Here is a 71,738-nt window from a genome sequence, read left to right as displayed (position 1 = left end):
CAGGGGAATACTTCAAAGTGACTTGGGGACTGGGATGCACCTCTTGTTAACCTGCAAAGCAAAGACAGGGCTGACAGAGCCCAAAAGAAAGAAAATGCTTGAGTGCAGTGGTGAAAGGAGGGCAGTACGGACCGGTATGGCGTACCGGTAAGAAGTGGCTGCCGGTACTGGCCCATACACAGCTGACATTAAAGCGCTGCCCCTTTTGCTCCCCCCCTTCCATTGGCAGCCCTGCTGGTAGGAACTCTACCAACAAGGCCGCCGACGGAGTGTGGGGAGGTGGGTAAAAGGGGCAGCTGCCCCGGGGCCCAGCGATTTACAAGGGTCCAGGGCTCCCAGCCGCTGCTACCACTACTGTGGCAGTGGCCAGAGTCCTGGGCTCTTTTAAATCGCCTCCGGAGCCCGGATTGGTGTAGGCCAGGCAGCGCAGATGGTCTGGCTGGGGAAGGCTGACCCACAGCCCCACGCTTTCCACCCAGGGACCCGCCGCTTCCAGGGGCCCAGAGCTGGCTTGAAGACTGGTGGTGCTAGAGAACCATCACCTAATTATCACAGGCAAGAGTCCCTCACACTGGAGTTAGAGGGTAACAAGGTGCCTCTCAGTCCCGGGTACTCTGAGAACCATGAAAGGGACACCAAACAGGTCAGGTGACAAGGTGGCAATTTGCTGTGTGCTGACAAGAGAGTTTGAATAACACAATCTTTTTATTTTAATATAGGGAATATAGACAATCCCAAATATTGTAACTATTACAGTTATTTGTAGATGTCATGGTGGAAGTGGTCATTTCAAGAGACTTGAATAAGGAAAAGGTGGTGTCTGCTCCATGCATAGAGTATGATAGAAGAAGTGCAGATGGATTAATAAGAGAAGCAGGTAAATGAGGTGTCAAAGCTGGCATCATTGGCAGAGTGAACAGGATGGGGCAACATTAAAAGAGACAGATGAGGACAGAGTCGTGGAAAAAGCTTGGATTTGATGTAGTGGAGGAAGGGAAGTCAGTGAATGAATGAAATGGAGTGATATAGTCAGAATGACAGATGAGCAGCATAATATTAGCAGTAGCTTTTTGTTTAGACACAGGGGCAACCTGTCAGGGAGGCCAGATAGCAAGTGATTGCAGTCATTAATCAATTAATGATGCCTTCTACTTTTGAAGAGCTCCTCTGATGCTTCTGCCTCTACTCCATGCAGGTGCATTGAAAATGACATTGGCCTCCCAGCTCCTTATCTCCACCTAGGGTCTTCCTTCCTCACTTTTCCTCTCCTCCTCTTAAAGGGGCAGCAGTTCAGGAGCCATTCTGTTCCCTGCCTTCCCTCTTCTGATCCTGTGAAAACTGTAACAGCTACAGCTGCTCTGCTTTCAGCCTTTCCCTTCTCCTGAAAAGGAGCATCCTCCTCTTGGGCCACTTTGATCACTGTCTACCTCTAATTTTCCTGTTAAAAGAGAATGGACTTTGAGCTGCTCTGCCCTTTTCCCACATTACCATCCAGAGGAAGGATGTAGCCTCACTCAGCTCAGTCTTCTGGGTAAAATTTCTAATGGCCCAGAGCAATGAGTCAAGTGGGGTTTTTCAGGCTATGACTTGCTCTATTACTTATTTTATAAATGTGTGGCTGGTAGAATTTTACAAGTCCTAGTAGGTTAATTGAAAAAGAATTAGTATGTAAGGATGTGAGAACAGATTGGTCCATGTCATAAACAGATAGCTAAGGGTTAATGTCTCTTTCACCTGAAGCACCTGACCAGAGGACCAATCAGGAAACCGGATTTTTTCAACTTTGGGTGGAGGGAATTGTGTGTCTGAGTCTTTGTTTTCTGCCTGCCTGCTTTCTCTGAGCTTTGGAGAAGTAGTTCTACTTTCTAATCTTCTGTTTCTAAGTGTAAGGACAAAGAGGTCAGATAGTAAGTTATATGGTTTCTTTTCTTTGGTATTTGCATGAATATAAGTGCTGGAGTGCTTTGATTTGTATTCTTTTTGAATAAGGCTGTTTATTCAATATTCTTTTAAGCAATTGACCCTGTGTTGTATCATCTAATACAGAGAGAACATTTGTATGTATTTTTCTTTCTTTTTATATAAAGCTTTCTTTTAAGACCTGTTGGAGTTTTTCTTTACTTCAGGGAAATTGAGTCTGTACTCACCAGGGAATTGGTGGGAGGAAGAAGTCAAGGGGAGATCTGTGTGTTGGATTGCTAGCCTGACTTTGCATTCCCTCTGGGGGAATAGGAAAGTACTTTTTGCTTCCAGGACTGGAAACAGAGAGGGGGAGTCACTCTGTGTAGTTTCACAGAGCTTATGTCTGTGTATCTCTCCAGGAGCACCTGGAGGGGGGAAGGGAAAAAGGATTATTTCCCTTTGTTGTGAGACTCAAGGGATTTGGGTCTTGGGGTCCCCAGGGAAGGTTTTTCAGAGGGACCAGAGTGCCCCAAAACACTCTAATTTTTTGGGTGGTGGCAGCAGGTACCAGGTCCAAGCTGGTAACTAAGCTTGGAGGTTTTCATGCTAACCCCCATATTTTGGACGCTAAGGTCCAAATCTGGGACTAAGGTTATTACATGAGTGGCAGCTGGTGGGATATAGACAGAATCCAGAAGCCAGTAGGAATATTATATTTTTCTTTTCTCTGCTAAGGGCTTTTTAGCAGAGAGAGAAACAGTTGGTTTTAAAAGGGAACCAGAGAGAATTTTTTTTTCTGCTCTCTCTGGCAGTTTGTGGCTTGCATGTTAAGCGAGAAGCCGTTACCAAACTGTTGAGGGTCTTTTGTCATGCAATAGCCCTCCCATTAGGAGGCAAGTACCAGCACTTATATGCATGCAAATAAAGTGGTTTTTCTGGTTTCCTTTCATTGAACATTAGCTAGAGAGAGAAAAGGAAAAAAGCACTGTTGCTAGGCAGACTTCAGGAGGCAACAGAACCTGCAGTTCAGAAGATAAACACCGGAGGGCACCCCAACACAAGAAAACAGGAACCATGACTTCTAAGGCAAAAATTGAGGCCGAAGAACAAATCAAAGAAGCTGAACACAGGCGACAACTGGAAATAAAACAAAAAGAGATGGAGATGAAAGAAAGAGAAGAACAAATCAAACAAGCAGCACACAAAAGAAAACTAGAAGAAAAAGAGTTCGCCCACCGAAGGAAACAAGAAGAAGAAGAGTTGGCCCACCGCCGAGAAATGGAAAAACAACAAAAAGAGAATGAAGAGAAGGAAAAACAGAGAAAACATGAACTGGAGTTGGCAAAAGCTGGGCTGCCTGTGCCAGCCAACCCTAACAACCCGGCGCCAAATATTGCTCCACAGCACAGGAAATTTCCCACCTACAAGGCCGGTGATGACACCGAGGCCTTCTTGGAAAATTTTGAAAGAGCCTGTCTTGGGTACAACATCCCCGAAGACCAGTACATGGTAGAATTGAGGTCACAGCTCAGTGGACCTTTAGCAGAGGTGGCAGCTGAAATGCCTAAGCTGCAAATGAATGACTATAAACTTTTTCAAACCAAGGCCAGATACCGAATGGGGATAACCCCAGATCATGCCCGTCGGCGCTTCAGAACCCAAAAGTGGAAACCAGAGGTGTCATTTCCCAAACACGCCTACTACATTGCAAAAAACTATGAGGCCTGGATAACAGGAAACAACATTCAAACCTTGGAAGAACTGAACCTCCTCATACAAATGGAGCAGTTCTTGGATGGTGTTCCTGAAGACATCACACGGTACATACAAGATGGAAATCCCAAAGATATCGCTGAGGCGGGGGAGATTGGAGCCAAATGGATGGAACTGGCAGAAAGCAAGAAAGCTACTGTCAAGGGGAACGATTACCCCAGGGGGCACACAGACCATAAACCCTACAACCGAGGACAGCCAAAGACCCCACATACCACCCAAGTAAAGCCACAGATACCCTACCCTTCAACCTCACCAGTCTCCAGTAACTCACCTCGGCCCAGTGACCCATCAGATGGAAGATGCTTTAAGTGTAATGAACTGGGACATATCAAGGCCAACTGTCCCAAGAACACCATGCGAGTGCAATTCATTACACCACCATCACACCAAAGATCCCCAGGCCCAGATGCCTCTCAAATACCCTTGGAGCGAAGGGAAAATTTGAGAGTGGGCGGAAAGAAGGTTACTGCGTGGAGAGACGCGGGGGCACAAGTGTCAGCTATCCACCAATCCTTCGTTGACCCCAAATTCATCAACCCAAAGGCCAAAGTTACAATTTACCCCTTCATGTCACAAGCTGTAGACTTGCCTACAGCTCAACTGCCTGTCCAGTACAAAGGCTGGTCAGGAATGTGGACTTTTGCAGTCTATGACAATTATCCTATCCCCATGCTACTGGGGGAAGACTTGGCCAACCAGGTGAGGTGGGCCAAGAGAGTGGGAATGGTTACACGTAGCCAAACCAGGCGAGCTTCCAGACCCATTCCTGTTCCTGAACCGTCCACAGAGGCCCCGTCTGTGTTACCACAGACCCAGACAGAGGTAGTGGACCCGGATTCCATGCCTACCACTGAAACAGCCACAGCATCTCCAGTCCCAGGCCCGGAACTGGAACAGCAACCAGCACCAGCAAGTGCAACCACATCTTCAAACTCAACGCCAGAGGGCGCCAGCGAGCCAAAACTGGCAGAAGCAAAAGACAGCCATACCCAAAAGGCTCAGCCAGAGCCTGAAATACCCTCAGGTGCACCAGCGGAGAGCGGTTCACCAGCAACGGAAACAACCCCATCACCTACATCGCTTCCGGAGGGACCAAGCCCAAGTCCACAGTCTGAGGAAGAACTGGTGACCCCAGCCTCAAGGGAACAGTTCCAGACTGAGCAGGAAGCGGATGACAGCCTTCAGAAAGCTTGGGCGGTGGCACAGAGCACCCCACCGCCTCTCAGCTCTTCTAATCGATCCCGGTTTGTTATAGACCAAGGACTTTTATACAAGGAAATTCTTTCTGGTGGACACCGGGAAGAATGGCAGCCGCAAAAACAGTTGGTGGTTCCAACTAAGTACCGGGGGAAGCTCTTAAGCTTAGCCCATGATCATCCCAGTGGCCATGCTGGGGTGAACAGAACCAAGGACCGGTTGGGGAAGTCCTTCCACTGGGAGGGGATGGGCAAGGACGTTGCCAAGTATGTCCGGTCTTGTGAGGTATGCCAAAGAGTGGGAAAGCCTCAAGACCAGGTCAAGGCCCCTCTCCAGACACTCCCCATAATTGAGGTCCCATTTCAGCGAGTAGCTGTGGATATTCTGGGCCCTTTCCCAAAAAAGACGCCCAGAGGAAAGCAGTACGTACTGACTTTAGTGGACTTTGCTACCCGATGGCCAGAAGCAGTCGCTCTAGGCAACACCAGGGCTAACACTGTGTGCCTGGCCCTAACAGACATCTTTGCCAGGGTAGGTTGGCCCTCTGACATCCTTACAGATTCAGGGTCTAATTTCCTGGCAGGGACCATGGAAAAACTGTGGGAAACTCATGGGGTGAATCACTTGGTTGCCACCCCATACCACCATCAAACCAATGGCCTGGTGGAAAGGTTCAATGGAACTTTGGGGGCCATGATACGAAAATTCATCAACGAATTCTCCAATAATTGGGACCTAGTGTTGCAGCAGTTGCTGTTTGCCTACAGGGCTGTACCACATCCCAGTTTAGGGTTTTCACCATTTGAACTTGTGTATGGTCACGAGGTTAAGGGGCCATTACAGTTGGTGAAACAGCAATGGGAGGGGTTTACGCCTTCTCCAGGAACTAACATTCTGGACTTTGTAAGCAACCTACAAAGCACCCTCCGACACTCTTTAGCCCTTGCTAGAGAAAACCTAAAGGATGCTCAAGAAGAGCAAAAGGCCTGGTATGACAGACATGCCAGAGAACGTTCCTTCAAGGTAGGAGACCAGGTTATGGTCTTGAAGGCGCAACAGGCCCATAAGATGGAAGCATCATGGGAAGGGCCATTCACGGTCCAAGAGCGCCTGGGAGCTGTAAACTACCTCATAGCATTTCCCAATTCCTCACTAAAGCCTAAAGTGTACCGTGTTAATTCTCTCAAGCCTTTCTATTCCAGAGACTTACAGGTTTGTCAGTTTACAGTCCAGGGAGAGGATGCTGAGTGGCCTGACGGTGTCTACTATGACGGGAAAAAAGACGGTGGCGTGGAAGAGGTGAACCTCTCAACCACCCTGGAACGTCTGCAGCGGCAACAAATCAAGGAGCTGTGCACTAGCTTCGCCCCATTGTTCTCAGCCACCCCAGGACGGACTGAACGGGCATACCACTCCATTAATACAGGTAATGCTCACCCAATCAGAACCCCACCCTACCGAGTGTCTCCTCATGCCCAAGCTGCTATAGAACGGGAGATCCAGAACATGCTACAGATGGGTATAATCCGCTCATCTACCAGTGCATGGGCATCTCCAGTGGTTCTGGTACCCAAACCAGATGGGGAAATATGCTTTTGCGTGGACTACCGTAAGCTAAATGCTGTAACTCGTCCGGACAACTATCCAATGCCACGTACCGATGAGCTATTGGAAAAGTTGGGACGTGCCCAGTTCATCTCTACAATAGACTTAACCAAGGGGTACTGGCAAGTACCGCTAGATGAACCTGCCAAGGAGAGGTCAGCATTCGTCACCCATGCAGGGGTGTATGAATTCAATGTCCTTCCTTTCGGCCTTCGAAATGCACCCGCCACCTTCCAGAGGCTGGTAGATGGTCTACTAGCTGGACTGGGAGAATTTGCAGTTGCCTACCTCGATGATGTGGCCATTTTTTCTGACTCCTGGCCCGAACACCTACTACACCTGGAAAAGGTCTTTGAGCGCATCAGGCAGGCAGGACTAACTGTTAAGGCCAAAAAGTGTCAAATAGGCCAAAACAGAGTGACTTACCTGGGGCACCAGGTGGGTCGAGGAACCATAAACCCCCTACAGGCCAAGGTGGATGCTATCCAAAAGTGGCCTGTCCCACGGTCCAAAAAGCAGGTCCAATCCTTCTTAGGCTTGGCCGGATACTACAGGCGATTTGTCCCACACTACAGCCAAATCGCTGCCCCATTGACCGACCTGACCAAAAAGACCCAGCCAAATGCCGTTAAGTGGACTGACGAGTGTCAAAAGGCCTTTACCCAGCTTAAGGCGATGCTCATGTCTGACCCTGTGCTCAGGGCCCCGGACTTTGACAAGCCATTCCTAGTAACCACGGATGCATCTGAGCGTGGTATAGGAGCAGTGCTCATGCAGGAAGCAACAGATCACAACTTCCATCCTGTCGTGTTTCTCAGCAAGAAACTGTCTGAGAGGGAAAGTCACTGGTCAGTCAGTGAAAAGGAATGCTATGCCATTGTGTACGCCCTGGAAAAGCTACGCCCATATGTTTGGGGACGGCGGTTCCAACTACAAACTGACCATGCTGCACTAAAGTGGCTTCATACTGCCAAGGGGAACAACAAGAAACTTCTTCGTTGGAGTTTAGCTCTCCAAGATTTTGATTTTGAAATTCAACACATCACAGGAGCTTCTAATAAAGTTGCTGATGCACTCTCCCGTGAGAGTTTCCCAGAATTCAGTAGTTAAAAAGTGTTCTTAAAATGTAGAAGTCTGTTAGTTATATACTTAGGAGTATATGTAAAGGTGCATGTGTTGTATTAATCTGTTTATTTTCAAGTTCTAGAAGGAAATCGCCGCCAGTGAGCTTCCCCACTGTCTGCAATTTGGGGGGCGTGTCATAAACAGATAGCTAAGGGTTAATATCTCTTTCACCTGAAGCACCTGACCAGAGGACCAATCAGGAAACCGGATTTTTTCAACTTTGGGTGGAGGGAATTGTGTGTCTGAGTCTTTGTTTTCTGCCTGCCTGCTTTCTCTGAGCTTTGGAGAAGTAGTTCTACTTTCTAATCTTCTGTTTCTAAGTGTAAGGACAAAGAGATCAGATAGTAAGTTATATGGTTTCTTTTCTTTGGTATTTGCATGAATATAAGTGCTGGAGTGCTTTGATTTGTATTCTTTTTGAATAAGGCTGTTTATTCAATATTCTTTTAAGCAATTGACCCTGTGTTGTATCATCTAATACAGAGAGAACATTTGTATGTATTTTTCTTTCTTTTTATATAAAGCTTTCTTTTAAGACCTGTTGGAGTTTTTCTTTACTTCAGGGAAATTGAGTCTGTACTCACCAGGGAATTGGTGGGAGGAAGAAGTCAAGGGGAGATCTGTGTGTTGGATTGCTAGCCTGACTTTGCATTCCCTCTGGGGGAATAGGAAAGTACTTTTTGCTTCCAGGACTGGAAACAGAGAGGGGGAGTCACTCTGTGTAGTTTCACAGAGCTTATGTCTGTGTATCTCTCCAGGAGCACCTGGAGGGGGGAAGGGAAAAAGGATTATTTCCCTTTGTTGTGAGACTCAAGGGATTTGGGTCTTGGGGTCCCCAGGGAAGGTTTTTCAGAGGGACCAGAGTGCCCCAAAACACTCTAATTTTTTGGGTGGTGGCAGCAGGTACCAGGTCCAAGCTGGTAACTAAGCTTGGAGGTTTTCATGCTAACCCCCATATTTTGGACGCTAAGGTCCAAATCTGGGACTAAGGTTATTACAGTCCATAGCAAGGTATGGGCCTGACAGCTGATGCCCAATGGCAGACTAGAAAGGCATTTTTAATTTGGTTCACTACTTTTAGAAAGTAGCAAGTAATGAAAATAAACATAAGACATTCAACAGAAAACACTATCAAAACAAGAGGGAGTGGATGACCTATAGGGCTGGTATTGATGAAAATTTTTCACGATGACAGTCGCTGCTTAAAATCTGGTCCAATTGTATAGTGACTAAAAGTTACCATTTGATAGTTTTTTGGTTTGTGTGAAATAAATTTGTAGTCTTCATCCATTTAATGGATAAATATCTATATAAAAAAACATCACCAAGTGGCACTGTAGTGGGCTGAAAGAGCAGTGATGTCAACAGTTGAAAGAGCGTGGAAGCTGAACTGGAGTTTTTTCATCGTTGGATGTGGTCCCTCCAGTTTAGGGAAGTTTGCACTGCTACTGCGTATGTTGTGTTTGTTCTGGATTTACAAGGCTGGCTGTCAATTTACCACCTTTTACAAACATTAAAGTCACTTAAAAAACACAGACACACTATCATTATTGCTCATCTCTTAAACATATGGACTTTAATATATTTTTTATTAATTAGAGATGTATAAAACGCCATCAGATCTCTGGATTCTCATTTTCCTGTCAATGTCTCCTGCAAATAATCAGGAAGAAAGTTAATAAATCTTAATATAAGAAAAAATCTGTTTAATTTAAAATTTGTAATCAAATCACTGATCCAGATCCATAGGCACTTATAAGGTTTTCAGTTCTTATAGATCAGAAGCATGTGAGAAGTCAGTCTAGAGCCTCAGTAATCCTCCTTAAATCTAATATACTCGTGTTTAATTGTGTCCATGTCATGGCTCCCATGCTTTCTCTGTCACAGAACTGGGCTTTTCAAATTCAAAGCTAGTTGTATTACACCTGTGATTGCAATTAAATATTGTCATTGATATATATCTGCTGATCTCTGGAACCATATGAATCTCTTCTTCAGCCTGTTTGGACCATGTGGCAATTCAAAGGAATTTTTTTATCCTTTTAATCTAGTCCTTCCTGCTTTACTCTATCACTACAAGATACACTTCTGGCATAGAGCAGCACAAGAGATCATCCTTTCTCTAGCTACAGTAAATCAAAGATAGAAGGTTAATACAGCTGAAGGAGATTACTAGAGCCCTGCGTAGATACAAAATTTGTATCCACATCTGATCCGTGATCAGCAAAAAATGGTCTGCGGATATCCACATCCATGGATGCCGATATCTGTGGATTTGCAGGGCTCTAGAGATTACCATGAAAAAGAGAATAAAAAAATGAATGTCTAGAACCACTACGCAGAAAAACATAAGCAAGAACTGTTTGTTCTTTCCTATAAGGTCTGGTAACTGGCAGTGTTCTGTCAGTCTTCCCCTCAGTGTTCTTTCCTAGGACAATTTACAAAGAGGGTTCATTTCAGAAATATATTGAATTGTGTTAAGTACTGCCAATGCCAGAAAATAAGAGTAATGGAAATAGAAAACTAGTGAGTCATGGCTAAGAATAATTGGAGTAGAGCTTAAAGAGTAGTGCTATCTCCAGGGATAACCAGTCTAGGCTATCACATTGTTTTCCATTTCAGTTTATTTATTTCAATATATTTGCCTTCAGTTTTATATTATGTAATAAATACATTTTGTTTAGCCTGCGTGCAAACTCAATGGTACTAATTCACCCATGCGTGAGCCCACAGAAGCCAACAGAATAATAAGAGTAAATTTGGTCTTGTGTTTATGATGTGCTTTTTCTGTAAGGAACTAAAAGTGCCAAAGATTTTCTATGTTATGGTTAGGCATATGTTGAAAGGAAAATTTATAATGGCCTATAATTAATTTGTCAGCTAAAATACAATGATCTTATTGTAAGTCATCAATACCTTTTATAATAAAGGTCAAAGCATGATTGTTGATAGTTAGCTTTAACTCTGGAAAATCTTCAGGAGTTCCAGAGATGCTTTCCTGGTCTTCTTTCTCTGTTTACCTTCTCTTTGCAAGCTAGAAAGAAGAGGAAAAGAATAAACACTGCTATTAGATTCATAATCATGGGAAATGATCAAAGGGAACAAAGAATAAAAAAAAGAGTACAACAGTGAACTCATACAAAAAGTAGATCTCCATCCATAGCCAAAACCACAAGAAGTAGTTGGAAAAAGATACAGACTAGGAAACAAAATACAAAGCAGAATCATGACCCAAGTGCACAGCTAGTATTGTAAGAGAGGCCCTTATGAAAAGAATTCTTTCATGGATCCTCACAGAACAAACTGTTTAATTTGAGTTAAATGTCATTTCCCCCTCCTGCCCTATTAATGAAGGTCATAAAGCAATGCATACAGCATCCATCTATTCATAGCCATAACTCAAGGCAAAAAAAAAAAGACAGAGGGTTGAGGAGAAGTTTCAGTAATAAAAGTATGAGACAAAAATAATTATATAATATATTAACTTTCTGCATTTCCATTAAAAACTCTTATTTTAAACAGGTTGTAACCTTTGAATCTATGCATTAAAGACAATAGTATGTATCAGAAACATTTAAAAATCCATTTCAATATGTAACACGAATAAAGGTTATGTTTTATCTTTGTGGATTTTAAATAAGTATTAAAAATAAAGAAAGCAGGAAAATCCACAGTATGTCAAATGTGTGGCTTAAATTGGCAAAAGCCTTGAAATTCAGGGCTGAAGCTGAAACTCTGTTCTTAACTTACTGGGGGCATCAGATCAGAAAGTAATATTACTGTTTATAAAACATCATGAAGTTCCTGGCCATGGCAAAGCAAGTAAATCCCATTATTGTTACTGAACAAGACATTTAGCTTGGCAGTTTCATACAAAATAATCACTGAATACAATAAAAAATAAGATGTAATTAATGTATAAAAATAAAATAAGATGTAAAATAATAAGTACTGTACTAGGTTCAGTATTTCAGGCTATACCAGAATAATCAACTCAGTAATTTTAGATGTGGTTTTAGATTTTCTAGCTGCCATATACCACAGAATTCTGAACTATTATAGGGATAATATTTTGTATTAATTATGGAGTAAATCGTGCACCCACAGAAGTGGTTGCTGAAGACCCTGAATGCATCAAAACTAATGTCACACTGTGGTAGAGGATTAGACACATGCTGCAGACCATTGAGCAGTGTTCCAAGTTTTACTGAGTCTAGCAGCACAGAGGGGTGTTGGGCAGAGCTGTCCAACTAGGCAGGTGGACTGGACAGCCTCCTACCACGTACAGAAGGGAGGATGTGGCAGTTAGTGTGGCCACTGCAGCATGTCAGCTAAAGAGTGGCTCTGCAGCCTAGGATGAGGACTCCTGACACCTTGTTCAACCCCAGACTTCAGGAAAAAAGACGGTTACTCACCTTTGTAACTGTTGTTCTTCGAGATGTGTTGCTCACATCCATTCCAGTTAGGTGTGCGCGCCGTGCGTGCACGTTCGTCGGAAACTTTTTACCCTAGCAACTCCAGTGGGCCGGCAGGTCGCCCCCTGGAGTGGCGCCGCCATGGCGCTCGATATATACCCCTGCCGGCCCACCCGCTCCTCAGTTCCTTCTTGCCGGCTACTCCGACAGTGGGGAAGGAGGGCGGGTGTGGAATGGATGTGAGCAACACATCTCGAAGAACAACAGTTACAAAGGTGAGTAACCGTCTTTTCTTCTTCGAGTGATTGCTCACATCCATTCCAGTTAGGTGAATCCCAAGCCATACCTAGGCGGTGGGGTCGGAGTGAGAAGTCGCGGCATGGAGCACTGCAGATCCGAAGGCCGCGTCCTCTCTTGACTGCTGGACCAGGGCGTAGTGGGAAGCAAAGGTGTGGACCGATGACCAGGTCGCTGCCCGACAGATTTCCTGGATGGGCACACGGGCGAGGAAAGCCAGCGACGACGCCTGCGCCCTGGTAGAATGCGCAGTCACACGGCCTGTAGGGTCGTGGGCCAAGTCATAGCAGGTCCTGATACAGGACGTTACCCATGAGGATAACCTCTGGGAGGAGATAGGAAGCCCCTTCATGCGGTCCGCTACCGCCACGAAAAGCTGGGGGGATTTGCGGAAGGGTTTGGTCCTCTCCACATAGAACGCGAGAGCCCTACGGACATCAAGCGAGTGGAGCTGCTGCTCCCTGCCTGAAGAGTGAGGTTTCGGGAAAAAAACCGGAAGGAATATCTCTTGGTTGATGTGGAAGGTCGAGACTACCTTGGGGAGAAAGGCAGGGTGTGGCCTCAGCTGCACCTTATCTTTGTGGAAGACTGTATACGGGGGGTCTACCACAAGAGCCCGGAGTTCCGACACCCGCCTAGCTGAGGTGATAGCTACTAAAAAGGCAGTCTTCCAAGAGAGATAAAGTAGGGAGCAAGTAGCTAACGGCTCAAAGGGGGGCCCCATGAGCCAAGACAACACCAGGTTAAGATCCCAGGTTGGAGCAGGGAGTCGGACGTTAGGGTATAAACGTTCCAGCCCCTTAAGGAATCTAGACACCGTCGGGTGAGAAAAAACGGAGCGACCATCCCCACCCGGGTGAAAGGTGGAGATAGCTGCCAGGTGGACCCGCAACAACGATATCGCCAGACCCTGTTGCTTGAGGGACCAAACATAGTCTAAGATATTGGCCACCGAAACTTCCATAGGGCGGAGACCTTTCTCCACGCACCAACAGGAGAAACGCTTCCACTTGGCCGAGTATGTCGCTCTCGTGGAAGGCTTCCTGCTGCCCAAAAACACCTCCCGTACCGGTGTGGAGCAGCGCAGTTCAGAGCCGGTCAGCCACGCAGGAACCACGCCGCTAGGTGCAGCGACTGCAGGTCCGGGTGACAGAGAGTCCCGTGCTCCTGGGTAATCAGGTCCGGGTGAAGGGGCAGGGGAACTGGGTCGGCTATGGCCAGGTCCAGCAGCATGGGGTACCAATGTTGCCTGGGCCACGCCGGGGCTACCATGATCACGCGAGCCCTGTCCCTGCGCACCTTCAGAAGGACCCTGTGGACCAGAGGAAACGGGGGAAACGCGTAGTACAAGTGGGTCGTCCACGGAATAAGGAAGGCATCCACTATAGACCCGGGCTCCCTGCCCTGAAAGGAGCAGAACGCCTGGCACTTCTTGTTCCCCCCGGACGCGAAGAGGTCCACATGGGGATAACCCCACCTCTGGAAGATGGAGAGGGCGACGTCCGGGCGAAGGGACCACTCGTGCGATAGGAAGGATCTGCTCAAGCGATCCGCCAGCGTGTTCCGTACTCCGGGGAGGAAGGAAGCCGTGAGGTGAATGGAGTGGGCTACACAAAAGTCCCAGAGTCGCATCGCCTCGTGACATAGGGGAGAGGATCTGGTGCCGCCCTGCTTGTTGATATAGTACATGGTCGTCGTGTTGTCGGTAAACACCGCGACACAACGACCTTGAAGCTGGTGACAGAACGTTTGACAAGCAAGGCGGACCGCTCTCAACTCCCGCATGTTGATGTGTAACCTCACCTCCTGCGGGGACCACAGGCCCTGCGTTCTCAGGGTTCCCAGGTGGGCCCCCCAGCCGAGATCTGAGGCATCCGTTGTCAGGGACACCGAGGGCTGAGGTGGGTGGAAAGGGAGCCCCGCACACACTACGGACTGGTCTAGCCACCAGTCGAGAGAATCTAACACCCCCTGGGGGATTGTGATCAGCATGTCTAGCGGCTGCCTTGCCGGCCGGTAATGTTCGATGAGCCACAACTGGAGGGGCCTCATGCGGAGCCGAGCATAACCGGTCACAAACGTGCATGCTGCCATGTGGCCTAACAGGGTTAGACATGTCCGTACTGATGTCAAGGGGGCTGCCCGCAGTCGTTGAACGATCGCCGACAATGCCTGGAACCTCGGCAACGGCAGAAGAGCCCTGGCCACGGTGGTGTCCAGGATGGCCCCGATGAACTCCACCCTCTGCGTGGGGATCAGGGTGGACTTGTCCATGTTGATCATGAGGCCCAAGGTAGCAAACAGGCCGGTGATCACGCGGACGTGGCTGCAAACTTGCAGTTCCGACGTGCCCCGAATTAACCAATCGTCTAGGTAAGGGAACACGTGGATACGACTGTGCCGAAGATGTGCCACAACGACTGCCATGCATTTTGTAAATACCCTCGGGGCCGTAGAAAGGCCAAATGGGAGGACTGCAAATTGGTAGTGAAGGGGGCCCACCACGAAACGAAGGAAACGTCTGTGGTGTGGCCAAATGGCAATGTGAAAATAAGCGTCCTGCATGTCGAGGGCAGCGTACCAGTCTCCCGGATCCAGGGATGGGATAATGGTCCCCAGGGATACCATGCGGAACTTCAACTTCACCAGGTATTTGTTGAGCTCTCGCAGGTCGAGGATAGGCCTGAGGCCTCCCTTGGCCTTGGGGATCAGAAAGTAGCGGGAATAAAACCCCTTGCCTTTCTCGTTTTCCGGAACCGCCTCTATAGCTCCTTTGTTGAGGAGCGTCTGTACCTCCTGTCGAAGGAATTGCTCGTGAGAGGGGTCCCTGAAGAGGGACGAGGAAGGGGGGCGGGAAGGAGGAAACGATGTAAACTGCAGGCGGTATCCCGTCTGCACCGTACGCAAGACCCAGCGGTCCGATGTTATTTGGGTCCACGCCGGAAGGAAAAACGAAAGGCAGTTGGAAAACGAGGGGGAAGGATCCGTGGGGGAAACTGTTACTGCGCCCTCGGGCGCACCTTCAAAATGAAGGCTTGGGTCCAGGCGGGGGCTTAGAGGAGCCTTGATTCTGCCCCCCTTGGTTCCCTGAATGCCTACGCCTTCCATTCCTGCCACGGCGCCTATTGAGGTCCTGCCGTTGGCGGAACTGGGGGTATGGCCTGCGCTGCTGTTGCTGCTGTGGCCGGAAGGGTCTGCGCTGCGTTCCCGGCGTGTGCATCCCGAGGGAGCGCATAATGACCCGATTGTCCTTGAGACTCTTAAGTCTGGGGTCTGTCTTTTCCGAAAACAGGCCCTGGCCTTCGAACGGGAGGTCCTGGATGGTATGTTGGAGCTCCGGTGGAAGGCCAGAGACCTGCAGCCAGGAGATACGGCGCATCGTTACCCCCGAGGCGAGGGTGCGGGCAGCCGAGTCTGCAGCGTCCAAAGAAGCTTGCAACGATGTTCGTGCAACCTTCTTGCCCTCGTCTAGGATGGCCGCAAATTCTTGGCGGGCGTCCTGCGGCAGCAGCTCTTTAAATTTGTCCGCTGCCACCCATGAGTTGAACGCGTACCTACTGAGCAGGGCTTGTTGGTTCGAAACCCTGAGCTGCAGGGCCCCAGCCGAGTAGACTTTGCGTCCAAGGAGGTCCATACGCCTGGCCTCCCTGGATTTGGGGGCTGGAGCTTCCTGTCCATGACGCTCCCTGTCATTCACCGACTGCACCACCAGGGAACCCGGTGTCGGGTGGACATGGAGGTACTCATAGCCTTTAGAGGGGGCCATGTACTTCCTCTCGACGCCCCTCGCCGTAGGGGGGATGGAGGCCGGTGACTGCCAGATAGTATTGGCGTTGGCCTGGATCGTCCTAATAAAGGGTAGGGCGACCCTGGTGGGAGCATCCGACGAGAGGATGGTGACAATCGGATCCTCGATCTCCGAGACCTCCTCGGCTTGTAGGCTCAGATTCTGAGCTACTCGCCTAAGGAGGTCTTGGTGCGCCCTGAGATCCAGCAGGGGGGGGCTACTGGAGGAGGTGCCAGCCACCGCTTCATCAGGGGAGGAGGATGAGGAGACCCCCGGCAAGAAAGTGTCCAATGGGGGGTCCCCCTCGGCCCTCGCCTCTGTCTCAGGAGCCAGAGCGGAGTCTTGCTGCTTGGACCCTTCCTCTCCATCCGGGGAGGGAGGGGGGCGAGACAACGAGGCTTCCGGCACCCTGTGCTCCGCCGTCGCAGGCCTAGCAGGAAGCTGTTGGGGGCCCTGGGCTTGATGGTCCAAAACCCCCACTGCTGCGGGCCTTGGTCCTGTTGCGGCGGGTCTTGAAAGAGCGCCGCCTGCCGGTCGGTGCCCAGCGCATACCCGCTGTCTGTCTGCGAAGACACCGACGGCTGCCTAGAAGGCCACGGCGGGGCCGACCCTGGCTGGTAAGGGTCTGCGCGGGTCGGCAGCGAAGATCTTCTCGGTGCCGGGGATCGGTACCGGGAGTCATAGCGGTGCCGGGATCGGGACCGGGACCGGGTTCTGTCTCGGTGCCGGGATCTGGACCGGTACCGGCCGCCGCTTCGGTGCCGGGATCGGGACCGGGACCTGCCACCGACGCGGTGCCGGGAGGTCGACCGGGACCGGGACCTGCCACCAGCTCGGTGCCGGGAGGTCGACCGGTGCGGCGAGTGACGGCGGGACTGGCTCCTGGAGTCACGGTGCTGGTATCGGCGGCTGGAGTCAGACCGCGACCGTCTGGAGTTCGATCGGTGCCGCGAGTGCGACCGGTACCGCCGAGGGGAGCGGTGCCGGGACTGCGAGCGGCGATGGGATCTTCATCTGCCGTGACGTCGGGACCTGGACCGTGAGTGCGAGTCCCGAGACGGTGCCGACATCATGGGCTTGCCTCTAGATGCGACCCGCACCGGAGGTACCGGGGGTGGCAGCTGAGTAGGCTCCATCAAGGCAATAAGGTCCCGTGCCGAGGCGAAGGTCTCCGACGTGGAGGGGACCAATAGCTCAACCCCAGATCTTATGAGGGAGCTTGGCGGCACCGGACTCGACGGACCCGCCGGGCCCGGAGTCGACGGTGCCGGCGGCGCCGCGGCCGATGTCGAGGCCGGGCGCTCCAATCGGGTCTGCCTGGCTGGAGTAGCAGACGCTGACGGTCTCGGCTCTGCACCCGGTGCCGGAGAAGGTCGGTGCCGGGGAGTCTTCCCGGTGCCGGTGCGATCCGGTGCCGGCGCCGAGATCACGGCCTGCGAAGCCGCCGGGTCAAGTGCCGCCTCCATGAGGAGAGTCCGGAGTCTTTGGTCTCTCTCCTTTTTTGTCCTGGGCTTAAAAGCCTTGCAGATGCGGCACTTGTCCGATCTGTGCGATTCCCCCAGGCACTTCAGGCACGCGTCGTGGGGGTCGCTGGTAGGCATAGGCTTCTTACAGGCCGCACACTGCTTAAAGCCCGGCGAACCAGGCATGAGCCCGGTGCCGGGTGCCGGGAAGGGCTACAGCCCCCGGCGAACAACTATCTACAACACTATTTACACCTAATTACTTACTAACTATACTTAACGATCTAACTAACAACTATAACAATAACGAGAGATAACAAGGAGAGCTAGGGACGTGGAGGACAGCTATGCCGCGCTCCACAGTTCCAACAACCGACACGGCGGTAAGAAGGAACTGAGGAGCGGGTGGGCCGGCAGGGGTATATATCGAGCGCCATGGCGGCGCCACTCCAGGGGGCGACCTGCCGGCCCACTGGAGTTGCTAGGGTAAAAAGTTTCCGACGAACGTGCACGCGCGGCGCGCACACCTAACTGGAATGGATGTGAGCAATCACTCGAAGAAGAACTACTACATCTGAAATCTACAAGTGAGACTTGTAACACTCAGCAGCTACGTATAATCTTTACTCTCACTGATGAGCACTAACTCCAATGAGCAATGCAACTGTAGTCAGTGGAGCTACTTGTGTGTGCATCAGTGCTCACTAACCTGGTTAAAGCCTGCACAGTCCAGTCCTATATCATAAGATGGCACAGCTACTGCAATAGAAGGTTGAAATCTGACATTCAATGTCAACAAATTTTTGTAAGGTTTTTAAATCTGAATATTATAGACTGCTTGGCAAAACTTTCATCTTGGACTTACTTGGTCCAAGATAAGCATCTTTAATACAAAGCTAGCTTATTTTTGTTATTAATTTAACTGTGCTAGGTTAGAATGACTGACAGCCTTACTGGGGAAGTCCCTGGCTCCTAAAGATATTGCTTTGCTATCCATGTTTGTATGTTATTAATTAAATGTTCTTTTAGCTGAAATGCAAAGTTTGTGTTGTAATAAAAGAAGTACATTTTGTTTGCATTTATTTAGGATAATATTATGTGAATAATTTTTTTCTCAGCTGTTGAGAAAAATATTTAAATCTGAATGATGAAGCATTATTTCCATAAAAAGCTGTTCCTACCAAGTCCCCTGACAAATTAATCATGTCAGAGTCAGGAAATTGTAAATAGGTTATGAGTCAGACATTATGTATTGAATGTAACTACTAGAGATTTTTTACAGATTATTTTATTAATTTGATTTTTCTTTTTGTTTTTTCTGTAACTGCAAAATCTCCAAACTATAAGAATTTGAAGTATTTAAAGAAGCATGTAACTGGTGGCGTAAGGGTTCATTTTATGCCAGACTTTAGTTCAGCTCTCCACGCTACAGCCTTGGTGTGCTTGCCTTTCTGCCCACTGAGGTTATACAAGTGTATTGGAGGGCCCAATGTGTCCTCCTAAAAGGTCCAATCTAATTATATTAAATTTTTGTGGTGGCCACCTCCTGAAATTCAACTGCTACAGAGAATTATAGCATTGGAATGCAGGATTAGCCACAGGCATCTTCACAGATGCAAAGATTTTCAAGTGTCACTAGTGCCCAGTCTGTAACAGTTTAAAGGTGGTTGATCTTCAGCGGACAGGTGATCAGCACTTTCCAAAAATTCGATCCCTTTAATTCAGTGGTTCTCAAACTTTTGTACTGGTGACCCCTTTCACGTAGCAAGCCTCTGCGTGTGATCCTCCCTAATAAATTAAAACTTTTTTATACATTTAACACCATTATAAGTGTTGTAGGCGAAGCGGAGTTTGGAGTGGAGGCTGACAGCTCATGACCCTCCAGGTAATAACCTTGTGACCCCCTGAGGGGTCCCGACCCTGTTTGAGAACCTCTGCTTTAACATGTCTCCATTTAAGCATCCCATCACTAGACACTTCTAAAAATCTTGGCTGTTTTCTCCTGACAGTATCAGTCAGTGGAGTAAGAATTTCTAAAGGGGACATGCCCCAAAGTTAATAGGCTCTCCTCGTCTAACTATTTCACAGAGGTCACTGGGAAAGAGAAGAAAGGGATCATTTGTCTCAAAGACAAAGTCTCCAAAAAAGTGATTAGCAGTAGGAGGGAGCGCCCCAACACAACACTGCAGTGATCATGGCAATGGAGGTCACATCTGCAGTCTGCTGATCAGAAGGCAGTGCGAGCAGACGCCCCTCCTCTCTTCCAGCTAATTTTTTTTTTTTAAATCTCACCTACGAGTTTTCATCGCCTTCACCCAAGGTCCTGTAATGAAGTGATTCAAACGACAGGCTAGAGCAGTGTCTTTTCAACCATTTTTTTCATTTGCGGACCCCAAAAAATTTGAATGCAGGTGTGGACCACAGGTTGAAAAGCATTGTTCTATGATAATGACAACCTTTTGTGGACCCCTTAGGCATAGTCTGCAGACCCCCCAGGGGTCCATGGCCACATACTGGAAACCAATGGGCTAGAATGACTCAACAGCATTAGTGAGCTGCACACTTGTCTCCCCTCAACCCTCCCTGGCTCCCTTATGGCTTTTTGCTCAGCTAGTCCCTGTTCTCCTCATCCCTCACAGCTCCTCATCCAATCTGTGTTCCCTGCCCAGCCAACTGTCTCCAGTCTTCCCACCATTTCCCTCCCTGGCTCCCAGTCCCAATCTCCACTCCCCACAATCCCCATATCCTATCTCAACCAGTCCCAGTCTTCCCTTCCCCACTCCCACTCCTAGTCTCTTTGCCCAGCCTTCCCTCTCACCTCCTGGATCCCAGTCCCAGCCTCTCCCCACAAGTCTCAGTCACAGCTTCTCCCCATCCCCTTCAGACCCAGACTCATCACACTCCTTCTAATCTCCTTTCCCTCCCTGTGTTCTGGATTTTGTCCCCTCTGCATTTGAATCAGCTGGCTTCCTCTTCCATGCTGCCTAGAGGCATCATTCAGAGCACAGGAGAAAGACTCTCATTAGTCTCCATACCCAGGCCTAGCCCAGCCCAGCCCAGAGCAACTGGGAACAGCAATTATAAGGAAAATCTTTCTGATCCTTGGGCTGGAGCATGCACCATCTAGTCAGCACTAGGAGCTGCAAGAGGCTTGAGCATATTCAGAGAGAACAGAGTTTTCAGAGTTTTTAGCTGGTACATTCTAGTAAGTCTCTGAGTATGTGTGAACTGCAGTTTTTTCAAAGGTTTATAACTTAGTCATATTTGAACAGATTTTTCACAGAAACAGCAGAAGGCATATCATTGACACAAAGGCCACCTCCTTGCCAAACTTCATGTCCCTGCTCCAAAGCATGGGGATACTAAACCTCGTCAAAGAAAAGGTATCAAGAATTTTTTAATATGGGAAAACCAAAATATTTTTTCCTAGCCTCATTCGCAGAAATGGCTGAAACATTCTGTCTCAAATTTTCCAGAAGACTTCAGCATGCTACTGGAACCCTAGGGATTTGGGGTACAGAGTGACCTCAATAATTACCACAGATCTTGGGAACTTAAAACAAAAGTTAAACAATTATCATTAAATTTTTACCCGATATGCTCAGATTATTACCAAGATAAGTTGAAGCTACAAATTTAAGAGCTTTACACCACCTTCACTGCTAGTATGCCACACTGTAGCGACTGGCCATGGTGTATTGTCTGGGTACTCTGAACTGTACTGGGATGGGGGTGTAGGTAATCCATAGTTTCCATAGTATGAATCCAAACTGTTCCAAGTGGGTTGTATGTAGTCCGTGGATGTGAGTGAAGGCTTAAATACGTCTCCAACCTAAAGCAGCATATTACTAATTTTCTCCACAGATTTTAACCCACTCCTGACTGGTTATGGAGTAGAAATTCCAGTCGGATGGTTAGATTTTGGGGCAGAACATACTTATTAGGTATACCTCTGCAGCTCATGAGCTCCCTCTGTTCAAAGATGTGCTGGTCAGCCACCAAATGCCTAAAAAGTTCTTTAGCATAGATGGATGACCTCCACTGGCTTGGAAGAGAAGGTCATGTTGCCAGTCTGGAATCTCCGGGACTGTAATATTGTGGTTGCTCAGCCTAAAAGGATAGTAAAACCATAGGTAGTAAAGAATAATGAGTGGAACCCACCCCAGACAACCCCAGGGAAAATGGTGGGTATTTATAAATAATTTAACTTGAACTTGTAAAGTGCATCTTACCATGATGTCTGAAGTCTTGCAGCTGAGGAGGGCTCATAGAACTGGCTGAGGCAAAAATTTTTGTGTGTGAAAAAAACAAGACAAAGATAAAGAAGAGCATCTTTTGACCTTAAAGCGGTGGCAGCCCCTGCCTGTGCAGTAGATGCAATGTAATTCTTGTCGCACGCTCAGACAACAATGTATTTTCATTTGCCTTGGCAGGCCCTCCCACCTCTGGAGGGCACAGACAGGCAACCAGTAGCCTTGGGTTGTTAACTGTGATGCAGCAGGCAAGGAGGAAGTGGGTCCATGACAAAGTAAGTGAGATCCTGCAGAATGCCAACCAGCAGCTGGAATACTAAAGAAAAAGATGCAAGACGAGAAGAAAGAGAGAGAGGCTGGATAGCGTGAAGAGAGATTGACATAGGATGACCAGATGTCATGATTTTATAGGGACAGTCCCGATTTTTGGGTCTTTTTCTTATATAGGCTCCTATTAACCCCCACCCCCTTTTACCTCCCACCCCAATTTTTCACATTTGCTGTCTCGTCACCCTAGTCTGACAGCACAGTTTTGGAGCAGGAACTCAGGTTGAGGGAGGAAGATAGCGCACAGCACAAAGAACTGTTTGAGAGGATGCTTGTGCTCATGACAAGAAGACTGCAGGATCCAGCTCCAACTGCTCCTCCTGTTCCAGCCCCCCACACTGAGTCCCCTCCACATTACTATGTCCTCCAGCCCATGCACTCTTTGGACAGTACTGAGGTGGTCTATGTCAGAAGGAAGGAACAGTTGCTGGAAAGGCCAAACATTCCCCATGCAGTCCTCCACTCCAGGTCAGTCCAGCAGCAGCCCATGTGTGCAAAACGCACTAGAAGAGCCAAGGAGAACAGAGACAGTCAACACCCAGAAATAGTTATTGGGTGGCACTGCACAGAGCTTGAGTGTTTTGCACTACTGTGCACTGCATTTCCTCGTATCCACTGTTCACTGGACTTTGTACTGTTTTTGTTTGTTGTATTGTAAGTTTTGCTGGCAGCAGGTCTGCCTATCAGATTTTTAACATGGTGAATTTCTATTACCTGATGATATACAAATAAAGCATTCCATATGCACACAAGGTGGCATTATCATGATTTATTACATTTACTTCAGAGGAACTTGATCACAGTAATCCATAAGCTGTGCTTGGAGTACATGACCAGTTTAAATAACATGCATAAAATCCCATTAGTTTCAAAACATCAATCACAATTAAGTTGTGTGTTTAAGTACATGGCCAGTTTTTATAAACCGCATAATAGTTTTCATCCATGCCATCACAGTAAATCAAACTGCGTGATGAGGTACATGAGCTAAGTATACAAAATACATTATACAAATTCCTAAAGCCACCTTCTGGATCTAGCCTGCACCCACATGATGACTGCAGCACAATTACAAATATATTTCATTCCCTATTCATTCATACTACTGTACACATACATTTCATTCGCCTTAACCCACTAGAACATGCACACCCATAATGTGGCTGCATAGAGCATTGTTGATTTCTGTTGTGCATGTGGATCCTGCCCCAGTAATGACAGGTGCACTTCTGGCAGCATCTTGAGTGCATTTCTGACGAAATGGCTCACCTTTGTCCTCATAGCCATATTGCCTACTGTGCTCTGCACAAATAATGCAGATAGCACTGATCACACTGACATCCAAACATTCTGTAACCATCACCACTGGGGTTTCAATCTGCCAAGCTCACATTCCACCCCTCTCCTACAACTATGCAGTGTCACTGAACCTTCTTTTGCCAGGTCCCTTGAAATCAGGGTGTGGTTTCTTAAGCCATGATAAAAGGAGGTAAGCAGGGTCTCCTAGAATTATAGTGAGGATAATGATACTGTTCCCACGAAATGACATTGTTATAAATGATGTCCCAGCTTGTACATGAAGATAATTTTCTGATTTTAGAAAACCTGGCAACATACACTTGCTAGTACAGCCCATATTAGTGCCCACTAACTTGCTCTGTGGTCAACCAGGGCCTGCACAATGGAGGAGTAGTACCCTTTTCATTTTATGTACTCATGTGTTCCATGCAGTGGGCAAACTATGGTCACAGGAGTCCCCTCCATGGCCCTGATACAGTTTGAAAATCCCTTCCTCTCAAAACCAGCAATTACAGTATTTCAGGGACATTGCTTATGCTCACCACCTTTGGGTATATCATAGCCCTGATCATCTCTCAAACCTCCACCACCACAATCCCAACAGTGGTCTTGCCAACATCAAACTGGTTAGCTACAGATCTGTAACAGTCTGAGGTAGTCAGCTTCCAGATAGTTATAGATACCTGCTTCTAGACTGGCATGTCTTCCCTCATGTGTGTGGCCTGATGCCAGAGGGTCATGGCAAGTTGCTCACAAAGCTCCAGGAATATCTGCTTCTTCATGCAAAAGTTCTGGAGCCACTGCTGCTCACCCCAGGTCTGCATGAAAATGTGATCCCACCAGTCTGTGCTCATGGCCCTGCTCCAAAAGTGCTGGTCTATATATGGGGAATCTATGATATGGCAACCGAATATAAATAGTTTCATTCTAGAAGGACAGCCACTTAGATATTTGTCATTGTTTCATGTTGTATTTAAAAACAAGCATACAGTTTTGCTATGCATAACTTTCAGGAGCAAATGATCCGAGTTTGTAGAAGCATCTTTCTTATTTATCAAAGAAACATTATAGATAAGTGCAGTGTGAATGTTTTCCTAGTTGTTTCATTTTAATATTGATAATCACTATCTGAGAAGTCCACAGGACTTCAGTTTGACAAAATTATACTTTATGTATTTTGACCGTATTTTTAATTTTATGCAGGTTTCTGTTCTGTCAGTGGTTTATCAATATCTGAGCATGATGTAATGTTTTCTAAAAGTTAAATAAAATGTTTGAAAAGAATAATATTGCTCTCACTCTGTGGACAGAAATCCCATTGAACTTAATGATTTTGCAGGAAGACTGATGATAGAATATGGTACAAACTCTTTACTGTGGTACCATACCAGGCTATAGCAAGCTGTAAAGCTGACCAACGGATGCAGCACTTGTACAAATGAGCTCTGCTCCACCTGCAGCACACATTCAATTCCTGTGAAGTTTTAGCTCCACATTTAGAAGTGCATAATTAGGTTCTCAAGCCTGAATTTTATTCTAGCACAAGATTCAATTATCCTGTGCAATTGCATATGTGGGGCACAGTTGGCAAAGCTAATCTGAAGAGCCAAATGTAGCATCAAACAAAAAATTACATCTTTTCCTTCTAACCAGAGTTGCCACCTGTAGGAAGTCTTCATGCTCTTAATGATCATTCTTGGGGTGTGTTTTTATTCACTGTCCTGTCAGTTGCTCTTTTAAGGCTTCATTCAAAGATTATTGAAGCCAATGGAAAGATTCCTGCTGACTTCAGTGGGTTTAGAATTTCACATTTAAAGCTTTTCCTTGGCTGAATAATCTTATGTCATTCAGGAAAGCCCACCACCAACACAGCATTCAGGATCTTCTTCACAATGCTCAGTGGACTTTATCTCTTAACATCTTTGACAATAGTCAGAATATCATACTGGTATCCAAGATGGGTCAGTTTGCAGGCTGCTGCTGAAGAATATTAATTTCTCTACAAATTAGAACCACAGGAGGTACTCTGATGTTGAAATGAGCTGTTATAAATGTTTGAAGTCCTACATTTTTATTACTACATTAGTATTTGTACATTGTTATTTATAAACAAAATAAAGGAAAGAGCAAAATGCTGCTCATTGATCTTCACAATACCTCCCAATCTGGACTGCCTGCTCTCCAGGGAATGCCATACATGTCAAACAGATTATTGGAATCAAGATCTGCAATACAGATCGGAGAAGAGATTGACCTATAAAAACAACTCTGTCCTTTCTCTTATTGTTGTTATTCTGTTCTGTTCACTTATAAAAGAACAATTCTAATGAGACAACAATTGAAGTTTATTTGCCTTTGTAGCTTTACTTACACTGACAGTGCATATAAGCTGATTTGTGTGTACTGCAGCTTCAATCATTGGCACTTCCTGCACACATTGATACAGAGCTACATTCTTTGGATTCTCTAAGTGTATTTTGTCAAATTTCCTGGAGAGAGTTAAAGGATAAGAATGTTTTCCTTGTATCTGTACTTTAAACTGTTTTCATTGTAACATTTTATCTATACTCAGGAGTTCTCATAATACTCATAAAATATATATTTAAATAATAGAAAGATTATATCCTCTCTGTATGGTTACAGAAGCTATGCACATTCCTCAAGAGGAGAATATTCCAAGTCTCAACAATCTGTATGCAAAACTGCTATTATGGATTATACAAATAAAATCAGTATGGCTTCCCAAACAGACTAGTGGCTGCCTAATGTACTGTGAAATGGGGGACCCATATCCAAATCCTTGGCCAAGCTCAGCCCAATGCTCCAGGCAGTTGGGATGGAATGCATTTCCTCCACAGCCCTCCCGAGATTGGAAACTACTTTTGTTTCACTCAGGAAATAGAAGCCTCCACAATAACCATAATGCTTGTGTTTTTTGAAAAAGGCCTGTGTACTTAATTCAGAAATAATGTGTCACTTCATTGAGTCACTGCCATAGCATATGCTCTTTGTTAAAATATACCGTATTAGTAATAATGTTAACAGTAGATGTAAATTACACACTGAACAGCTGCTGGCACCTTCCACAGTATATGATATCCTCCATTAATAAATATATTTGCTTGAAAACAAGGTCACTGGATCCAATCCTACATTCCTTGCACACCCAGAACTCCCATAGCAGACTTCAAGGGCAGTTTTGCGTGTCCAGTGAACAAAGGAACAGAGTTTAAATGAGCAGAATTATAATTTTCATCCACATTAAGGCCCCTTTTCACTGCCAGGCTAGTGTAGTGACCTTAATGTAAAATGAGAATCAGGATCTAAAGAGTAGATTAGCTGCTTTCTACCTGTCAACGACTGGGGGCGGATGGTCTGACCTAGTGAGCAGACAATGAGTTGTGAGTCAGGCAGGGTCAGGTACCAGAAGAGTGCAAGAGCAGGTATTGCAGGGAAAGCAGTCCTACACAGGGAGAACCCAGTTGCAGGGACAACTTTCTGTTCCTGTCCTTTGGTTAAATAGAGGCTGGGGACCAATCAGGACTTCCCAGTTCTCCACCAATCTGATCCCAGGACTGGAGTCCTCTGTCTGAGCTCAGCTGCTATTCTGGCACCTGTTAGCAAGTCACTGGGTGGTAGGTCAGGACTGCCTAGTCCCTAAGAGCCCTGTAGACCAGCATTCAAGACCCACAGTCCCTGACATCATCCCCTCCCCAAGGCGCCCCTCAGGGTGTTGTAGGACTAGGCATTTTGTCCTGATTCCTGTGGCATGCTTGCACAAGTGCAGGAACGTGTACATTTTCCGCAGGTGCCCACATGCACTCCTCAGGATCACACCCCTCTCAATCAATAAGATACCAGAGCCTGCCACATTTATATTTAGAGTCCAGGATCTCATGAACCAAATAATCCTCAGGGCCTTGTACCAGTACCACTGGAGGAGCTGGCTGCATCCTGTGAGGGAAAGGGTTTTCTGTGTAGATTTTCAAAAGCAATGCATGAAATACCAGGTGAATCCTCAGAGAGTAGGGTAGCTGAAGCTCAAATGTGACTGGATTAATTTATTGCAGGATCTTAAAAGGATCAAGGAATGAAAAGCCTAGCTTGCGAGCAGGTCTGTTGGTATGCAGGTGCTTTGTGGAGAGCGATACCTTTTGTCCCATTGAGTAGGTGGGGCTTGCTATTGATGCTGGTCCACATACTGCCTGTGGTCTGCTCTGGCTTCTTCCAGGTCCTTCTTCACTTTTCCCTGGGCCCAACAAATCTACTGCACTAGGTCTGAGGTGGCTGCGTTGGGGGAGGATGTGGGTGGAATCGGCACGTTGGGAGGTAGACCTGTAGACCCATGGTCTGCATTGTTGTAAGCAAATTCCATGTAAGGGAGAAGTGAAAACCAATCATCTTGGTGATGATTGATGTAGAATTGCAGATACTGCTCACGAATTTGGTTGGCCCTTTCCATCTGGCTCTTGGACTGGGGATGATAAGTGGAGGAAAGACATATGTAGATCTCCAGCACATGCAGGGCTTTGCACCAGAACGGGCTGTGAACTGAGACCCTCGATTGGAGGTAACATGTTCTGGAAGGCCACGGAGGCAGACTACATAGCTCATCCATAGATGGGCTGTCTCTTCAGTGGAGGAGAGACCTGGGCACAGGATGAAGTGAGTCATTTTGGTAAAATGGTCCACTACTGTCAAAACTGTTGTAAAGTTGTTGGACTCTGGTAATTTTACAATAAGGACTATGGTGATGGCTGCCCAGGGTCCAGATGGGGTGTTGAAGGCTGGAGGAGACCATAGGACTTGTGGCTTGGTGTCTTGGCATGGGCATAGACATCGCAGGAGGCAAATAATGACTGTATCATTGGTTCCATCTGGGACTACCAACAGGAGCAGGATATTAGTCTTTGAGTCTTGAAGCGGTTGAAATGTCCTGTAAGGGGGAAATCATGGCATAGTTGCAGAACTGCAACTCTTGGAGGGCCAGGGGGAACATAGACGTGTTCCCTCACGTATGTGATCCTTCCTGGGAATCACGGATTGCTTGTGGATAATAGTTTGTTTATCAGGTGGAATTCCTGAGGCAGAGGTTTAGGGTATGTCTACACTATGGGATTATTCCGATTTTACAGAAATTGATTTTTGGAAACAGATTGTATAAAGTCAAGTGCACGCAGACATATTAAGCACATAAATTTGGCGGTGTGCGTCCATGTACCGAGGCTACCGTCGACTTCCAGAGTGTTGCACTGTGGGTAGCTATCCCATAGCTATACCCTAGTTCCCGCAGTCTCCCCTGACCATTGGAATTCTGGGTTGAGATCCCAATGCCTGATGGGGCCAAAAATTTGTCGCGGGTGGTTATGGGTAAATGTCATCAGTCAATCCTCCCTCCGTGAAAGCAATGGCAGACAATCATTTCACACCCTTTTCCCTGGATTGTCTGGGCAGACGCCATAGCACGGCAACCATGGAGCCCATTCAGCCTTTTTTCACTGTCACTGTATATCTACTGGATGCTGCTGACAGACGTGGTACTGCAGTGCTACACAGCAGCATTCCCTTGCCTTTGCAAGTTAGCAAAGACAGTTACCAGCCCTACCGTACCGTCTGCAGCTTTGCAAGTTGACAAAGTTGGTTACCAGTCATACTGTACCGTCTGCTGCTGTCATGGGTTCTCCTGGCCGGCCTTGGTGAGATCGTTCTGGGGCATCTGGACAAAAATGGGAATGACTCCCCAGGTCATTCTCTTCTTTAAGTTTTGTCTAATGGAGCGTCAGTCCTGCGTAGAATATCAGGCAAGCCTACTAAAGAACCAGAGAGGCAAACGGCCGCTCCAGGTCAGAGCCCCAGACATCCCACAGAAATGATGAGCTGCATGCCATTCTAGGAGGTGCCCCTGCAACAACCCCACTTCTTGCTTCCCTTATCCCCCACCCCTCCTGGGCTCCCCTCATTTGTGTGATGAAGTAATACAGAATGCATGAGTAAGAAACAACACTGACTTTATTGCCTCTGCAAGCAGAGATAAAAGGGGGGAAGGGAGGGTGGTTGGCTTACAGCGAAGTAGAGTGAACCACCATTCTGCGCTTGTTCAGCCTATAGCTGAAAATGGGAATCTGTGATAAGCACTAGGATAGAAGCACAGGCAGGACTGAATCTCCATTTGTGTGTGGGACTTTGGCTGACACTGGCAAAATACAAAATGTCCTAGGATATGTATGTTGGGGGACAATTCTAAATGGCAGCTTAATTTTTTTATTTGCAGCAAAATGTAGAGGTCTAAGTATCTGATTGTGAGCCCTGGTAGCAAGGAGTAGGCCGGGGTAGACATGACGGTGCGGTGCTGCTGACTGTGAGAGCAGCCTGAGGCAGGAACCTCTAGCTGGCCTGATATTCCAGGCAGGACTGAATCTCCATTAGACAAAACTTAAAGAAGAGAATGACCTGGAGTCATTCCCATTTTTGCCCAGGTGCCCCCGGCCAACCTCACCAAGGCCAACCAGGAGCACCCACGGGATGATGATGACGGATCCCAGTCCTACTATACCGTCCGCCGTCCGCAAGGCAAGGCAAGGCAATGCTACTGTGTAGTGCTGCAGCACTGCATCTGCCAGCAGCATCCAGTAGACATATGGTGACACTGAGAAACGGCGAGAAATGATTTTTTTCCCTTTGCTTTCACGGGGGGCGGGGTGGGTGCTGACGCTGGCGCAGGACCCTGAACCACCTGCGACAATGTTTTTGACCCTTCGGGCTTTGGGAGCTCAGCCCAGATTTCAAATGGTTTTTGGAGAATGCGAGAACTGTGGGATAGCTACAGTCATCAGTTGTCCCTCCCTCCGTGAGCATCCGTTTAATTATTTGGCTTTCTGGTACGCTTGTCTCAGCTCCTTAAGTTTCATGCAGCACTGTGTTGAGTCCCTGTTGTGGCCTCTGTCCATCATGGCCTTGGAGATTTTTTCAAATGTTTTGGCATTTCGTCTTTTGGAACGGAGTTCTGATAGAACAGATTCATCTCCCCATACAGAGATCAGATTCAGTATCTCCTGTACGGTCCATTGTGGAGCTCTTTTTTGATTCTGGGACTGCATGGTCACCTGTGCTGATCAGCGCTCCATGCTGGGCAAACAGGAAATAAAATTCAAAAGTTTGTGGGGCTTTTCCTGTCTACCTGTCCAGTGCATCCGAATTCAGATTGCTGTCCAGAGCGGTGACAATGGTGCACTGTGGGATAGCTCCCGGAGGCCAATACCGTCGAATTGCGGCCACACTAACCCTAATTCGAAATGGCAATGTCGATTTCAGTGCTACTCCCCTCGTCGGGGAGGAGTACAGAAATCGATGTAAAGAGTCCTTTATATCAAAGTAAAGGGCTTCGTTGTGTGGACGGGTGCATGGTTAATTTGATTTAACGCTGCTAAATTGGAGATAAACTTGTAGTGTATATCAGGCCTTAACATATCAGTCTATGTATATCCTCACAGCAAGCTGCACTGAGAAAGTTATAGGGTTTGAGAATGAGGGTGGTTCCTGGCTGGGACTTCATAAGCTGGTACCATACCTTTGGGACAGACCATCAACCTTGCCATTTTTGGATCTAGGGCGGTATGTGATAAAGAAATCGAATCATGAGAAACATAGGGCCTATCAAAGCTGCTGATGGATTAGGGCTTTCATCCTTTGTAGATATTCCAGATTTTTATGATTGGTGAGTATCTTGGGTGGGTGGCAAGCTCTTCAGGTAGTGCCACCATTCTACAAAGATGGTTTTTATTATCAGGAGTTCTTTATCAAGTATTTCAGAGTTTAGCTCTGTGGGAGTCAGCTTCCTTGAGTAGTAAGTGCACAAGTGTCACACTTGCTCAGGACCAAGCTGCTGGGAAATGACAGCCCCAATCACCATACTATCAGTTTATACAATGAAGGCTTATCTGACATCTGGATGAGCCAATATGGGTGTTGTAGTAGAGGTGAGTTTCAGTTGATTGAATGCATGCTGGGCCTCAGGAGACCAATGGAATTGGGTATTTTTCTGGAGGACAGCGGTGAGGGGCTCGATTTATTCTGAAAAATGCAGAATAAATCATCAATAAAAATTGACGAACCCCAAGAAGCATTGTATGTTGCATACTGGCCAATCTTGGACAGCTTTGGTCTTGCTTGAGTCCATTTGGAATCCTTCTGGGGATAAGATAAAGCACAAGAACTCCATGGATGCCTGATCAAAGGCATGCTTTTCGAGCTTGGTGTGAAGGCCACACTGCAATAACCATTTCAGGACTATTTGGACATGAGTGGTATGCTGTTTGGGGTAGCTGGAGAATGTTGCCCGTTCTTTAGGTTATGTATTAATTATATACATTACTTTAGAATCCCGTTATCACTTTGAGGGTTGACAGGCTCTTGCCCCAAGATCAGGCCCAGTATTATTCAAATTATTATATACTTGGGAACCCTGATGTGCACAGTTGCAACACTCACATTATAGGAACTCTTTTATATTTACAAATGAAGTTTATTTAGCACAGTCACAAACACCCCAACTTTGTAAGACAAATAGAGATATGACAGAATGTATTTCTGCACATCCAGATACTCACACCATCTCCTGTACAACAACCTGAAATGTTAGCCATCATCTTTCTCATCACTTTCCTCGTCATCACCAGTGGCCATCATTCTGGCACTTCCCAAGGACTACATCTCCTTCTCCTACTGCCCTTAGGCTGGGATGCCACTTTTATAATGTTACGCTGACACCCCTATGTTTGTTGCATATTCAGTAGAGGATTTTTCCCATTTTCCTTATTTCTGTTTTCTCATCTTACTAATATTGGAGTGTCTTTTTCCTATAGGTTAGTATTATCAATTATCTCAAATTATCATATGCATCAATTTGTTACCATGGCCTCTTGTGATTAGGTGTCACATTTGTCATTTCTGTCTTACCTGGTTATTTCAGTTCCTTCCAAGTTGTGGTGTACCTGTTAATTTTAAAAGAGTATGAACTTAGGAAACCCCCTATGCCAACTTGCTTTAACGCATCCTCTATGTTAAAGGTCACAGCCATACATGTACCTTATGTTTTAGCTCATCACCATCTATCTAGGTGAAAGGTCCCAAACATATGTATGCTAACTTTGCCTTAGCTCAACATACAGGATGTGGCCTGCAGGGCCCTTGTGTTACAGCCAAAATATACTGTAATATCAACCTATAAACCTATTATAATAAAACAAATAATCAAACCTATAAGAAAATAAGAAACTTACAAAAAAAGATATATAGGCAAGCAAGCAAGCTAGCCTTAGATGTACCTTATGTACCCGCTATGTATGTCAGTTCGTTGCCAGGACACTTCATTGGTTGAATTATGTACCTGTGATCAGAACTTCCCCTTAAACTGTATCTTCAGCTCCCCAAATACTTAGGGTTTTCCGTTGGGCCGTTTATCTGTTCAAAGTTCATAGGCCTCAAGCCTTATGCTAACTTGCTGAACCTTATGTCTTACAGGATATAAGCCTGTAGGTTTCTTGCATTACTGCTGAATATAATGCAAAGCAGAATATAATGCAAATAAATAAATATAATAAAGGCAAGCTAGCCCACTGGGCTACAGTAGAAGTGAATATAACAAAGGCAAACTAGTCCACTGCGCTACAAGAAGATCAACATGTTGTCTAGGTAGACTACTACCTACTGGGCCAAGATGTCTCAGAACACATTATTTATAAAATGTTGGAAGGTGTCTGGGGAGCTGGTCAACCCGAAGGGCATTATGAGATATCTGTAGTTGCCATACCAGGTTCTGAAGGCAGTCTTCCACTCGTCCCTTTCCCTGATTTGCATAAGGTTTTTTGTTCCCTGGAAGTGAACAAAAATTGCAATCCAGCAATTCAGGAATTAGGAGTGGTAATGATTCCTGATAGTTATCTGATTCAATGCATGGTAATCAACAGAGTCAGAGACTGCCGTCATTCTTTTTGATAAAGAAGACTTGTGCGCCAGCCTCCAAGGTTGACTTGTGGATGAACCTCTGGGCCAGGTTCTTTTGGAGATATTCTCAGAGCATGGTCAGCTTCGTTTCTGACATGGGATACATTTGTCCAAATGGTATTTTTGCACAGGATGCAGCTCTATTATGCAGTGATAGTCCCAGCATGGAGACAGGGTTTCCACGTTCTTCTTTTCAAAAACATTGACATAGACATGGTATCTTGAGGGGAGTTCAGATGTGGCTTCAATGCAAGGTTCTGTCTGGATAGCTACCCCCACCTGGGTCGTGAGGTTTGGATGAACTACTGTTCCCCCACAGTGCTGCTGACAAAACTCTGATGGGAAACAAACTTCCTGTGCCTGACACCAAATGAGTGGGTTGTGGAGGGCCAGCCAGGAAATACTGAGGATCAGGGGAAAGTATAGAGAATAGATCATACCAAATTGTAACATTTCTCAGTGTCCCTGAACCACAAGCACCAAGGGAACTGTTTCCTCTATTACTGGGCCAAAAGACAAAGGGAAACTGTCAATAATCTCTATAAGGTCAGGAGTGGCCTTGAATTACAGGGGAATTTGCAGGATCTGGGCTGCTATTGCATCTATGAAGCAGTCAGCTGTACCTGAGTCAATGAGGACTGGTAGGATGGGATTTTGCAGGGACACCCCAGGTATGTACAAATGCACTGGCACCTGCACATGGGGAGCCATCGGGCAGGACACTGGATGTGCTCTAGTCAGACGGAAGTGTAGTGGAGCTTTTCCCCCTGATTCTTTGGAGTTCATATGGGGTAGCCAGAGATCGAGTGATCTGACTCACCATAGTAGAAGAGGAGGTGGTGCTGGTGTTGTCATTCCTTTTCTATGGGGGTGAGCTATCGACAGCCCACATCCACCTACACTGGCTTGGCAGGCAGCAGTGGTGAAAAGACCAGAACCTAGACTGGAGGGTTTCAAGACTCCTATTTTTTGCCTTCCTTTGTCCCTGTAACTAATTGTCTATATGGATATTGACAAGGGCATCCAGATTTGTGGGCATCTCTACCCAGGCTAATTCATCTTTAATTTCTTCTTGCAGCCCCAATCAGAACTGGTATGCCTGTGCCACCGCATTCCAGTCTGTATCGGCTGTGAACTGTTGAAACAGCATGGCCTAGGAGGCAATGGTGCCCTGCCCATCAGAGCTTCCTTAGGGCAGCCTCCACTATTTGCATTTGCTGTGGGCCACCAAATAACACTGACATGGCTTGGGGAAGACCTCCCAGTTCAACAGTACTGAGCTGTCATACTCCAAGAAAGGGGAGGCCGAGTCTGATGCTTCCACTGCCAGCAGGCTGATGACCAGGCTCACCTTTGCACGATGAGTATTATAGCACTGAGGATGCATCATGAACAGAAAGTGGCACTGGTTTATAAAACCTGGAATCGCTGGAGATTACCATCATACCATTCTGACCACTGAATCAGGGAACAGGGCTGCATGAGTGTCTGGAGTACAGCATTTTCTGCACACAACTGTGTGACTTACTCTGGCAAGAGAGCTCATTCACTGAGGTCAGCTGGACAACTTGGGCCTGCAGTACTTGGCAGTCCACCTGAATGCAGTAAGCCCTCTCAGACTCCCAAAGGTTTAGCCAGGTCCATTCTGTTGGCATCAGGTTAATGCCTGTGGCCTAAGTGGTCCTTGCAAACTGTTATTACCGGGGCTTGAGAAATCTGAGCTAGGGATTGGAGCAAGAGTCAGTCTGGGTCAGATACCAGGAGGTCAGAGTTCAAAGCAAGCCAGAGGGTAAAACCGAGACTCGTGTCAGGCAGGGTCATGTTATCAGGAGATCAGGAGCAGGTATTGCAGGGAAAGCAGCCATAGGCAGGGAGAACTCAGTTGCATGGACAACTTCCTGTGTTTGGTCTCTGTCTTATATTTTAACCCAATCAGGACCCCTAGTGTTCCACCAATCAGATTTCAGAACAGGAGTCCTCTGTCTGAGTTCAGCTGCTATTCTGGAAGTTGTTAGCAGGTCTCTGGATGGCAAGATAGGGCTGCCTAGTATTTCTGCACAGCAAAGAAAAACCTCTGGCTGAAATGAATGAAACAGCCCCATAAGCCCAAGTTGGCTGGCACAGGTCAGTCACAGATTTTTCTTTGCTGTATAGACATATTCAAAAACTCCAGTGGACCAGGGTTCAAGACCTCTGGTTCCTGATGCTACCTGAAGTCAGTTTTTACCTCTGACAGCATAATTGCTAGCTACTATGGAAATGACTGCGATGTCACAAACAAAGCATTATGTTTTAAAGTGGGAAACAAGCAGCAGGAAGGAGAAGCAAAGTCTTAGTTTTCATGCAAAATGCAATTATAGTTTATAATATGCCAACACTGCATTATGCCCAAGTCATGCCCATGTGTTGTAACATCACTTTCAATTTAACATTATATGTATAATGGAAGCAACCAAAAAGTACTCCTCCTGCTATATATTTATCACAGGATTATGAAATCATTCATTCCCCAACACTGTGTACTCTGCTGTCCATGGTAACACTACTGCTGGAAGGTTACACTTTTTAGAGGGCCCCACTGTAAATATACTGAAAATTGTTCTTAGTAATAAAAATGAAGATATAAAGCAAACGTATGATATAGTAACCAAATTGTTCATAAACAGAATGATCCAAAGCTTTAGCAGTTCCATTATTAGCAGTTCTTTAATAACTAGTATGCAAGTCATTGCCACACTCAGTGTGTTTACCAAGTTCACTTCTAAGATGAATTAGTTCAATTACTTAGTATTTCCATGCCAAAAAATAAGTGCTTTGAACATATCAAAACTGTCTTTTATCAATCTTTTATATAACATTCATAGGAAAACTAGATAAAGGAGATTAACTTTAATAATAAAACTTGTATTTCTTTATTGAAAAAGAAAAGAATATAGCCTTTTATTTGAAAAAATATGTGAATTATACAAATGAAAAATTCCTTAAATGTAACAACTTGCTAAAATTCTATTATATTTGTATAAATTAGCTATTTCTCTTTCTCTGAATAAGGTGGACTTGTTTCATTTCCTTCTGTTTCATTTTCTTCTCAGGGTAAAAAAAATTCTTTGCAAGGCACTTACTTATTTGCAATATAGATAATTTTGTGCTTTTCAATTATATTAATGTCATGCTCCAGTTGTTTCATCTGTGACTCCAGCCTTTCTTTATGGATCTTCTTTGGTAAGGTGTCTATTTCTACAGAAAGGCCCTGGAACTCGTGATGTACCTCTTCCCAATTCTTTTTCAGACCCTAAATCCATTATATGAAAAGAAAACTTATGAGAATAATTTATTTTTTTAAATGCCATATCTATACAAAGTATTTAGCAATATTAACAAACATTTTGCCCTGTGATATGTGCTCACCTCCCATTAACAATGAAGAAATGTTAAAATAATTGATTAACATCTGGGTAGCATTTAATGGGGCCAATAAGTGGGCACAATTCATTAATCTCTTAAAAGTCAATGTGGTAATAGCAAGGATGAATTTGGCCTGGTGTCCTAAAATAGGTAGGGTGATCTAAGCAATGCTTACATTTTAATGGAAAGTTAATATATTACAGATTTAAAATGGCATTCTGAAGTGACTACATTTGGCATTACAAGAATTGCTTTATCTGTGTACTTGTAGCACGTATCTGTGCATGATTGTGTTTTATTTGTAATGGCTATTTTTGAAATCTTTAATGATAATCTGGTAATGTAATCTGTAAATTATTTAAAAAAAAAGACTATGGCAGCATGTGCATCTAAAGGCAGAATTTGGGCCTGTTTACTTGCTGGTTTGTAATGTTATTTTTCTTTACCAAAAAAGGCAGTAAAATATATGTATGAAGCTAATAGCAATTCAGCAGACATGAACCATTCTTTACTTTTTGTCATTTAGAGGTACCTTTTAATGTGTGCAATTCAGATCTGATCCTGCACCACTGAAGACAATGGGAGTTTTCACACAAACTCCAGTGTATAGACCTATTGGAGTTTACTTCTGTCATAAACAGATAGTTAAGGGTTAATGCCTCTTTTACCTATAAAGGGTTAAGAAGCTCAGTAAACCTGGCTGACACCTGACCAGAGGACCAATAAGGGGACAAGATACTTTCAAATCTTGGTGGGGGGGAGTCTTTTGTTTGTACTCTTTGTTTTGGGGGTTGTTCGCTCTTGGGACTAAGAGGGACCAGACGTCTACCCAGGCTCTCCAAATCTTTCTGAACCAGTCTCTCATGTTTCAAACTTGTAAGTAACAGCCAGGCAAGGCGTGTTAGTCTTATTTTTGTTTTCTCAACTTGTAAATGTTTCTTTTTGCTGAGAGGATTTTACCTCTGTTTGCTGTAACTTTGAACCTAAGGCTAGAGGAGGTTCCTCTGGTCTATATGAATTTGATTACTCTGTAAAGTATTTTCCATCCTGATTTTACAGAGATGATTTTTACCTTTCTTTTCTTTAATTAAAAGCCTTTTTTTCTTTTCCTCTGGGCTATATGAATTTGATTACTCTGTAAAATATTTTCCATCCTGATTTTACAGAGATGATTTTTACCTTTCTTTTCTTTAATTAAAAGCCTTTTTTTCTTAATACCTGATTGATTTTTCCTTGTTTTTAGATCCAAGGGGATTGGATCTGGACTCACCAGGGACTGGTGGGGGGAAAAGAGGGGGGATGGTTAATTTCTCCTTGTTTTAAGATCCAAAGGGTTTGGATCTGTGTTCACCAGGGAATTGGTGAAGTCCCTCAAGGCTACCCAGAGAGGGGAAAGTTTTAGGGGGACAGGGAGTGATCCAGACACTGAAAATTCTGGATAGTGGCAGTGATACCAGATCTAAGCTAGTAATTAAGCTTAGAAGTGTCCATGCAGGTCCCCACATCTGTACCCTAAAGTTCAGAGTGGGGAAGGAACCTTGACAACTTCCTCCCGGGACAAGTGGGGAGTCCAAAACATAAGAGTCAAAATCTCCCTCCAGGGCTCCTCCAGGGGCAGCATAACAATGTGCTGATCCTTCTTATAGGCTAGATTGTAAATTGACGATCTAGCCCTATATAAAAAAATTATGAATTCTGAATCTGTGAGAAATATATACTGAATCTATTCTCAAAGCTCTTTTTTTCTCATAAAAAGTATACCCAAAGAAAGTGAAATTGAGAGATATTTCAGGTTTTTGTCCCTAATTATTTCCATTTATTTGTTGTGACATCATAAAGAATTTAAAAGAAGATATTGAGTTATCCAAATAAAGTATCTGAAAATTTCTTAACTAGCAAATAGTACTTCTTTCATCACACTCTGATACCTGAAAAATGTCAGAACAGAATGTAAGCATAAGAAATTCCAGCCCAAATGGTAGGATTCCCCCGCCCCATAAATGTTACAAAGGGCCAATAAATAGGCAGTTACAATGAACATGCTTCCTCTTTAACTACTATTATTGTGAGGGCATAAATAAAAGACTCACCACTTTCACAATCCATGGTGCAAACTGAGAAATAGTAGTGGCCTTCTCTCTTTTGCTTTACACAATTTTGCCATTATTGGTGCGATAGCCTTCTTGTTGACAGCTCCTGACATCTCTGACAGTCTTCCTGTCTCTCTCCACCTCATACCTTGTTTCAAGTCTCAGCTGAAAACGTCTCTTTTTCCCCTTGCCTATACCTCTTTATTTCTCTCTCCCTCTGATATTATTTGTTATCTAATTCTTTTCTAATGCTGGAAAACATTTTGGAATACATGTTGTATGAAATACACTATACAATAAACATGAGGTGTCATGAATTTGGAAAAAAAGAGGAAGTTGTATTTATCTAAGACTCAAAAAGTCTTAATCCTGCAGCTGGATCTCTGGTGTTGAATCCCTGTAGCTGCCTGGAGCTTCACTGACTTCACTGAAGCCATGGGGGAAGGGATCCATCCAGATGGGAGGTACCTGTAAAATTGAACTTTAGAGCATCCTAAACCTGTGAAATTAGAGTCAGATCAGATTGTTTGTCCAGCCCTACCTATAATTATTCTAGAGCTCCATCTAGTGAAAAGCTAGCCAACCTAAATGCATTGTTTCTTGTACACCATAGTACTTTGATACCTTGTATACTTTCCTGTTACTTATATGGAAATACAAATCTAATTTGTCTTTTGTACTTACCACTATGAAACCTAAATCAAAATGCATACCTGTAGGAGACTTTCCCTTTCTTCATCAGACAGTCGTTTCATGGCTTTTTGCCTCAGAGTCTCCTTGACATAGGCATCATACTCTTCCTGGGCTCTCTTTACTTCCTCATTTCGCTTAATTACGTATTTGGGAGTAAGACCATAATCCTGAAAGTCAAGGAAAAGTTTCCTGTAGAAACTTATAAGAAGAAATCAATGAACCATATGATATAAATATTATCAGTAATGGTATTTTAAATTTACAAAGGTAGCTTTCAATATTGTTTATTACGATTAAACAATAAAATTCATGTCATGGCCATCTTCTGAAAAGCATCAAGCCTGATTCTTCTGTAGTCCATCCAAAGTCCGTGAAAATGACTCATCAATTTCATGTATAAGGCCTCAGAACCAGATGGAAATAAAAACTGAAACCTCCATATCTAAGGATTGATAGAAGACTCACCTATTGAACAGTTTTAGACCAGTTAACCACAGTGCAACTAATTTTATATCAATACTTTCATTACATCAAATGCCTTACTTTGAAATGCACATTCCTTTGCTTTTCATGTGTACAGATTTTTGTTAAACATTATATATCATACCAAAAAGTCAAAATGTTTACTATAATGTGTTGCAGAATGTCTGTTATGTCTGAAAGACATAGTTTTACATTAGGAGTGATATATATAGCAGTCTCTCTGGGCAGGATTGTGTTTTAAGGAGGTACACTTCCTTCTGAAGGTCCCAGATGTGCATGGGGAACACACCTACTACATCATCCTTTCTTTAGAGCTCTGTACTCTTCTCACTGCACCCAGTTAAATCTACTGGAGGAGGCAGTCAAGGTCTCACCTCCTCCCTACCATCTTTGGGGTGGCTTGTGACCCAATGGGTGCTGGGAGGGACTGTGACCATGCTTGGCCATTGCATACGTGGTACAAGGGATGGGAACATTTTTTGCTCCTTCCTCTGTATTTGCTCACTTGCCCAGCTATTGGGCATGAGGTTCCTATGAATTCCATAGGTAATGTACAAAACAGACAAAAATCTCCTTGACTGGAATGTGGCTTTACATACTAAAATTTACTTCCTAATGGATCTGCCAAAGCTGCTATAAGTACTAGTGAAGTTTCAAATGTAAAATTCTGCATAAATTAGTGGGTAAGCAAACATAATGAACACAATTTCCTTTGTGATATTTTGCAAGGTTTTTCAAAACAATATCTTGTTCATAAAGATCCAATGATTTAGATGTGAGCTGACATTTATGGATACTAGGCAAATATATCGGGAGGAGACATATACCAGTACCATTCTGGAATGTAAATTGCAGTTTGTAGAGATTTTGCAATTAGTGAACCAATGACTATTTCAATTTTAGCTTTTTTTGTTACACTGGAGGCTCAGGGTCCTCTGAAGACTGAGAATCCCAGACATTTTTCTGCTTTGTTTCCTCCTCGCCGCCTTTGGCCCAAAGCTGCATATCACGACCACCATCCAGTGCATGGAAAGTTTGGGCTCTATTGGAAGCCTACTAACACCACTCCTGAAATGGCATAGGGTCAGCTGCAGAACAACATGAAGCACTGTTTCCCTAGTGACTGAGCATACTGCCTTTGCAGTACTCCCTGGCTGGCCTAGGAGAGAAGAGAGAGTGAGTCAACTCTGAGGCTTGGTCTATACCACAGAGTTAGGTCGATGTAAGGCAGCTTAAGTTGATCTAATCCAGTCAGTGAACACACTACAGCTTTGCTCCTGCTGATGTAATGGCCCTACTACACCATAACATAATAACTTCACCTCCATGAGAGGCGTAGGGCCTATGTCAGTGTAGTTAGGGGGCACAGTGTCCATGTTGACACCGTGTTACTTACATCGGCTGTTGGCTGTCATTCTTGTGAATTTCACAGCTCCATGCTGAAGCTGTAAAATTGCCTCCAATGACAGCCTGACTTTCTTGTCAAGTGAGGGGCTCTAGCTAGAGTCTGGCTTCCCCCAGGCTTCCTGCAGGGCTGTGCCCACCCAACTCCCTGCTGGCAACTAGACTGCTGCCCATAGGCTCCCAGCTTCCCACAGGGAGCCCTGGTGTTGCCTGGAGCCGTTCGGCTTCTCTCCGCTGGGAGCTCAACTGTCCCCTCAGGCTCTCAGCTCCCCACTGCAGCTGGGCTCCTGGAACGGAGCAGGGCTGCCCGGGGAGGCGGGGAGGGGGCAAGTGGGGCAATTTGCCCCAGGCTCTGGGCCCCACAGAGGCCCTCACGAAAGTTTTTTGGGGCCCCTGGAGCAGGAACCTTCACTCACTCCGGGGGCCCTGGAAAACTCTTGCGGGGCCCAGGCCCCCGGAGCTTCGGCCCCTGGAGCTTCTTCCACTCCGGGTCTTCGGTGGCAATTCGGCGGCGGGGGGTCCTTCTGCTCCGGGACCAGCCCCCAAAGTGCCCCGAAGACCCGTGGCGGGGGGTCCTTCCGCTGAAGTGCCGGCTCTTTGGCGGCAATTTGCCGCCAAAGACCCCAGGCCTCCTGAATCCTCTGGCCAGCCCTGGAGGGAAGCTCTGGGCCTGGAGTCCAGGCAGCTCCTGTTGGGGGAGCTGGGAGCCTCAGTGCAGCCATCAGGCTCCCTATGGGGATCAGGAGTCTCAGGGCAGCTGCCATGTTCCCCACAGGGAGACTCTGGGCGGCAACTGGGCTCCCCATTAGTGCTGTGGTTGTAAGTTGACCTAACATAGGTCAACTTACCTTTTTAGTGTAGACATGCCCTGATACTCCACAGGATAGCATGTTGTGCAAATTTCAAGCTTGTTTTTGGTGAAAATGTAATGAAAATTAATTTACATAGAAAACTGTAATTACAGAGCCAAACCCTGGGAAATGGAGCAAAGCTGAATAAAAGGTCTTTGCTACACCCTAAAATGTTACGCAGCTGAAAAACGGACTTGTAAGCATGTCCGAGTGGCTCAGACATGGATGTTACTATAGGATATAGGGAAGTAGCAGGCCACACTTCTCCCACCATGATTGGGGTTTGATGCAGTGATATACCACAAAGATCTCTATGACAGTGGTTCTCAACCGGGAGTACACGTACTCCCAGGGAGTACACAGAAGTCTTCCAGGGGGTACATCAACTCATCTATATATTTGCCTAGTTTTACAACAGGCTACATGAAAAGCACTAGCAAAATCAGTATATACTAAAATTTCATACAATGACTTGTTCATACTGCTCTATATGCTATACACTGAAATGTAAGTACAATATTTATATTCCAGTTGATTTATTTTATAATTAGATAGTAAAGGTGAGAAAGTAAGCAATTTTTCAATAATAGTGTACTGACACTTGTATTTTTATGTCTGATTTTGTAAGCAAGTAGTTTTTAAGTGATATGAAACTTGGGATACGCAAGACAGATCAGACTCCTGAAAGGGGTACAGTAGTCTGGAAAGGTTGAGAGCCACTGCTCTATGACATCCATAGTTGTGCAGAGTCCTTGTAAAACGTATCTCTTTGGGGAACCTCCCGAGCAAGGCTAGGGCCGCTCAGCATGTCCCGTTACCAACACGGGATTGGCCTAGTACAGGCCACAGACTCTTAGTCCCTTGCAGCGGGCTGCACCCTTGTGGACTTGCTTTCTTTCTTTATAAGTGGGGGAAAAGCAAAAGTTCAGACTCAACACAAAACAAGGTCCTCCTGGCATCAATAAAAAGCAAAAATGTCTGTAGCACCACCTTACTTCAGGGGTGCCTGGGCAGCAGCTTTGTCGGAGTCTTTATGGCTGAGTAGCCAAGTCAGTTTCTCTCTATTGGACTTGTCCCTGGGGTTCACTGGGAGTGTTTCTGCCTGAGGGTTCCCCCTGCTATTTTAGGAACCACTCATCACTCCCTTCTCAGGGCTTCCCCCCCTTGCATACTGCAACTTCCTCGTTTTACAGCCTTCCTCCCTAACATGCATGACTGGCAGGGCCAGAGGGGCAGGGCTATCTTAGCACTGTGGCAAACTGCTGGCACTACTATGATGGGTCTTGCACTTTCTCTTCTTGGGGGGAGAGGGGTTCAGGATGCCGTTTCTTGCCCCTGAACTGAGATATTAACTCCTCCACTAGTGTCCTAGAGGAGGAGAGTGGAGAGGGAGGGACCCAGGCCCACCCTCGACTCCGGGTCCCAGCCCAGGGGCCCTAGGGATAGCGGTAAACCACTTGAACTAGCGGTTCCTTCCCCGGGGCTACTTCCCTCTCCTGCCCTTCAGCTTGTGGGGGCTTCCTGCCTTCCCTCTGCACAAGCCAGGTGTCCCTTTACCTAGGGTCTTGGTCTTAGCCCACTGCAGCACTTCTCCAAACTTTCCTCTGCTTCTCTCCAAACTGCTCTCTGCTCCAACTCCAATCCACTCTGTTTCTACTCCTTCAAACTGTTCTCTGCTCCAACACCTTCCACTGTCTGATTGAAGCAGGGGGTTGATATAAGGTGACTGACTTCAGGTGCTCTAATTGGCTTCAGGTGCTCTAATTAACCTATAGCAAACTTTCTTCCCTCTACAGGGAATAGGGCTCCCTTCTAACCCTCTCCTGCTGCCCTGTGGCCATGCTGTATCACAGCACACAGAGCAGCCCAGACCCCTTTCCTGTTAGTGTAGGGCTTATACATGCCTTCATATACCCTCCCACTTAAAAATGACACCAGGGATTCATGTTGTGCAGTGAATGTGCTGTCCTTGTCAGTTGTAATGTCTATGCCTTGAGAAAAGAAATTAGCGTTTGTATGAGCCTTGCCTGCTCTGTGGGACATCTGGAATCTGTACGGTTGTAGAACTTGGTACCAATGCATGATCCTCATGTTTGTGTCTTTCCTTATGTGCAGCCATCAGAGGGTACATGGTCCATAATCAGTGAAAAGGAGGTCCCCAAAAAGTAATAATGTGAAGTATCCATGGCCCACTTGATACCCAAGGTTTCCTTTTTGATTACTGAGACATAGAATTAATTTTTGACTCAGTACAGTATGAGGTGTTCCTCTTTGTCGATGACCTGAGAGTACTGCCCCAAGCCCCACATTCGATGTGTCCAAGTCCTTCGAAAAGTCTGGGTTGAAGAGCATCTGTTTGCATCATAAGCTCTCTTGTAACGTTCTTAAGGCCTTACTGCAAGCATCGAACCACTGCATCTTCTGTGGTTTCCCATCCCTCATCAGGTCTGTGATGGGGGGCTGGATGGTTAGCAAGTATGGCATGAAGTGCCTGTAATATCCAGCCAAAACAGAAACTGTCTAACTTGCTTCTTGGTCATGGGCCTCAGATAGCTGGCTAAAGCCTGCACCTTGTTCACAAGTGAGTCCACCTCCACCATATTCCCAAATAGGGTGCATCAGAGTTCCCAATCTTGCACTTAGCCAGGTTGGCAGTTAGGCTGTTGCTGGCCATTGACTGCAATATTTCGGTAACATGGCCAAGATGGCTGTCCCAATCTTGGCTATATATAGTTATTTCATCGGAATAAGCCCACATAGGCGGAGGACCTGGCCCACTAGTCTTTGAAAGGTCACTGCAGCCCCATGTAGTCCACATGGCATTGTTCAAGAGTGGTACAACCTGAATGGTGGGCAAATGCAGTTTTCTCTCTGGACTCTCTTGTCCACAGAATCTATCCCATACCCTTTTGTAAGATTAAGTGTCGTGACAAAGTTCCTCCTCTATCGTGGTGGGTCCTGCACTTATTGGCAGATTTGTTCACCTCAGAGATTCACCATGTCGGTCAGGGAACAGCCCAGAGACCTTCCCCTCTGGTAGAACCCACAGTCCAGGTCAATTCCTCCTGTGTCTGATCAGGAGTTGGAACGTTTGGGGAGAACCCGGGCCCGCCCTCTACTCTGGGTTCCAGCCCAGGGCCCTGTGGACTGCAGCTGTCTAGAGTGCCTCCTGGAACTGTTGCGCGACAGCTACAACTCCCCAGGCTACTTCCCCATGGCCTCCTCCCAACACCTTCTTTAGCCTCACCACAGGACCTTTCTCCTGGTGTCTGATAATGCTTGTACTCTTCAATCCTCCAGCAGTATGCCTTCCCACTCTCAGTTCCTAATGCTTCTTGCTCCCAGTTCCTTGCATGCATGCTGCAAACTGAAGTGAGGTCCTTTTTAAACCCAGGTGCCCTGATTAGCCAGCCTGTCCTAATTGAGTCCAGCAGTTTCTTCTTAATTGGCTTCAGGTGTCCTAATTAGCCTGCCTGCCTTAATTGGTTCCAGCAAGTTCCTGCTTGTGCTGGAACTGCCCCTGTTACCTTACCGAGGAAAAAGGGATCTACTTAATCTGGGACTAATATATCTGCCTTCTAACACTCTCCTGTATTCATCTGGCCTGACCCTGTCACAGTGTATATATTTACTTTGTTTCCCCAAGAGGTTCCAGTAGCTTATCTATCCTAGGTATGGGACCATAGGTGCCAACTCTGTGGGTGCTCCAAAAAATAGCAGGTACTGAACATCCACCAGCAGCCCTGCGGATCAACTCCTCCCTCTCCCTCCCAGCGCCTCCTGAGTGCCGCCATCAGCTGTCCAGTGGCATGCAGGAGACACTGGGAGGAGGGGAGGAGCAGGGGCAGGGCGTGCTCAGGGAAGAGGGTGGAACGGGGTTAGGAAGAGGTGGGGCAGGAGCTGGAAGAGGCAGGGTGGAGTGGGGGCTCGGGAGATGGGGCAAAGTGGGGTCAGGGCTGGAGTCTAGCACCCTCCAGCATAGCACAAAATTGGTGCCTCTGCATGGGGCATGCATCAAACTTGAAAACTGCACTGACTTTATGGAAATCAATTCAAAATCTCAACATACCTTTGGGTTTTGGGATGAGAACTATGGGGTCTTGCTACTCACTGTGTGACTCCTCCACCATGCCCAAGTCCAACATAGTTTGGAGTTCAGTCTTGATGGTATCCCACATCCTCCTGGGTAAAGGTCAAACAGTCTCTCTTACTATCTATTCAGGTTCCATCTGAATGTGATGGTATGTCCTTGAAAGACTGAAAATGCCTGGGGGAATGCTTGCATCAGCAGGTCCAGATGAGTCTTTTGATATGCCCTGAGGGTTTCCCCCTCTCAACAGAACTGGTCCTTTCCATTGCTGGGATCTTGGCACCCAGCTCAGGGTCTGTGGTAAGGGGAGTGATTAAAAGGGCCTCCCTATCATGCCAGACCTTCAGTAAACTGACATGACAGACTCAGTTTCTATGCTTTCCCCGGGGTGCCATATCTCATAATCTAGGGGCCTACCTTATGCGGTACCTTGAAAGGCCCTTGCCACTGGGCTAATAACTTGGATTCAAACTTGACACCAGAAGCACTACTCAGTAGCCTGGCTGGAACATGTGTAGCCCTGCTCCTTGGTTGCAGGTGGCCTCCTCACACCGCTGGGCCCTCTGTAGGTTTCACAAGTGAAGGTCTCCAACCTTTTAAGCAGCTCATGCAGCTGGAGGACATATTGCACCAAGTTTTCTACCTGTAGTTCTTGGCTTTCCCATGACTCCTATAAGAAACTGAGGATGCTTCAGGACTGCTGACCGTATAGGGTCTGTGGTAAGGGGAATCTGGCCACACCCTGAATCTACTAGTCCTATTACTTTGTTTCCCTCTACCCACACTAGGACCACTCCTTCAGTGGGGCTTTTCTTGTGTGCCTTAGTGTCTGCAGTCCATAGTTGCCCATAGTCACATTCCAAGTAGGAGTAGTCTTTGCAGAAATGACCCACCTGTCCACAGGAGAAACACTTCCCAACTGATGGTGTGGATACTGGAGGGCGGTACTGTGGGAGGCTCTCCTGTTGGTCTGACTTCTCTTGAGTCTTGACATGATCCTTACTGTGTAGCGATGATAGGGATGATGAAGAGGTGTTCCCTCTCAGGCTGTTGCCCTTGCTTCTCATCTTCCCATGGAGTCCCAGCCTCCTTTCTGGAAACAAGGGGCCTTTTGGAGGTGAGTCGGGCCTTTTGCTGCTTGTCGCTGTATCCCGTTGAGTCCTTTTGTCTCCCAATGACCAGCCCTCATGCGTCTCAGTAGGATTATCAGCAGTTAGAGTGTTCTCCATAAAGCCCACTGTCTCAAGATCTCACGCCTATGCCTGAACACCCAGGTCATTTTTCCTGGAGAGTACGCTCCAGCACCTGTTCCCCTGTCTGGGACTCTGGCCTCAGCCACCACCAGCAGTGGTCTTTTTAACTTCTGAACTATTACTCGAGGGCATGCGTCCAGTAGGTTCCTCTCTCTACCAGAAACACTGCCAGGTGGGTCTCCTCTGAAATATCTAAATGACCCTTGTATAGTCCAGGGCTGCTCCCAAATCAAGTTTGCAGCATGTGGCTTGAGCAGGTCCCCACAGCTGGGGCACCAATAGTATGACCCAGTGCTCTGAGGGCCATCTCACAGCAGATGTCATCCACTCAAAAGCAGCGATAAACACCTTGGGGTGATTGGCAGGGCCAATCATAGCCAGCTTCACTGGGCATCTGTTGGGGGGACATTCGGTGGGGAGCCTTCGAAGCCTCAGTTGTGCCTTGGGACTAAAGTACTGACAGCATCTGTTGCACCAAATTCTGTTGTTCCTGTTGGCACGTGGCTAATTCCCTTAGCATCTGTTGCTGCTGTTGCACAAGCTGGTGTTACTGCTGGGCTTCAAGATGCAGTGGCTGCTGCTGCTGCTGTAGGGTGGCCTGTTGCTGCTCAGTCTGTGACTCATTTTAATAGCCATTCCAGATACATTACGAGGTTGTATTGGCCAGGTACTTCTCAACCTTAAACACCGCCCCTGCCTTTATTTTTTTGGTCAGGCTGCCCACATTCTTCAACACTTGTAAAGAGTCTCTCTGGGGTGCCTCCCTAGCCAGGTTGGGGACCTCATCATACCTACTTACCACCACGGGGTTGGTTAAGTACGGGCCATAGCCTGTTGGGCATTGCAGTGGGCCATTGTGGGTCTGCTTACTTTGACAAAATAAGCCTCTACTGGGGTTAATAAAAAGCAAAAATGTCCATGGCAGTAGCCAAGTCAGTCTCTCCCTATCAGGCTTGCCCCTGGGGTTTGCTGCACACTTCACAGAGTCAGGAACCACCCCCTCAAAATAAGCAGAGCCCTGCAGATCTGTGGATATCCGCTTCATATCTGCATCCATAGATGCAAACCATTTTTGTGGATAGTGGATCAGATGCAGATACAACTGTGCAGGGCTCTACTCACCGGCAGTGCCTGGCCTGTGGCATCTGGCTCAGGCAGGCTGGGGGATGCAGTGCACTCAAGGCCGGCAGCCACCGGGGTTTGGCAGCAAGCTGGAGTTGGGGCTCTCCAGCAGCCACTCGCTGCACCATTTCCTGTCCAGTAGCTCAGACCCCTGGGGCAGCACCAACATCCCCACCTGAGGCATGGCCTGGCCTGCCTCAGCACTGGCCTGCCTCAGCACTGGCCATGCTCCCAAGCTGCCAGCTCCTGGGCAGTGGGGCCTGCCTACAGCTGCAGGGATTGGAGCAGGTGGGGCTCTGGCGCCCCACCCCTCTGCCCTGCTGTGATGCAACATGCACTGCTGCTGCTGTGGTGTGTGCCATTACTCACAAGCCCCCAGGAGCAACATGCAGTGTGATGCCTCTTCCCCCCAACCCCTGCCCCCACATCGCCCCTTGTCGTTGAGAATCCACCCTTGTGCTGCACCTTACCCCTAACTCCTGCCCTTGCGCCCCCTCTTTCCTGCAAGACCCCGTACACCGACTCACTCATCTATGCTCCCTTCCCCCACCCTGCTACCCTTGTGACAAGGCTTGCTGTTGCAGGTGCGAATACACATAAAAGACAGCTAGCAGACTGCGGGTTGATTCTGGCGGATGTGGCTCCATATTTTTGTATCCACGCAGGGCTCTAAGCGTAACGGCTCCTCTTCCTGTTTCAGGAGATATTCTACTTGTTCCCTTCTTGGGGCTTTTTCCCTTGCGGACTGCAGCTTCCTGCTTTTATAGCCCTTCTCCCTACCATTCATGATTGGCAGGACTGGAGGGTCAGAGCTACCTTAGTACACAGCCTCTTCCAGACCGCTTTCCTGTCAGTGAGGGGTTTATACACCTCATCACAGAGCCTCTGTGTAGTGTCTGATGCTTGTCTTTTCCTCCTGCACAGTCATCATGTAGGGCCTGATTTTTCACTGACTTGCACTTTGAGTAGCCAGCCATCTAATCCTCTGCAGTCTTGGCTTTCTGATTTGATAGCACTTTATACCCTCAGTACACAGTTTCAGTATGCACTGCAATACACTGAAAAAGTTTAGGATTTTCATTTCTCCTTCACTAGAAAAGGAATTTTCATTGTATTATTTTTGAATTTGGCCCATATTGGAAGATATGTTGTCAGCTAGCTGTTAGGTGATAGTCCTTGTAAAAATATTGCTCTTGGTAGTATGTACAGCAACGCCCATTTTACTTCAAATAATTTAAAATCTCAACCCTGTCATTAATAATATTACATACAACCCCCTCCAAAAGAAAACTATGTTAAAAGAGTGTTATACAGGTTTCAGGGTCATGCACTCAACAGTCAGAGAATGCCAGATTTGATGTATCACAGTTACAGAACTGACTGCAACTCTGTGCCCTCTTTTTGTCCTGGGGTGGAGCCCCACAATTCTCCCACTCTTAGACCAGGATCCTGGGGTTATAGCCCCTTGTGTATCTCTCACAATTACTCATCAGGCCCAACCGAGTTCTTTCCTTAGGGAGCTTGTGACTAGAATTTGTTGGAAATTTCCTAACAAAACGGTTTACTTGGAAAATGACAATCTATGGATCCCAAAATGTTTAAAAAACCACACGGAAACCTGCCTGTTTCCCTGCCAGCTTGCCAAGCAGGCTCCTGGGGAGTCTGAGCTTCAAGGGTTTGTAGCTCTGGGGCAGCACCACCATGAGGTCTGTCCCAGGGCTGGGGGAATCTCAGGGATTCCAGGCTTTCTGCAATTGAATGGAGAGATTAAGGATATGTCTACACAGCAATTAAACACCCACAGCTGGGCTGGGTGAGCTGACCTGGGCTGCAGGGCTGTAAAATTGCTGTGCAGACATTTGGGCTCAGGACAAGCCAGAAGCCCAAACATCTACTCAGCAATTTTTAGTTCTACTGCCCAAGCCTCATAAGCCCAAGTCAACGTCAAGTCTTTTATTCCAGTGGTGCCAAAAGTTTGTTGACAATACAAGAGAAGGGGATTGAGAATATTCAAAGCTTATATCTGATCCAAACCTGAACAAAATTTCATGATGAAAAGAAAAGGCACTTCTCTGGTCCTAGGGCTTTCTCCATGATGAATTTCAAATGTCCGCTGCAAACAGTGGAGTATTAGAAATTCTCAGAAAAGTCAGATGCATCTTTTAAAATGAAAAGTGTTAGACAACCCAAATATAACTCCTCCTATAATTTAATAAAACATACCTTTTTATTAATGTATTTTGGGACAAGTCCTGAAGTTTCAAGGAGATATTTGTTTCCTTGTCTTGTGTCAACACAAATAGGTTGAGGTTTCTTAGCCACTCCCATGATAACATTTGCTGCATTTGTATTTATGAAATTCTTTTTACTTTGAATTCCCATAAGTGGGTGATCTTTCACATGTGGCACTGATGGTATTGTTAGTAACCTCTTTCTTCCTTCATCTCTTTTTCCTGTGGAATTAAGCATATGAGCATCCTTGTAGCTAGTATAAAGCACTAAGTCATTTTTCAGTGTTAGCATTCTCAGGTATCTCAAGTGGGAGAAACAACTAAAACTGAAAAAAAAATGTACAGAATTATTCTGAAATGAAAATCAACTAGGTTAACAACATAAGAATGGCTTGGGGAACTACTGTAATGAAAAACTGCTTAAAGTTAGTTGGACCAAAAACCTACAGAAAATTTACATGGCTTCAGATCAGGTTTTATACTGTAAAATCCATTTAAAAGTACTATCGTGTAAGACTTGATCCATATTTTTTCTGCCAGCTGTCAGAGAATTCTACTACTTAACTTATGTTTTACCATCATCAAAGAAATATTTTTTAAATGTATATAATATTTTATAAAATTAAACATGTGCATTACTTTACATGGAAGAGAAAAATTAAATGTTTATACTTAAGTATTTTAGCTCTCTTTAATACATTTTGTCTTTTTTAAAATAAATTACTCAAATGGTCTCATTTTGCTCTTCATTTCATCTACCTTCCTATCTGCTCTGTTCCTCTATCTGCTCTACAACTCATGCAAATGCTTGCCTGATCCTCCTCTCTTCCTACACATTCTGCTCATGCTTTTGGCTTCCTTCTCTCCTGAACATGCTGTCAAGTTGTCTCATTCTCTCTCTCATAGAGAGACGCTGGCAGTTCTAGTCCTACTGGAACCTTCCGTCACTGAAGGTAGCTTCTATTTCCTCTCCTCCTCCTGTATGACAGCAGCCCACTAGTGAAAGCTGTAGTGATGGCTCATCCTCTTTGTTTTCAGCTGCTTTTACAACTGCAGAGGCAGCTGGAAGCAAGGAGAAGATGCAGTACCAAATAATCAACCAACTCTCTGTGAGCCACCAGTAAGTGTTCAGTGGACCATTAGTGGGCTACAGACCAGAGTTTGAAAACTAATAAAAGTATGTTTCCGTACAATGGATTATATAGTAAAAGGCTAACACTGAAAGCACCTTTTATAAAACTGTTGGGAGGTACAATCATTCAAGAGAGCAACTATTTTATTTGTAATACCTTCAATTCTTGACATACTACATTTAGGCACTACAACACATATGGTACATACTTTCTTTGTAATTCTGCTTCTTTGAATTGATCATTACACAGGATTCTCACTCTTGAGTCTCATACATTTAGATGGAGACTGACTGGGAACTCTCAAAACTACGGAGTTTTTGAGGGTTGCACCCTTATCACACCCATCCACCAATGCCATGAGGTGGAACACTTCTCCAGCAGCACAAGTGGTACAACACAATGGAGCACTCAACTGTCATTCCTTTTTTGAGCAAAAAAATGAAACATTCAACCAAGTATAGAATCATAGAAGATTAGGGTTGGAAGGGACCTCAGAAGGTCATCTAGTCCAACCCCCTGCTCAAAGCAGGACCAATCCCCAGACAGATTTTTACCCCAGTACCCTAAATAGCCCCCTCAAGGATTGAACTCACAACCCTGGGTTTAGCAGACCAATGCTCAAACCACTAAGCAATCCCTCCCCCCAAGAAGTACATCCATATAGGTAAAAATCCTGGGAGATTATATCAGTAAAGAAGCAGAATTACAATGTAAGTGATTTCCCCTTGTTTAAAGATACCATCATCCAGGATTCTCACTTTCACAGTGTACATAGCTTGAGGGATGTCCTTTCCACTAAAAAATTCAGTAATACACACTGCATCCGACAGTGATGAAAATATCAATCCATATTAAATAAAAAACTAGTAAGGTTTCTTTCCTTTCTTTCCTTTTTTTAAATAAAGGAAAGGAAAGATCAGGGACCTCCAAAGAACATCAGCGAAAAAACCAAAGAACTTCCAGACTGAATCCAATAAAAAGAAAATTTGCCAACCTAAACAAGGGGTAGCACAAAAGAAACAAAAATTCTAAACAGTGGGAGAGTTCACACCCCTTTACTTCAGAGGTATAGGCCTGGTAAGCCAATGAAGGATATACTGGGAGCGGAAGGTTACACGAAACATAAGCTACATAAACGCAAGACAGGAGGCTCGTATAGCTACCTGCATTTGTCTATGTTTAAAACATCCCTGAGGTTCATAGCGAAAGGTGCTTGCTCTATTTCTGTCAGTGTAAGAGAGGATGTGACCTTCTAAGTATCAGCTATCCAGATCATACTAAAAAGAGATGGTAATAATTAGGGCCCTACCAAATTCATGGTCCATTTTGGCCAATTTTGCAGTCATAGGATTTAAAAAAATTATAAATTTCACGATTTCACATATTTAAATCTGAAATTTCATGGTGTTGTAACCATAGCAGTTTTGACTAAAAAGGGTGTTGGGCAGGGGGTTGCAAGGTTAGATCTTGGTATTGCCACCCTTACTCCTGCTCCGCTGCTGCTGGAGGCGCTGCCTTCAGAGCTGGGCAGCCAGAGAGCAGCAGCTGCTGGCAGGAGCCCAGCTCTGAACACCACTGCCAAGAGCAGCGCAGAAGGAAGGATTGCATGGTATGGTATTGCAACGCTGACTTCTGTGCTGCTGCCTTCAGAGCTGAGCCCTCGGCCAGCAGCCGTCACTCCTCAGCTGTCCAGCTCTGGACGCACCAGCGCAGAAGTAAGGATGGCAAGGTCTGGTATTGCCACCCTTACTTCTGTGCTGCTGCTAGTGCGGTGCTGCCTTCAGAGCTGGATGTCTGGCCAGCAGCTGCCACTCTCCAGCTACCTAGCTCTGAAGGCACAACAGAAGTAAAGGTGGCAGTACCATGACCTCTCTACAATAACCGTGCAAACCCTCATAACTCTCTTTTGGATCAGGACATCCTGTTTTATACAGGATGAATATAAGCTTTATACAGGGTAAAATGGATTTATTTGGGTTTAGACCCCATTGGGAGTTGGGCATCTGAGTGTTAAAGACAGATACACTTCTGTTACCTGCTTTCAGGTAAACCTTCAGCTTTGGGGCAAGTAATTCAGACCCTGGGTCTTTGTTGGAGCAGACGGAAGTGTCTGGCTCAGCAAGACAGGGTGCTGGGGTCCCAAGCTCGCAGGGAAAGCAGGGGTAGAAGTAGTCTTGGCACATTGGGTGGCAGCTTCCTTGAGGATTTCTGTGATCCAACCCATCACACTATGAATGAAGAATACCTAGTTTGTTTGAAGACCAGAATCAGACAAAAGAAGATGATGATCAAGGGGGTTGTGTGGCACCACACCTTATAAATGCTTATAGCAGACTCCTACCAATAAACCCTGCTGCTCGTGCTCCTGGGGCTTCACTCTATTTTTAGCACATTAGCTCAATGAAAGCTAGCACAAATTTTTCTTCTCCAGCTGGGAATCATACCCCCAGCTTGTAGACACACCCTCAGGTATAAATGCACTGGTGCCTAACAAAGGTGCTGAAAAATTCTGAGGCCATAACATATCAATCCAAGGGAAGGGGGTGCTGAGTTATACTGCAGCACTGAAATACTGTTATACCCCAGGGTGTAGGCAATTTGACCTAGTGGTTGGAACAGGAGTCTGGTCTAGTGATCGGAGCAAAACCAGAGGGCAGGAGATGAGCCATTAGTCAAAGCCAAGAGTCAGGAGTTCTGAGGAAGGTAGGGACCAGGGCTGGAGCAGGAGCAAGTGCTGGTACAGGAAGTAGGTCTGGTGCAAATGCAGACATGAAACACTCTGAACAGCCTCAGCGCTGTTATTGCTACAAAGGCTTGAATGGTGAGCTGTTGACCCTTCTGTCCAATCAGGGAACACAGTCACTTGGTGAGGGTTTATTGGACCCAGTCAAGCTCATTGGGTTGCTAGGCAACCACAGGCAGAGCCAGATGAATTCTTGACAAATACTGAGCCTCAGCAGGGGCTCTGTTGTGTTGTGGTTATTCAGAAGCACTGATACACTGACACCCAAAAGAGATACCAAAGCATTTGGACCCCTATGGAGCCCTGAAGCACCAAACTCAAATAGGAACATAGTGACTGTTCTGAGGTGCTGATTCAACATGCTTTCATCTGGCATCAAAGTGTCAAGTCTTAGTAAGATAGGTGCACTAGAGCTATTCTGAAGTGCTTAAACAATAAGAGATCACAGTCATACTGAAGTGCTAATCCTTAAAAAAGGCATCAGGGCCTGCTCTGAAGTACAGGTACACCTATACCTGCTCTAAGGCCTATCCTGAGGCATGATTGCGCCAAAATGCCAAGATTCTGAGCTCTGAGGCATTGAACTTGTCAGGTGCTGTTGCAATGAGCTCCAACATTCCAATGTACTGAACTCTGATGCCCCACACTCTACTAAAGCTGTGCCAAGTTTTATTCTGAGGTTTCACAGTTGGTCGCTGCATTGAAGTCATTTCCAGATGCCTTGAGGTCACCAATGCCTACTCTGAGGGTCTGAGGGCCAAACTTCTGAGTCATCAAACTCCCAAGCTGCATTTGCAGCCCCACAACTATTTTCAGTGCCAAAGTTTCCCCTAGGCTTTGGGCAAGCCCAGATGCTGGGCTACTATGTTGGTTCCCAGACACAATTGTTTACTGTACGCTGAACATTTTCACTTCTGAAGGCTTGACATCCAGAGACCTCACAATGCCACAGCAAATTCTGACAGTGACACACTTACAGCAGTCTGGTTGCATTGAGAATGATGTCTCTGCAGATTAACTGCCGTGGTACAACCGGTCAGGAAAGTGGAGACTAAAATTGCCAAGTCCCTCTAACAAGGATAGGGATGTGCGTACAAAGCCAGACTGCTGGCAAAAAAAACCCTCTCAAAGTTGAATATCCCACTTACTGATGGCTTAGTGGGATGCAACATTCCAAAATGTTTCTGCTTTGTGTATTCCAAGACAGTCTCACACTACAGGTTTGAGATCCAAGAGCAAGTATCAAAGAGTGAAAATCCTGTGGTGATAATATCCTTAAGAAAATCAGAAATACTTTCCCCAGCTCTCTTCAAGTTTTAAAATCATTGGGTTGAGACAACTTCAATATGTAATTTCCTTGCTCTTGTGAATAACTGTTTTTAACTTTCTAATTTGTATTATTTGATTTAAAATATTAATATTAATGACCAATTTATAAAATGACTGATGTATAATCTAAATTAAATATTTACATAAAACACACCACCAACCTTAAATCATACTTGTTAGAATTTTTTAACCTACTATTGTTACAAATAATATCTCAGATTACTGTAACCAAGAAATTAATTATTTTTCTCTGTTTTCAGTTTGCCTTGTGCATTTGATAGTGCTGTTTATATAATCAGTTGTACTGTTTTCCAGTCAGCTAGTTAGTCACTTTCCCTTCGTGTTTGTTAATGACTTTTACATAGCAAAAGAAGGGAGAAAACACATTTAAAAAAACAACAGAACAATGATTATTAAGCCACAAATACTGGCGAGAACACAAGGGCAGTCATAGCATATAGAACTAGTTTAAATTTTAAAAATACGACTAGATTTCAGGTTAATGGGTTCATTTTCAATACCGATACAAATCCTAAAAATACAAGAAACATATGTTACTTTTCATATATTTATGCCAAAAACATACTGTCTGGTAGCTTTGGCTCCTTTGAATGTTTCAGAAGAAAGTTTTTTGGAGATGGTACTTCATTTTTTGCTAGTCCCATAGTTTTCCATGGAGCTCTATTTTCTTCTATTTCATGTTTCACAGATGGTCTAAATGTTGATATATATCTTTAATGTTGAAAAAATAACCGGAAAGTAGTTAAAAGTCTGAAAGTATATATATATATACACACACACACACCCCTCTGCCCCAATATAATGTGACCCGATATAAGACAAATTCGGATATAACGTGGTAAAGCAGTGCTCCGGGGGTGGGGGGGAGAGGAAAACGGGACTGTGCACTCCAGTGGATCAAAGCAAGTTCGATATAACACAGCTTCACCCATAATGCGGTAAGATTTTTTGGCTCCCGAGGACAGCGCTATATTGTGGTAGAGGTGTAGATACATATTGCAGTCTTTGTCTATAGTTAATATTCAAATAAATGTGGGTCCACAAAAATGCTTTGGGTACTGCATACAAAAAGTGAGACATTATAGCAACATTTTTATGAGATTAAAGCATAATTTTGCATTACACACATTGCTTGGTCTTCTTTTTAAATCATCTGCATCTTAAAATGACATTTTCTTGTGGGTCTTCAATGCAGCAGGATTAGCACATCAACTTCATTATACTTTGTTCAAAGATCATTCAAAATATGCATACAAGGTTTCTGAATGAAGACTTCAACTACATTCATGGGACTTTCCAGAGTTGAGCATATACAGTTTAGGAAGAGAGCAAGCCACAATATACAATATATACTTTCCATAGCATTCCTCCAAAAGAGGCAGCTTCTGCCAATTGACAGAGTAAAGAACCACATTATTAATTGTTATTATTAATAATTATTATTACTGGTACTGCTGTAGCACCTAGGGGCCATAGTCATAGACCAGAACCCCACTGTACTAGGCACTGTACAAATGTTTTCAGATTATATTGCAATCACTTATATTGAGGCCAAAAACTTACTATTTTTCAAAAATGGATTATACATATATTGACTATGACAGCATCTATAGTTACATTAGATAAGATAAAATTATATTATAAAGGTATACACAGCCTCATGCTTCAGAATATATGTTAGCCACTTACTGATGGGGATTATGTAAAAACTTATCCTATGGGTGTGTTATTTTGTAATTGTCCACTGGCTGCAGGGTTTCTTTCACCTTCCTCTGAAGCATCAGGTATTGGCTATTGTCAGAGTCTAGACTTAGGGTATGTCTACATTACTCACCAATGTAGACCAGGCCAAAAAGGAACATTGGTTGGAGCCAGTACAACAAGTTCTATGTTCCAATATCATATACTTCTTATATGGCATAGGGCTGATCCTGAATGACTGAAATCAATGGCAATTTTGTCACTGGCTTCAGTGAGTGCAGATTTAGGACTAAGAGCCCAGGCATGGAAGAATGTATATGTCCATAATTCTGGACATAATATCTGTAATGCAATAAGGTTGTTCTCCTTGAGAACGGCACCCTAACTTACTTTGTTCAAAGGGGTGCTTTCTTGTGTGACAAAAACCTGAAAGGAACAATAATAACAACAACAAAAGACACGTGGATTTATGGGCACATCTATCTGTTGTCAAGATATGGATCCCTAGTGGTATTAAACTGTAGTACCCAAAAATGGTTTTTGTTAATAATAATACATAATAATAACATTGAGATTAAAACTGGAATGTATCAAAGTCATAGAACAAACTGTGCAGTCCTCCCAAATGACTAAACCCTAAGCTGTTACCCAACAATATGTGATGCATTTTCAAGTATGGTAAAGGCAAAAAAAGACAATATATATAGTACAATCTAGTTAATTAAAAAAAGAACAGAAGGAATTACTTTGGTTAAACAGGTTCAGCTGAATGGGAGTCATGGTAGCAGCATTAACGAAAATGTGCACAGAAGTAAAGGTGTTGCAAGTGCCAGACAGACCATTTCTTTTTATTACAGTCTTTAGATGCCGGTGATCTAAAAGACAGGGAATCACCTTCAGGTTAACAGGGAGATTGAGATTCAAGAAATTTCACATAAATAGTGCTGTACTGTACTATTTTGTTTTGCCTGAAAAATATTTTGATTGTGTGACTTATTGTGGAATACTGTACAGCTGTCTTCTAGGTACAATCAGATCATGAATAAAAGTGAATGGACAGAACAGGTTGCAACTACCATGGCTCAAAGCTTGTAAAACCAGAGTGAGAGAGCGAGAGAGAGAGAATGCTATTAGAATTAAGGTGAATTTCAATTTCCTTCCCGTAGTGGTTCCCTATGGTTCTGAGCACTTAAATAAGAAATGCCTAGTGTTTCCCTAAGTTGATGAAAGGATTTTTCTGAATTGTTGGGTTTTTCATTTAAGAATCTGCTTTCCTTCTTCAATCATTCAAGCTAAGCTACTGAGGTCCAGAAATTGAGGTTATGGTCTCTAAGCTCTGGGTAGGAGATGCTTCCTTCTCATATGATTTAAAAACGGGAGAACAAAAAAAGAAATGTAGAGCTTTTGACATGTATGAGGAGTAAGGTCTTAGGATAGCTTCTCTCCTTGACTATTCTTATATCATATCATTGGATTTCCCCCTCTTCCTTCCCAAATGTGAATCAGACAAGTTCCTTTTAATGTGCTAAATGTTTTGTGTAACTTACAAGACAAAGTGAAGGAAATAATTTTTCAGTTATGGAGGACGCAGACAATGGGTTAATGAGGGTAGCAATGCAACAGAATTTAAATTAAGAGCTCCTTGGGGCAGGAAACACCTTCCTCTCTATTTTGTATAATGTCAGAGCATCCATAGAATATTGGGGCTGGAAGGGACCTCAGCTGATCATCTAGTCCAACCTACTGCTTGAGGCAGGACAAATCCCCAGACTGAACTCACAACTCTGGGTTTAGGAGGTTTAGGAGGCCAATGCTCAAACCACTGAGTTATCCCTCCTCCTGAGCACTATATTGTTGGTGTACATTAAATAATAAATAATGAAAAGATGAACAGACCTACAACATGCTCCATTTTTCATATATAAATGGTGCAGAACCCAGCAATGTGACAAATTAGCAATGTGGACCCCTTAGTTGGGTAAAGTCTGGACATCTTTGTCTTGTTAACTCATTAACACTTCCATTTATTTTATAAAAGGAGTGTGCAAAAGGTTGTATTAAATTTGGTTTGTTTTTATATAATAATATAATGGTTAGTAACAAGCCATAGCAAGTGTCTTGTCTGGGTATATATTTACAGCTTCCCCATATCAATTCCCCAGGTGAGCTAATAAAAACTGGAGTGTATTAGACAAAGTCACAGAACAAACTGATTCTTTCTTACTCACCTACCTTGGTAGTTTGATTGGCTTCTCCTCCACCCGCGGTAGGAGATTATATATGCTCTCTTGGGCACACAGCGCTGTCATCCTTGGCTTGGAGGGGCCCTCGGGATAATACATTTACATTGTATGCACTGTTGAGGAATCTCCCATGTTCGCTCCCTCTCTTTTTTCTCTGTCATTTTCTCAATCTCTCTTTATTTGCCTCCCTTTCTCCATCTCGTTTTTCCACCCCCCCCCGCTACTCCCCCCTTTTCTCTTCCACCCCTCTTTGGTTTCAGCCCTTCTCTTCCCCTGCCTCCTCCTTTCTCTCCTGCGACCCTCTCCCACACCATCCCCCTCTCTTCATTCCTCCTCCTCTCCAGCACACTATTCCCCCTCATTCGCCTCCTAGCCCCATCACCCCTCGCTTCCCCTAACCCGTCCCCGTGGTTCCCTCCTTCCCTTACCCTGCTCCGCTTGGTCCCGGTTCAGAGAAGATGATGCTACTAGGGATTTGCCTACTGTTGTCTCTTCAGTTGCTATGGGAAACTATTGCTTAGTAACGCCTCTGTGGAGGGGAGGGGTTATTTGTGACCTCATTTCCTTCTCTCTGAGCCCGCTAGCAACTTAGGGGGCAGTACACAACACCAAGAATGGGAAGATGGATGCGGCGCACGCGCACTATGCTAGCAGAGTAGGCGGGCCCTGGTGGCTGCGCAGGCGCACGAGTGCTGACGTAGGCCGGGATGCTGTGAGAAATGATTGCGCACGCGCTGTCGCTGCCTTGCGTGGGAGGCTACGGGTGCGGTTGCTGTGCATGCGCAGCCCGGAGGAGGCTGGAGCGGGGCAGAGGGGGAGCCAGCTCCAGCTTGGCACGGCAGGATAGGCTGTTGAATCTCACGTTGCCCTGCTGGCGGTGCGGTTAATCTCTGGGTTCTGAACCTCGCGCCCGGCACGGCCCCTCCCGGGTACGTTTGACCCTCAGTGACTCATTTTAGGGCTCACACCGAGTTACTGGGGCCTCTGCCCGTTCTCGGGGGGTGTTGCAGTGACAGGTAGCCCTGTCCCTCCGCCTCCTGGGGGGCCATATGCCGTGCGCGGTCAGCCGTATCCCTCCGCCCCCCGAGGGGTCCCCTTTGTAGTGAGGGGGGCACCGTATCTCTCACTCCCTGGTGGGGGGGTCCCCACTGCAGTGAGGGGGCTACCATCTCCCCACCATGCCCCTGAGGGTGAGGTTCCTATTGCAGCGAGGCAGCTGCCTTTTCTCCCCATCCTGTCTGAAATGAAGTGCTTGGTATCGCATTGTTTATTATAAATTCAATTTCATAGTAATAGTAGAAAAAATTTGGTAGGTCTGGTTGAATAAGTTAGGTCTATATACTGTAATTTTCCTCTGAAACATAGTTTGCTCCTTCATGTAGTATATTGAAAAACAAGAAAACTCCTAAGTGTAGCCTGGAATCTATGTTGTATCCATTTTCTGCCTTTTTCTCAGTGGAGGCGATAACACCGTTCTGAGTTACATTCCCTTTTTTTCTTTACAGCTCCCTTCCACATCTACTGACATTTTGTAACGAATCTTTCTTTAGAATATGAAAAGCTCAGCACAGGGACCTCATCCTTTTACGTGTCACTGTAAAACATCACATAAACCTGTAGTGATGATATATAATTACATACAACAAAATTACAGTAAGAAAATTAAGCTTGCAATGTCAATTATTCAGAAGTTATCAAGTGCCAGAATTAAGATTGTTTGTGCATCCTTAATTCGTCCCTCTTGTGTGTATGAATTATGATATCTTTAATTTCATGATCACTTACTATTTTTTCCACAGGATCTCAACCTCATTTAATGTACAGGATGAGTGGTGCTCATTGAATAGGTAGCTATTCAATATTTGGTTGTATTCTGATCATTCAGTGTATGACCCCATGGCTTATATACTGCACAGCCTTCATAGCCTGCTCTAACATATTTATTAATTTCCTCATGGGCTTATGGTGCTCTTCAGTTTAGTATCTGAGGTCTGGAACTGAGATATTTAGGTATCTAACTCTCATTGAAATCAGTGGGAGTTAGGCACTTAAATTTATCAATTTTGAGAAGGACTCAGGCCCAGATCCTTAAAGGTATTTATCTTCACAACTCCAGGTTAGTTAAGATGGTGATATTATGCCCATTTTCCAGATGAGGAACTGAAGCATACAGAGATTAAGGTCAGAAGTATCTTCCAACTTTGAGTGTCCAATTTGAGACATCTAAGGCTTGATTTTATTTTTTTTCAGAGACTTTAGTATTCTGTAGCATTTTGTTTGCTCAGGGCAGGATTCTCATTCAATTCAGTTGCAGTTTTGCATTCAGCAGTTTTGCAAATCAGGTACCAAATATCTCAAGTTTTGCACTAAAAAAATGAGGAAAAACAATCAATAGATTCATAGATTTCAAGGCCAGAAGGGACCATTATGATTATCTAGTCCAGGGATCAGCAACCTTTGGCCCGTGGCCCACCAGGGTAAGCACCCTGGTGGGTTGGGATGGTTTGTTTACCTGCCACGTCCACATGTTTGGCCCGTCGCAACTCCTATTGGCCGTGGTTCGCTGCTCCAGGCCAATGGGGGCTGCAGGAAGCGGCGCGGGCTGAGGGACTTGCTGAGGGTAGCATAAAATCCCTCCTTTACCTGTAAAGGGTTAAGAAGCTCAAATAACTTGGTTGGTACCTGACCAAAAGGACCAATAAGGGGAGAAGATACTTTCAAACCTGTGTGGGAAGGTTTTTGTTTTCTCTCTCTGGGTCAGCAAGGAATCAGGGCAGGGAAAATACATCTCCCAAAGCTATACCTGAACTAAGCATCTAAGATTACAAATTGTAAGTAATAGAAAGGAAATGCATTAGATTATATTTTGTTTTAGTGTGTGAATTGTTCCTATGCTAAGAGGGAGGTTTATTCCTTTTTTTGTAACTTTAAAGTTTTGCCTAGAGGGGAATCCTCTGTGTTTTGAATCTTATTACTCTGTAAAATTACTTTCCATCCTGATTTTAGAGGGGTGCTTCTTTTACTCTTTTTATAATAAAGAAAAGTTTTTTTTTTAAATAATCTGATTGGTTTTTAGTGTCCTAAAAACCCAAGGGGCTAGTCTGTGCTCACCTTGTTAACCTGTTTTGTTGGTATATTATTCTCAAGCCTCCCCAGAAAGGGGAGTAAATGGGTTTGGGGGAATATTTTAGGGAAACAGGAACTCCAAGTGATCCTTTTCCTGAATCTTTGTCTAACTCACTTGGTGGTGGCAGCAGTACCCATCCAAGGACAAGGAAGGATTTGTGCCTTGGGGAAATTTTTAACCTAAGCTGCTAGAAATAAGCTTAGGGGGTCATGCATTCGGGTCTCCACATCTGTACCCCCAGAGTTCAGAGTTGGGAGGGAACCCTGATACGCGTGCCAAGGGTTGCCGATCCCTGATCTAGTCTGACCTACTGTACAACACAGGCCATAGAATTTCCTCAAAATAATTCCTAGAATGTATCTTTTAGAAAAACATGTAATCTTGATTTAAAAATTTCCTATGATGGAGAATCCACATGACCCTTGGTAAATTGTTCCACTAGCTGATTACCATCACTGTTAAAAAGTTACACCTTGTTTCCAGTCTGAATTTGTCTAGCTTCCACTTCTAGCCATTGCATGGTGTTATACCTTTCTAGATTGAGGAGACCATTCTCAAATATCTGTTCTCCATATACGTTCTTGTAGACTGTAATCAAGTCATCCCTTAACCTCTTTTTAACTAATTAACTTCAAATCAAACATCCAGAGTTGGTATTTAGGTAGTCTACATTGGGTTGCTCATTTGTTGTCGTTGAGGGCTAATGGCTTGTGTGTTTTTGAAAAATGTGGATGATTGAAATTTTGAGTGACACACTAAAGTTTATTTGACCCTCGAGGACTTCCTCAGGGAGCCACTTCCCGGAAACCCAATAGATACAAGTACCAATGCCCCAGATACCCAATAGATACTTTGGGTGAGTACATAAAATCAGCTGACTCCTTCAGGGCCAGTGAATGCCACCCAGGATGTGAACTCATGTGGAGCTTATAAACTCTGCAAGATAGAGACAGCCACTAGGACAAAGAACCTCTTTGATTTGATAGAGCTAATAAATTTTGCAGCCTCCTCATTCCTGTGGCTCTGTGTGTTATCTGTCTTCCATCTTCCATGCTCATTGTAACTGATACACATTTTTATATCTAATCTGCAACAATGAATCTCAAAACATTTACTATTGTTTACTGTTCACTGCATGCTACAAAGTCAAAGCAGCTGTCTGCAACATATTTAAAACGCTTCCATCTGCTCATCTCTTTAAAGACCAGTGAATTTTAGAATAAATAAATAAACAAACCCTCTATACTTACTTTTATTTCTCTGTGTAGGTCTGTAGTGTTGTCATCTGCCTACAAGAGATACCTACTCAGACTTCATCCTTTTTACAAATACTAGGCATAGATCAGAGTATCTCATTCGGTAAAACAGGCAATGTATGCTAGGCAACTTTGTTGTCCTTCACACACAATGGGGAGTTGCTGTGTGCATGCAGTGTATTGCCTTTTAATTGTTAATTATTTTAAAATGTGAAAAGTAGTTTTAATATTTATTATAGCCCCAAAATGGCTGATTCACAGTTTGATAGATTACAAGGCCAGAAATAAACTTGTTTGTGTAAACTTTGTTTTTGAATTTCTAGAGTTTCAAATGTTAGGGTCTTTTAATTTTTTCAGGTACAACATTTTATTATGTTTACTTCCTGATTTTATAATTTGTTATTACAGTCTTAACTGCCTTCATGAAGTCTTTGTTATTACTACATCTATTTCCCCTTATTATTAGTTAGTAATAGTAAAGCATTGTTTTCATCTGAAATTTTCTGGCATTCTAGATTATGCAAAGGCACAAAAATTTGTAGTCTGAAAATTAATGAAGTGTTTAAATATAATGCTATTAAGCAAGTAGGCAGAATACTGGCACCCAGACTGAATCCTTAAAATCTAATTATTAGGAACAGCTGGATCCAATTTTGCTTTTGAGTCAAGAAATCTGTGCAAAAACCTTCCAAAAAACCACAGCTAAACCCACCTATCCTGTGCCAGCACCGTGGCTTTTTTTAGCAATTAAAAGTGAATATTTTAAACTGTTGCTATTTTTGTTTTATGTAAGTTTAAGGACATTTTGTTTTCATGGCTTTTACTGTAACTGTGTACAGGTTATGGATAATTCTTAAAAATGCTATCCTGAGTTAAGTTAATTAAATTTTTGGCCTGGAAAATAAACACTGATCATTTTGTAGTTGTTTTTTAAAATGTTCTTGGTGGTTTTAATATTGCTATCCCAAACATAGTCAATGATATCATAGCAATTGTGAATACTCGGTGTGGCCACTGTCTGGCATGGCAGGAATGACCTTAAAAAGTCATTTGTAACCAGCAGTATGTAAATGATTATTTTTTAGATTCATTATAGATTAATTTCCCAAAGAAACTTTGACAACCCTGTTTATTTTAAATAATATTTTTTTAGCTAAAAGCCATTAGTAAATAACAGTAACAGAGCAGCTGATTTTTTTCTTTCAACTATAAAATGGAAAGAAGCTCAAGAAGGCTTTTGTGCAGTTTTGTGCTGATCATTTCCTCTTGTGTTCAGATTTTGACTACCCCTAAGCATCACGCAGAATTTCTGCTCTGCAATTCATGTTGACACTGGCACAGATTTCCCAAAACAAGCAAAATGGGACACTGCTATTGAGAACAGTTTGATTTATCAGGTTTTTGAGTGCCCTCTCGCACCAAGATTATTCTGAGAGTAAAGTCACTTCTGTGAGATCCACTTCACTCTATTTTCTTTCTTTTAATTCTGTTCAATCTACATCAAATGTAAAAACAAATATGATTTCACCCTAGGAATACTTGAGATACTGTTTGTTCGGTATCATGTCTATCTAGAAGGAATTGGATAAGCTAGAGCCAGAATTGCTATAGTAGGTTAATGAGTTTCCTATGAGTTTAAGTGGGTTGTGTATCATTTCTACTTTGTTGTCTTAAAGAGTAAAACCAAACCTAAAACATCTACATGTAGGGAAGATATTTTATAACAAAAGTCTTTAGGTTGTGAAAAGATAAACATTTAGTCAGTCATTAAGGGGCTGTCTTTGTTTAAAAATAAATCTGTGCTATTAAGGAAACAATCTATCATTGAATATTTATATACCAACAAGTAGAAAATAAACATGTTAGTATATATTTCAGTATTATAGCATTAGGTTTTGAGGGCTTCTTTAACAGCTAAGAATTCTTATTTATCCTGAGGATATTGGCCTCAACAGTTAATATTGAGTGTCCATCCAACACCTACTGTTTTGCAGTTAATTGCGAATAGTTCAGCTTACATCCCTTAGCTGAGCCTACTGACAGAGTTAGGGCACACAGAAAGAGACTCATTCCTCTGGTTGTGTAATACAGATCCCCTTTGGGACTGCGCCAGAAAGACATCAGATCTGAGAAATTGAGTTTTGGTGTTGTCTGGTAACATCTTTAGAAATCCTGCACCATTTCAACATTTAAAAAAAAAATTAAACTAAATTTTGTATGCAGATGTAGTATGGGGGAAGTTATTTACTAAAATCTTGCATTGCTGAAAGATTTGTCACTAAAAGTGAGATGGTACTCTGTAAAAGGTCAGGGTGTATTACTTCACTGATAAATATTTACCCCTGTGGCATTATGAGAGACACTGTCATAATTAGCTTCGTATTCTAAGGGTTGGAGTTTTTTTAATTTCACATCTACAAGGTTTTTTAGGTATGTTTCTATGAAGTACTAATTACTTTTTTTCCTCTTTATAGTATTTAAGTCAAGTTGGCTTGAAAAAGTAGTGGAAAGAAGATGTTTCATGTTGTTTGGTATCACTGTCTAAAATTAACCCAGAACGTTGGTTCTAGTGTACATCGAAAGTTGATTTTTCCAAGAACTCTTGCATTTGCACAACTGTGGAAGTCATGGCTCTCAACTCTCTCTCTTGCTGGAGACCAGAATATTGTCCTGATGGGACCTCCTGGAGCTGGGAAAACAACAGTTGGGAGAATAGTAGGTCACAAACTTGGCTGTCATGTCATAGATGTGGATGATGATATCCTTGAAACAACCTGGAATATGAGCGTGACAGAAAAATTGCAGGATGTTGGTAGTCGGCAATTTATAGAAGAGGAAGGAAAAGCCCTGTTAAAGTTTTCAGCATCTGGAAGTGTAATTTCCCTTTCTGGGTCCAATCCAATGCATGCTGCCAGCATGCAGCACGTGAAGAAAAATGGGATTGTTGTGTATCTGGATGTACCCACAAGAGACATAATAGATAGGCTGGAATTAATGAAAGTGGATCGTATTGTGGGGCAGGATTCTGGAATTTCTGTGAGAGACATACTTCAGTTTAGGAAGCAATTCTATAAAAAATGGTTTGATATCCGTGTTCGTTGTGAAGGTGGACTTCCAGCAGAGGCTGTAGCAGATAAAGTACTTGATGCAGTTAAGAGATATCAAGACTCAGAATCAGAAACTTTTATTTCAACCAGACATATAAGGTCTGAAATGTGTGAGCAAAAATATTTCACGGAAGCTGTTGTTGAGGGCCTAGCATCTGATGGTGGACTCTTTGTTCCTGAGAAGGGGCTCCCAACATTCTCTGCTGGAGAATGGCAGAGCTTAGTAGAAGCAACGTACATTGAAAGAGCTCAGATTATATTGGAAAGATTCATACATCCTGCTGATATACCTGCTTTCAAGCTGGGAGAAATTGTTGAGATTGCTTATGGAGAAAACTTTACTTGTTCTAAAATTGCACCTCTTAGGTATCTGACAGGCAACCAGTTTCTCCTTGAGTTGTTTCATGGACCAACAGCCTCATTTAAGGATTTGGCACTACAGTTGATGCCTCATCTGTTTGCATACTGTATTCCCAAAAGATGCAATTATTTGGTCCTAGTAGCTACTTCTGGAGACACAGGGAGTGCTGTCCTAGATGGTTTTAGTCGTCTTAGTGATACTGACAAGCAAAGAATTGCTGTAGTCACTTTCTTTCCTGAGGATGGAGTAAGCCAGATTCAAAAATCACAAATGATTAGCTGCCAAAGAGAAAATGGGTGGTCAGTGGGTGTCAAATCTGATTTTGATTTTTGCCAGACAGCTATAAAAGAAATATTTACCAATTCTGATTATTCTGGCTTTCTTACTGTAGAATATGGAACAGCTTTAAGTGCAGCGAATTCTATAAACTGGGCTCGACTACTTCCCCAAGTTATTTATCATGCCTCTGCTTACCTTGACCTTGTTCATCAAGATATTATTACTTTTGGAAGCCCAATAGATGTGTGTATTCCTACAGGAAACTTTGGCAACATATTAGCTGCATTATATGCAAAAAGGATGGGAATCCCTATCAGAAAATGTATTTGTGCATCCAATGAAAATAATGTTTTGACCGATTTCATAAGAACAGGCCTTTATGATTTAAGGGGAAGAAGATTAATGCAGACTTCATCACCAGCAATAGATATTTTGAAGTCTTCCAACCTTGAACGACATTTGCACCTGATTGCTAGTGGTGATGGACAGCTGGTGACACAATTATTTAGTGAGCTGGAAAAGCAATGTCACTTTCAGTTGCAGAAAGATCTGCTTGAGAAGCTTCAGCAAGACTTGGTGGCTGGGTGGTGCTCTGAGGAGGACTGCCTAGCTGCTATCCACTCTGTATACAGTACTACAGGGTATATTTTGGACACACACACGGCTGTTGCTAAAGTAGTTGCAGATCGATTACAGGATAGAACATGCCCAGTTATCATTTCATCTACAGCTCATTATTCCAAGTTTGCACCTGCTATCTTGCGGGCTTTGAGGATTGCAGAAATAAAACAGAATCCATTAAGTCAACTTCACTTACTGAGCTCTTACAGTCCTTTGCCTCCAGTCCATAGGGGCCTATTAGAAACACTGAAAGAGAATGAGAAGCAGAAACATCAGATCTGTGCTGCTGATGTGAATGTCATGATGGCACATATAGAAACTGTAATACAAAATCAGTTTATGAAAGTTTTCTAAGTAAACTCGGTGTTTATTATACCAATTTAAATGTTTTCTTCACTAAAAAGTCATGTTTTAATAAATGCATAGTACACAAGGTCTTTAAGTTTATATTCTGAGTATACGTTCTCATTTTCATGTTCAGTTAAAACATTTTAAATCAATGTTAAAATGTTTTTGTATGCATGTGAGAATTCTAATGCTGGTGAACGGTTCTTGCTTGAAAGCCCAAGAGACTGAGAGGCTATTTTACAGAAATAGTATAGTATGGACAGCAGTAGCGCACGCTTCCTCACATAACCCTGACAGTGTGCCTCAGTCCTGACCTGGGAGCGAGCACTTCTAAGGTGAAAGGGTAATCGTATCTGAAACTGCTAACAAGTGCTACAGTTGTGTTGTTGTATATGTGGTATGTGCTATGAATACTTGCCCACTGCAAATTTAGCTAAACATTAAACTAATCTCACGCAGGGCATTGAAAAGCCAATGTAGTAAGAGCTTTCATCTTCTCTTCAGCTGGGATACATTTAAACTGGAATCCTTGAAATTAAATTACCTATATCATATCCATACAATCCTACATATTTTAATATGCTCTCTCTGTATATATTGTTTTTGTATTGACTATATAATCACGTATTCTTGTTCACTGTTAAACATTTTTTTCTTGCCATAGGGGACAGTCTTTTGCCTTATAAAATAAAAGCCTCCAGACTGTATGTTTTATCACCTTTTAAAGTGTATTTCTTCCCTGAATGCGCTTGCAACTTCCATTAGCCTCTGCTGAGGCTTTTCTATTTGAGCTCACAAGTTTATTGCACCATCTTACCAAATAGTAGAAGATAGCAATATCAGAAGCCTTCTTGGATGAAAATGGAAATATTCAACTATTTAATTCCCATCCTTTGTATCAAATTTTATGTTTGTGTTCGGGACCCCTGGGCTTCTGGGGATATTCAAAATTACTTTTATTTTCATGTCATCTTTTATTTTCTCCGCTTGATTTTTGAGTGATTTTTATGTAACTGAGAAGCCACAGAAAATGATTAGCCAAAGATTGAGGCAACCTTCCTTTTTTTTTTTTTTTTTTTTTTTTTTAAGCTTCTAAAATCAGATTCTACTGCCCTTATCTCTCCTTGCTAAGTCAGATCTATTTTAGGTCACATGGTCAAGTTACCCTTTGTATATCAGCTATTGACTAGTGGGTTAATAAGTTTTTTGCATCAAAAATAATAGCTCTGGATGTCAAAGTACAAAACTGTCTTGTATCAGATTACCTTATATCTACTAATTGTAGATTGTATTTGGCAATCAGAACTGTAAATTTAGGTACCACTACATGGTATAATATGCTTGGTGATAGTATAAACCAGGGATTGGCAACCTTTGGCACGTGGCCCATAGGGTACGCACCCTGGCGGGCTGGGCCGCTTTATTTACCTGCCGTGTCTGCAGGTTTGGCCGATTGCAGCATCCTCTGGCTGCGGTTCGCCGCTCCAGGCCAATGGGGGCTGTGTGAAGCAGCACATGCCAAGGGATGTGCTGGCCACTGCTTCCTGCAGCCCCCATTGGCCTGGGGCAGCAAACCGCAGCCAGTGGGAGCCGTGATCGGCCGAACCTGTGGACGCGGCAGGTAAACAAACTGGCCCGGCCCAGCCTGCCAAGGTGCTTATCTTGGTGGGCCATGTGCTAAAGGTTGCTTATTCCTGGTATAAGCTGATTGAAACAAGAATGGTTTGTATATGTTGCATGATAAATATTACAAATAATATATTTTCTGTGTATTAAAGGTGTATCCTACTACAGAGTTATGTGTGCATGTGTAATATGTATTATTTTTCTTTTCCTTGCCTTTGCTATTCTCTAATAGCTTTTCAGGACACCGCTGGTTATTTTTTCTGCTGTTTTTAGCTCTATCTCACACACATTTTTGCCACAGTAATGCTAGAATCACGTTTTATATTTTTAGGCCTCATTTCTGAAGATGATAATAAGTAATGAAATGCTAAATGCTGGAATTTAATGTAGTACATCATTGGGGCGTAGAAAAAGGTAGTACGAGTTTATTACTGAAACAGGTTCATAGTGTGTCATGTTTTGGAGCTCTGAGTTGATTCTTCCTTTTGGTCCCAAGTAACAATAAATGTGATGGTCTTACCATATGTGCTCATTACAAAATCTGTACTGCAATAAGCTAATAAGGATGTTTCAAGATAGAGTGGGCTGGGTTGCAGCACTGAAACTCAGACCATTGCTATTTGCCATCTCTTTCATGAGTATTAAAACTTACCTTAAACTGTAATGTAACAGTGTGTATCCTAAGAAGATAAACTTGATTTAATGAACAATATAGAGCAAAGGAAAACAGAATCTAAACAAGATTAGGCTAAAAGTCAATGGCTTGTGTAGGA

The 71,738-nt window shown here is 44.4% G+C and overlaps 2 protein-coding genes across 6 annotated transcripts; one reads left to right on the top strand and one right to left on the bottom strand.

Moving 5' to 3' along the window:
- Window positions 1-35,840: 35,840 nt before the first annotated feature.
- On the bottom strand, window positions 35,841-60,796 carry ENKUR (enkurin, TRPC channel interacting protein). Of its 3 annotated transcripts, XM_050939164.1 has the most exons (6): window positions 60,669-60,796; window positions 60,230-60,324; window positions 56,862-57,007; window positions 51,063-51,292; window positions 39,657-39,803; window positions 35,841-36,740 (listed from the first exon to the last, which is right to left on the bottom strand). In XM_050939164.1, the coding sequence occupies exons 2-6, from the start codon at window positions 60,304-60,306 to the stop codon at window positions 36,567-36,569; spliced, it is 774 nt and encodes a 257-aa protein (XP_050795121.1). In that variant the 5' UTR covers window positions 60,307-60,324; window positions 60,669-60,796; the 3' UTR covers window positions 35,841-36,566. The 3 variants fall into 3 exon arrangements, with proteins under 3 accessions (XP_050795121.1, XP_050795120.1, XP_050795122.1); XM_050939163.1 differs by lacking the exon at window positions 60,669-60,796 and having other exon boundaries at window positions 60,230-60,339; XM_050939165.1 differs by lacking the exon at window positions 60,669-60,796 and having other exon boundaries at window positions 60,226-60,316.
- A 131-nt stretch (window positions 60,797-60,927) lies between these two features.
- Window positions 60,928-71,132, top strand: THNSL1 (threonine synthase like 1). 3 transcript variants are annotated; one of them, XM_050939073.1, is made up of 3 exons: window positions 60,928-60,952; window positions 62,040-62,087; window positions 67,098-71,132. In XM_050939073.1, exon 3 carries the CDS (start codon window positions 67,138-67,140, stop codon window positions 69,343-69,345), a length of 2,208 nt encoding a protein of 735 aa, XP_050795030.1. In that variant the 5' UTR covers window positions 60,928-60,952; window positions 62,040-62,087; window positions 67,098-67,137; the 3' UTR covers window positions 69,346-71,132. The 3 variants fall into 3 exon arrangements, with proteins under 3 accessions (XP_050795030.1, XP_050795029.1, XP_050795028.1); XM_050939072.1 differs by lacking the exon at window positions 60,928-60,952 and adding an exon at window positions 61,008-61,169; XM_050939071.1 differs by lacking the exons at window positions 60,928-60,952; window positions 62,040-62,087 and adding an exon at window positions 61,008-61,169.
- The last annotated feature ends 606 nt before the right edge of the window (window positions 71,133-71,738 follow it).

Source organism: Gopherus flavomarginatus, chromosome 2, assembly GCF_025201925.1.
Source record: "Gopherus flavomarginatus isolate rGopFla2 chromosome 2, rGopFla2.mat.asm, whole genome shotgun sequence".
Lineage (NCBI taxonomy): Eukaryota > Metazoa > Chordata > Testudines > Testudinidae > Gopherus > Gopherus flavomarginatus.
The sequence above is the reverse complement of the archived record's forward strand: the minus strand, read 5'-3'. Positions and strand labels throughout refer to the sequence as shown.

Excerpts from the sequence above, each read along its gene's own strand:
- ENKUR (XM_050939163.1), bottom strand. The coding sequence starts at position 60,339 with ATGTATTATCCCGAGGGCCCCTCCAAGCCAAGGATGACAGCGCTGTGT. Across the intron at positions 39,804-51,062 it reads CAAAATACATTAATAAAAAG|GATTATGGTCTTACTCCCAA; the intron begins GTATGTTTTATT and ends CTTGACTTTCAG. Across the intron at positions 36,741-39,656 it reads AAAGGGAAAGTCTCCTACAG|GGTCTGAAAAAGAATTGGGA; the intron begins GTATGCATTTTG and ends TAATGGATTTAG.
- THNSL1 (XM_050939073.1), top strand. The coding sequence starts at position 67,138 with ATGTTTCATGTTGTTTGGTATCACTGTCTAAAATTAACCCAGAACGTT.